Here is a 72,089-nt window from a genome sequence, read left to right as displayed (position 1 = left end):
TCTTATCCCCTGTTCTACTACGCCTCTACCAGGAAGTTGCAGAAACTGGAACTTTCCTTCCCGAATACCTGGAGGCTAGCATTCTGACCATTCCCAAAGAAGGGAAAGATCCCTCGCTTTGCGAGAGCTACAGGCCAATTTCGCTAATTAACGTGGACGTCAAGGTCTATGCCAAAGTCTTGGCAACTAGACTCGGAAAACATCTACCCTCACTTATCCATTTGGACCAAGTGGGATTTATCCAGGGCAGGCAAGGTAATGATAACACCCGTAGACTCCTAAATATATTTATGTAAGCGGCTGATATGGAATTGCCCCTCCTCACCCTGTCCATGGACGCAGAAAAAGCGTTTGACAGGGTGAGGTGGGAATACATGTTCTGCACTATGGAGCGTTTTGGGCTCCCCAGAGTGTTCCAGACTGCTGTCGCAGCCCTCTACGCCTGCCCGACGGCGGTGGTTAAGGGATTGGGTTTTTGTTCGCCTAAATTTCCCATCAGCAACGGGACCAGGCAGGGGTGCCCCCTGTCCCCGCTTCTTTTCGCCCTAGTTATGGAGTCGCTAGCAGAGGCAATTAGGGAAAATATAGGAGTCCAAGGCCTTCAGATACATGATACCCTACAGAAGGTAGCGCTTTTCGCCGATTATCTCACCCTCTTCTTAACAAACCCGCTAGATTCTTTGCCCCCTCTCCTTGAAATTATTGATGCCTTTGGCAAAATATCAAACTACAAAATTAATGTCGCTAAAACAGAGGCCTACACGATATTTGTTGGGGAGAAGGAACAGAGACATCTCAGAAGGTCTTATTCATTTAAGTGGTCTACGATCGGTATCAGACACCTAGGGATATTTCTGTCCCATGTAAAGGACACAGTGATACAGGAGAATTATGCGACTCTACTAAAGAGGTTAGACCCTAAGCTGAAGTCTAAGAAATACGAGGAAATCTCATGGATGGGCAGAATAGCTGCCCTTAAAATGATGATCCTCCCCAAATTAACCTACATTATGAGGTGCATCCCCATCCCAGTCCCAGAACGGATCTTACGCGGTTTCCAAACCTTATTCAACTCATATGTTTGGGAAGGCAAGAGACCGAGAGTAGCGTCAGCCACGTTGCAGGCCCCAGTAACCAGAGGTGGACTGGGCCTACCTAACGTTCAGCTTTATCACCAGGCGGCCATGCTTACGCATGTCTCAGCGTGGGGGCCTACCTTACCTCCTACTAGGTGGAGGGAACTAGAACAAGCTTCCCTCCCAGCATACATAGATCTTTCAGACCTACTATGGGTCCCCCAACATTTAGCTGCTCGAATACCAGTCTCAAACCAGCTTATCAAAGGTTGCCAAACAACTTGGTTCCAATTGAGACACAACCAGTTGATAGCCCCGCATCCGTCCCCCATTCATCCTGTCTTGTCACTCCTACGGGAACTACCTAATGTCAAGCTAGCTCTCTGGAGGACCCATGAGATTGCCTCCCTGGGTGACTTTTACCAGAATGAAAACCTCCTCACAAACCAAGATATGATAGCCAGATTTGGCATCCCTCGTCAGCTAGACTTTGACCTCACGAGACTCAGATCCCTTATGAAGGCTTGGGGATTCCTGACTGACAAGATCAGGGCCCCCACCATCTGGGAGATAAGATGGAAAACTAACCAACAACTGTACAAACCCCTGACTGCTCACTACCAATCTCTTCTAGGGCTCCCTACCCTTGTAAAGACAAGGCATATGATCTCCTGGGAAACTGAATTGGGTTTGACCTTCACTCCGTTGGACTGGTCTAGGGCTATACAACTAACCAAAGCTGCTCTCCATTGTGTCACTCTATACGAACTTTACTTCAAGATCATTACAAGATGGCACCTGGTGCCGACCAAGCTTCGCACTATATACCCTAGCCACTCTCCCCTGTGTTGGAGAGAATGTGGCGAGATCGGCACACCACTACATGTGTGGTGGTCGTGCGATCGACTGAGACCGCTCTGGTCTAAGACCTCTGCGATTTGCGCAGCGCTGGAGCTCCCGACACCTGATGCCCCGAGCCTAGCCCTTCTGCATATAGGGATAAAAAAGATTCCGAAGTATAAGAGATATCTGTTGGTCTACCTGCTGACATCTGTAAAGATGCTGATAGCCAGAAACTGGAAGAAACAACAGCCCCCACGATGGCAAGCAGTGGTTGACCATTTGCACTACATCAAATCAATGGAAGACTATGTCTTCCGCATACACAACCAATCTGCTATCTTTAGTCAGATATGGGAACCTTGGGAAACACTCCTTAAATTGGCTACGTAACTCCCCCTTCCCTTGGCCATTGTTGGCCTGCTCTGGCTGGGTCCCTGGTCGCCCTGTTGTTGAGATGTGCCCCGCTGTTACTGAGCTGAGATACCGAGACATAAATTCTCCCCCCCCCCCCCACCTCTGATTCCTTCCCTTTCCTCTCCCCCCCCCCACCCCCCTTTCATGTGAGGATATACAGAGTAGAACCTCGCACTCCACCTATCATACATGTTTATTATGAACACCTATTAGTTTCCGCACATGACTGTCAGACATCTTAAGTATGGCATACACTGCGATACTTTAATTAAAATATAAAACTTTAATGGTTCCTTAGAATGACCAAAACATCACAACAGATATGTTCGGCACGCATTGGGCAATATCTTTATTGTGTTTATGAGTTTTATCCTAGATGCACTGTTCCTGAATGTAACTCATTCCTCCTTTACTTGACTGCGTGTAACCTCATTTCGATTTATGTCAAATGCTATTTGTGTTGTTTTTTGGTTTATGTACCCTATTTATTAATAAAAACTTATTATGAAAAAAAAAAATTGCATGCTCTATCTGAATCACAAAAAGAAAAAATTGTGTTCAGTTTCCCTTTAAGGCTCTGGTAGTTAAATTAATTATCTTTAGTTCTTTTATTTCTTGTTGCAATGTCTCCTCGGTTTCTCCCTGCTTGGATAACGGGGTATCTGTATATCTGTCCCTTCTGACTCCCCCAACTGTTCCCTGTTTTTTGACCTAGCTCCCATCTGTTCTATGGATATTTCCGGAAATCTTTTAGGAGTAGATGTAGATACTGGGGTATTGGGGGTCGCCGATTTAGAATCATTCCTTGATGTTGAATTTTCAAAGTTGGAAAATGTAGCTTTCTTTGAGCTCATACTTTTATTTTCCTCATTTCTTGAATCACCTCTGTTTTTCCCCATTTTTATTTTTCCCATTTTTCTTGTTTATATTTTTACCAGTCCCAGGTTTATTTACTGTGTTCCAATTATAAATTACATTAAGTTCATAATCTTTATTATCTCTCTCATATTTCTTATTTATTGCGTGATAAATCATTATTCAATTGTATCAAAGTGTCATTTAGTTGTTTCACATATGCATCATAACTCATGTCATCCTTATACTCATCTATATCTGTATTTATTCGTTCAATTTCATTAAGGATTTCATCCCTCTGTTCTTGTTTAAATTTGATCAACTGTTCCATCAAAATCATTGAGCAGTCACTTAATGCATCATTCCACTCTACCATAAATTTGGGAAAATCCCTATGGAATGCAGGGTATTTTTTTATTCATAAACCCCTAGGGATTTTTTTCTCCTTCACATATAAATCCAAAAATTGTCCCACCAAAGTTGCAATTCCTTTATACATAATTTCTCTTTACTTGAAAAAAGAGTCTTTAAATCCACAGTACAGTATTATCACCTCTGGCTGTGCCTTTTAATAATTGTGTCAATCTCTCCTTTCTAGTGTCATCATTGCACCCAGCCATATTAATAATCCGTATTTGTAAAAAAAAAACACTTTAGACTTATTTAGACTGTTGTATACTATTTTTAACTGTGTGGTTACCTTGCTTCTAAGTATCTTCAGACTGCCCCCTTATTTCAGTTCTTTGGATGGACTTTTATTTTAGCCAATCAGTGCTGACTCCTAGGTAACTCCATAGGCGTAAGCACAATGTTATATATATATATGGCATACATGAACTAATACCCTCTAGCTGTGAAAAACTGTCAAATGTATTCAGATAAGGGCAGCCTCCAAGGGCTTAGAAACTAGCATATGAGCCTACCTAGGTTTAGCTTTAAAGAATACAAAGAGAACAAAGCAAATTGGATTATAAAAGTAAATTGGAAAGTTGTTTAAAATTGCATGCCCTAGCCGAATCATTAAAGTTTAATTTTGACTAGACTGTCCCTTTTAAATAAAGGTCTGGTTACTGACAACTCAAGAAAAATTGGTTAGTATGAACCATGCCTCGATGCCAAAACTTCTACAGGGAGTGCAGAATTATTAGGCAAATTAGTATTTTGACCACATCATCCTCTTTATGCATGTTGTCTTACTCCAAGCTGTATAGGCTCGAAAGCCTACTACCAATTAAGCATATTAGGTGATGTGCATCTCTGTAATGAGAAGGGGTGTGGTCTAATGACATCAACACCCTATATCAGGTGTGCATAATTATTAGGCAACTTCCTTTCCTTTGGCAAAATGGGTCAAAAGAAGGGCTTGACAGGCTCAGAAAAGTCAAAAATAGTGAGATATCTTGCAGAGGGATGCAGCACTCTTAAAATTGCAAAGCTTCTGAAGCGTGATCATCGAACAATCAAGCGTTTCATTCAAAATAGTCAACAGGGTCGCAAGAAGCGTGTGGAAAAACCAAGGCGCAAAATAACTGCCCATGAACTGAGAAAAGTCAAGCATGCAGCTGCCAAGATGCCACTTGCCACCAGTTTGGCCATATTTCAGAGCTGCAACATCACTGGAGTGCCCAAAAGCACAAGGTGTGCAATACTCAGAGACATGGCGAAGGTAAGAAAGGCTGAAAGACGACCACCACTGAACAAGACACACAAGCTGAAACGTCAAGACTGGGCCAAGAAATATCTCAAGACTGATTTTTCTAAGGTTTTATGGACTGATGAAATGAGAGTGAGTCTTGATGGGCCAGATGGATGGGCCCGTGGCTAGATTGGTAAAGGGCAGAGAGCTCCAGTCCGACTCAGACGCCAGCAAGGTGGAGGTGGAGTACTGGTTTGGGCTGGTATCATCAAAGATGAGCTTGTGGGGCCTTTTCAGGTTGAGGATGGAGTCAAGCTCAACTCCCAGTCCTACTGCCAGTTTCTGGAAGACACCTTCTTCAAGCAGTGGTACAGGAAGAAGTCTGCATCCTTCAAGAAAAACATGATTTTCATGCAGGACAATGCTCCATCACACGCGTCCAAGTACTCCACAGCGTGGCTGGCAAGAAAGGGTATAAAAGAAGAAAATCTAATGACATGGCCTCCTTGTTCACCTGATCTGAACCCCATTGAGAGCCTGTGGTCCATCATCAAATGTGAGATTTACAAGGAGGGAAAACAGTACACCTCTCTGAACAGTGTCTGGGAGGCTGTGGTTGCTGCTGCACGCAATGTTGATGGTGAACAGATCAAAACACTGACAGAATCCATGGATGGCAGGCTTTTGAGTGTCCTTGCAAAGAAAGGTGGCTATATTGGTCACTGATTTGTTTTTGTTTTGTTTTTGAATGTCAGAAATGTATATTTGTGAATGTTGAGATGTTATATTGGTTTCAATGGTAAAAATAATTGAAATGGGTATATATTTGTTTTTTGTTAAGTTGCCTAATAATTATGCACAGTAATAGTCACCTGCACACACAGATATCCCCCTAAAATAGCTATAACTAAAAACAAACTAAAAACTACTTCCAAAACTATTCATCTTTAATATTAATGAGTTTTTTGGGTTCATTGAGAACATGGTTGTTGTTTAATAATAAAGTTAATCCTCAAAAATACAACTTGCCTAATAATTCTGCACTCCCTGTATAGGACCTTAGAAAACACATTATAGAGAAGCACAAAGCTAGAAAAGGTTACAAAAGCATTGTGAAAGACCCAGGTGTTCCTCAAACCAAATTGTCTACAAATGGAGACAATTCAGGACTGTTGCTACTCTTGCTACCTTTTCTAGGAATTGCTGTCCTGCAAAGATCACTCCAAGAGCACAACAGGCAATGCTAAAAGAGTTGAGAAAGAACGCAAGGGTAACTGCAATAGACTTCCAGAAAACTCTACAAACTATAAGTCTTTGTGTATGTGTCCAACACCAGAAAAGCTCTAAACAAGAATGGTGTTTATAAAAGGACACCACAAGAAAAACCACTGCTGCCAAAAAAGACATTGCTGCATGTCTCCGTTGCTTAAGATGACCTGGATGTTCCACATTGCTTTTGGGAAAATGTGCTGTGGACAGATGAGATGAAAGCTGACATGCTATTGAAATATCATGCCCATCATATATATGATTATGTATAGGTATAGATATACACTGATATATATATATATATATATATATATATATATATATATATATATATATATATAGAGGATATAAAGCTTTCTGTGATTGTCCTTGCAGACATTTTGTGCTGTTCTTTCTACTTGCAGTTTAAGTTTGTAGCCATTTGAAATCAGATTTGGAGAGGTGACGCACATTTTATTTACTGTTATGCAAGCTGTGGCAATTGCAATTGGCATTAAAAAGTAATATTTGAAGAGGTGACACATATTTTATGCAAGCTGTGGCAATTGCAATTTGCAGTGAAAAGACTAACGGAGGGATTCTTAACAAGCCACTTCTTAACAAGTTACTTCCTGACTCCATACACCATACTCCAAGGGGAGAAGAACGAATACATCTGCTTTGCAGTCAACATCATAAGACATCACCGGAGGTTTTTCACCATTAGATGCGGCAACTTACCTCATAAGATTGAGGTGTTTGCATTTATAATACTGGATTATCATTAATATTGCAAAAAAAACAATAAAGAGAGGAGAGGTTATACCGGTGTAAGGTATAACCAAAAAGACCAGGAGAAAAAGCAATCACCTAAATAACCAACAAACATACCAATATTAAATTTCATATATTTGCAAATTTAATCAAAGTTATAAAGCAGAACAAAAGAAAACCATCATAAATAACACATAACATAAAGACATACATGGAACAGACAGAAAAACACATGGGCCCCTCATTCAGTTCCATATCAAGACCTAAGCCGGCAATAAAGTCCAGGTACAAAGCAGTATTAAGCACAAATATGAAATAACAGCAGTTGTAAATCCACATGTGAAATGAGATGAAATGAAAGATGAAACCATCAATTATGATGAATATGGATGATGATTAGCAGCAATTGTAGGTTAATGAAGTGGCACAATAGTAATGAATGCAAAGCAGTCACCAATCGAGATGAAACATAAATTACTTATGCCAGCCTGGAACACATAAACACATTCAGCAATCCTGCAAACATCCAACTCTTAAATGCCTAGTGTGGGGTATCCACATGAAGGAATGAGAGAGCGGGCCGATATTAAAGGTATTCAGACTAGACTTGTGCGCCACGAAAAAATTTCTGACCATACAGTAGGTCATGTCTTTCTTGATTTAGAGCATGAAATTTAGCTCGCTTAACGGCTCTTTTAGAAGAGCCGTTAAGCGAGCTAAATTCCGTGCTCTAAATCAATAAAGACATGACCTACTGTATGGTCAGAGAGACCGGCCTACTGAAGAAAAACAAAATACGGTTTATAACGAAATACAACTCACATTGGGATAAATTGAGAATGATTCTCAAAAATAACTGGTATTTGTTGTCCCATGATGAAGATCTCTCTGACTGTGTTGGTGAATATTCGGCAATGACAGCACGGAGAGCAAGCAATCTGTTGGTAAAGAGCGAATTTGTAAAAGTGACTCAAAAAGATTGGTTGACTAACCGTGCATTTAATATAGTGGGGTGCTCTCCCTGTGGTCATTGCGTGGCTTGTTCCTATGTCAAGAGAACTAAGACCTTTGAAACTACTACTGGTAAAAGTTATCATATTAAATCTTTTATTAAAGGGCCATAATACCCAAATGTTTAAACACTTGAAAGTGATGCAGCATAGCTGTAAAAAGCTGACTAGAAAATATCTCCTGAACATCTCTATGTAAAAAAGAAAGATATTTTACCTCAAAAGTTCCTCAGTAGCCACCTCCCATTGTAAAGGATTTCTAAGCAGCATTTTAGTGTGTCGTCCTGGGACAGCTGAAAGGATGAGCATCGTGAACTCTCATATTATTTCACCAATCAAGTAAAGGAAGCTTACTATGAAATCTGATGAGAGTTAATTCAAATCTCATGAGATCACAGTAAGAGTTCATGACCTCAGCACTGCTGATGCTGATTGGCTGCTGTTCATTTCTTCATTTTTTTTTAATTTTTACCTGCAGCTGGGAGCAGCTGAGTATAACCTTTTACACAGAACTTACTCTGCTGAGCTGAGGAAATTGTGAGGTAAAATATCTTCCTTTTTTACATAGAGATGCTCAGGTGATATTTTCCTGTCAGCTTTTTACAGTTATACTGCATCAGTTTCAAGTGATTTAGCATATGAGTATTATGTCCCTTTAACTGTTCCAGTACAGGAATTATTTATTTGTTGTCATGTGCGTGTCCTTTTTTCTATATAGGTTAAACCTATAGGGAATTTAGAGCACGCATTTATGAACATCGTGATAACATCAAGTTTTTTAATATGGACAGCCCAATTGCTAGACACTTTGCCCGGCACCATGACTCCAAGCTGGATGGCTTGGAATTCATTGGAATTGAGCAAGTAAAACAGCATAGAAGAGGTGGTAATGTTGATACCATTCTTCTTCAGAAAGAAACAAGGTGGATTTATAATCTCAGAACCTTGTCCCCTATAGGACTGAATGAAAAGTTGGAGTTTGCCTAATTTCTCCCTAAGAAGTAAAGTTTGAGTATATTCGTCTTCCCTGCTCTCAGCTGGCTTTGGCCCTCCTGGGATACCTACGTACCCCTACACATATACTGTGAACATTTAAATTATTAAATAATGTTATAGCAGAAATAAATATTTAACATGTATTCCTTTACATGGACCTACATGGAATTGTTTACACATTGAATATTGATCAAATGTTTCTTTCGCAAACTAAATTTAATGTTTTACTATAAGTCTCTTTGTATATAAGATTAATTAATTAGATAATGTATTTTTTATATGGTGTCCTTGTGTTTTGTTTGTTTTGCTAAGTGGTGTTTGTTTATTAAGGATAGACAGTAGGTTGATAATTGTTTTGGCGCTATAGCTTTCCTTGTGCAGCTCTATGTTGAAACAAATGCTGCTTTAAGGACTGAACTTTGGTTCTATCAGCGCTGCTATAAAGAAAAGGAATTGCCATCTTAAGAATCGATGTAGATCTCTGACGCACTAGTCACATGCTCTTCCTACTTCCAATAAGACACAATCCTCAATGCACCACGTCACTACACGGAAGAAGCTCCGTTGCTGTGAGTAAGGAGTGAAACGCGCAGAAGGATGCGTCGGTGCGCAGCATCTGGTCCGTGGGAACCCCCCACTGGTTTGGTCAGCAGTGCCTGCTTCACGACACGTATCCAATGTACTTATTGCCTAAGTGTGGAGGAGTAGTGAGTAGTATCAAGACTGTTCATCTGTGTGTGTGAATGGGGGCATATTGTGCATGGTATTAACTATTGCTCATTACACTATGGATGTCTGAATACCTTTAATATCGGCCCACTCTCTCATTCCTTCATGTGGATACCCCACACTAGGCATTTAAGAATTGGATGTTTGCAGGATTGCTGAATGTGTTTATGTGCTCCAGGCTGGCCTAAGTAATGTATGTTTCATCTCGATTGGTGACTCCTTTGCATTCAATACTGTTGTGCCACTTCATTAACCCACAATTGCTACTAATCATCATCCATATTCATCATAATTGATGGTTTCATCTTTCATTTCATCTAATTTCACATGTGGATTTACAACTGCTGTTATTCATATTTGTGCTTAATACTGCTTTGTACCTGGACTTTATTGCCGGCTTAGGTCTTGATTTGGAGCTGAATGAGGGGCCCATGTGTTTGTCTGTCTGTTCCATGTATGTCTTTATGTTATGTGTTATTTATGATGGTTTTATTTTGTTCTGCTTTATAACTTTATATATGAAATTTAATATTGCTATGTTTGTTGGTTATTTAGGTGATTGCTTTTTCTCCTAATCTTTTTGGTTATACCTTACACCGGAATAACCTTTCCTCTCTTTATTGTTTTTTTGCAGTACATTTTACCAGGTAGCAAATCACTATATATTGTATTTACATATATTGTGACAGGTTGAGCTTACTAATTTTTTTCTCCTTTTGTGCCTTTTGTATATCATTAACATTACTGCAATTTAACGTATGCTTACAATATTTAAGTAACTGGTATATATTGTATTGTTTTGTTTGTGTGCGCTTTTTATTTTTATTTTATTTTTATCTTGATTTTATTTCATTTTCATTTGCGTGTGTATTTACATCCTGCAGATTCTTTGTATCGAAATAGTTTTAAGTTGAAGAACCACTTTTCAGTTTTTGGGCCCCTCTTGTAGCGCTATCTCAACCTCCACCTCCTCCATACTTTCATTTTGGAGTTTTCTCTCCTCCTAGTAGGGTGAATTGTTTTGAGGGAGAACTCCTACTCTGAGATTTCAGCGGCTGTCTAAGGGGACCATTCAATTGAAATAGGAGTAATCATCACAGCGCAGACTTCTGTGTAGTTTACCCTCCCTCCTTAGGGGTGTGTTTGGTATTCTACCCCCTCCCCCTCCTGATATATATATATATATATATATATATACATACAAGCAGAGTAGAAGACCCCTATGACTAGCAAAGGAGTCAGCTTCTGTATAGGAGGGTGCAAAAAACAGGTATATATATATTTAAATAAAATAATGAATATATAAAAAATCACAGAGATAATATATAAATCTCTATTTGGTCATACTAGAAAAGGTGATAATATTGTTAACTGCATGTGAATCAATGCAATGTGTATACAATATAATATACTAAAGTGACCTAAGTATATAATGACTTAAGTTTAAATTGGCTAGAACCTGAATAACTGGAGTATAAAAACAGTATAAAAGCAGTATAAAAAGTGGGTCACTTCTGAGATCCACACGCTGAGACACAAAAGAAAAAACCCCAAATAATGAAGCTCCTACGAGAGATCCCTGCAGCTGAAAACACAAGCACCCACAGGCAAGAATGACTTTTCAAAACAGTCTCTAACAAAGGAAACTATAAAAACAAAGAAACTAAGGGGTGTGTTAAGCACTGGTAAATGTCATAGGAGCGACAGAATAAAATATTAAATTAATCAAAAGTGTGGCGAAGTAGAGTGAATGGACATAGAACAAACTGATAGAGAACTGATAAAAAACACTGAAAGCAACCCAAAAGTTGATATAATTGATTAAGAGGGTAAGTAACCAAAATGTCAATTCAATAAACTCCTAATAAAACAAAATGGAGATTGATGGGTGATTGGTAGGTACTATTAGTATCACACGACTAGAGTCTTTATAATAGTGTCAGTTCAATAAGCTATAAGTGAGTTGGAATATACATCCAAATACTGCTAGTCAATCAGACGATCCCTTCTGTTGATGCTACTTACAAGCTGTACCCCCAATCATATGAGGGAATGAGACGCTGTTTGTATTTAGTCTGTATTTAGTCTTAGGTTGAGTGTGCTGATGGGCGGGTGAACGAACACACCTCCTCTTGATTGATCCTCCTGCTCTCCAATCACGCTACTTTGTTGACATTCACTTTCACCGAAAACGAATCACAGGCAAGCTCACCTCCCTCGGACTCCAGATTGTACTCCAGGTTACATAAAGAGTAAAGGGAGAAGCGTAGAGATAGTGTAATACAGTTTTTATTAGAACATATACACAGTGTACGGTTAGAAACACTTACAATATTGGACCTCAATGATATGAGGTAATGTAACAGCATATAAATGATCGATGTGGGATATCAATTCCAGACAGTATACTAAGTATACACCAGCCAAATCAGAAACAGCTGAAGATTTAAAATTTGTCAAAGATTTAAAAATCGCTCAATGTCTTTGGAATTCACCATGAAGAGTCTATTTTCAATATAACCTAATGATGTACTACTTGTACATGCAAACACCTGGTGTAAGTTTCTGATTTGGCTGGTGTATACTTAGTATACCGTCTGGAATTGATATCCCACATCGATCATTTACATGCTGTTACGTTACCTCATATTATTGAGGTCCAATATTGTAAGTGTTTCTAACCGTACACTGTGTATATGTTCAAATAAAAACTGTATTACACTATCTCTACGCTTCTCTCTTTACTCTTTATGTAACCTGGAGAACAATCTGGAGTCCGAGGGAGGTGAGCTTGCCTGTGATTCGTTTATGGAGAAAGTGAATGTCAACAAAGTAGCGTGATTGGAGAGCAGGAGGATCAATCAAGAGGAGGTGTGTTCGTTCACCCACCCGTCAGCACACTCAACCTAAGACTAAATACAAACAGCGTCTCATTACCTCATATGATTGGGGGTACAGCTTGTAAATAGCATCAACAGAAGGGAACATCTGAATGACTAGCTGTATTTGGATGTATATTCCAACTCACTTATAGCTTATTGAACTGACACTATTATAGAGACTCTAGTCATGTGATACTAAATAGTACCTACCAATCACCCATCAATCTCCATTTTGTATTATTAGGAGTTTATTGAATTGACATTTTGGTTACTTACGCTCTTATTCAATTATATCAACTTTTGGGTTTGTTTCTGTGTTTTTTATCAGTTCTCTATCAGTTTGTTCTATGTCCATTCACTCTACTTCGCCACACTTTTGATTAATTTAATATTTTATTGTGTCGCTCCTATGACATTTACCAGTGCTTAACATACCCCTTAGTTTCTTTTTTATATATATATATATATATATATATATATATATATATATATATTTAAACATACTTAAATATACAAATAGAAATACATATATATATATATATATATATATATATATATATATATATATACATATACACACATACACATTTTTAGATAGTGTTATTATGAGTATAACTGTACTTTTTAATTTATTTTAAAAAAAAATTTTTATGACACTTTTTTGTTGAGCGTAACACTTAACCAGTGCTCTGAAGTCGCGCTATCCATATGCGTTAAATTCAATTGCGCTTGAATGAACACGTTTACTTTCAACCTGTAATACATGCGCCACTTACCATGCATGCAAAAAAAAAAACACGATAAACCCCTTTTCACTTACACACATCTGTTAGTGTGCCACTTCTAATCTAAACCTTACTATTTAACAGTTACTGTCAGAAAGGAGTAATTCAAAATGTATAATCTAAAATGCTTCTGGATAAATAAAGTCTGTCTTGTTTAAGTGACATGGAAATTGCTGCACATACCATGACTATAGCCTTCATATAATGCAAAATGTATCGTAATCCAAACTCACAACATTTGAAATGGTAAGTTAAAAAGGAAATGTTCTAAATATTGTGGCATTTTAACTAGGGAATTTTGAATGCTGCTCTGAGATTTCAGTAGGTTACCTCTCTTTTTCTCATGTTATGATTTCCTTTCTGCATGGTTTCTCCGATCTCTTATGATCTTTCAACATTTTCCTTTATATTATCTAATGATTCATCTTTTCCTTACCCATCTGCCTTACCTCCTACACATTTTCTTTTGTCTCCCTCTCATTTCTTATTTTTTTTTATCCAAGCATTTATTAAATTTTCTCTTCCATCAAATAATACCTACTAAATTCACTTCTTTACATACGTTTGGCAAAATGATCGAAGGTTATTATCAAGACTGTGTTATTGAAATAGAAACAGGGCTCAACAAATACCGGGCACCAGGCTGCCATGTCAGTTTGTCCTGTGATGTTACTAACCAAGTTCCAATATCTTACTAGACCTGTATTTTGTCTCAGCTGCAGATAGATGCTCATACTCAAGGGGGCATTAGGTTTCGGTCTTCATATTTTCCAGGGCTGCTTTTTATTCACAGTCCGGCCCTGGCCAGAGTGTGTTATGCGTGGTGGGAAATGGAGTCAGTATTTACATATTACACATCATCAGAAGCAATAGGCCCTTACACACTTTTTCTAAGGCCCATTTTCTAACCCATGTACTGTTAATGATTTGAACACTTAGATGTTTGCTTTAATTGTCATTTTGGGAGTATCCCTGCTTCCTTGCCTTCCACCAATAGCATTAGGAATTTAGTATTATTCTAAATTTACTATATGTGCTGCCAAATCTAGCAATGATTGAAAGCATAAAGTATTCTAAAGTGACAATTGTTAGTTGTGTGATTGCATGCAGTTAGCGTTATATACAGTATCCCACAAAAGTGAGTACATCCCTCACATTTTTGTAAATATTTTATTATATCTTTTCATGTGACAACACTGAAGAAATTACACTTTGGTAAAATGCAAAGTAGTGAGTGTACAGCCTGTATAACAATGTAAATTTACTGTCCCCTCAAAATAAGTCAACACACAGTCATTAATGTCTAAACTGTTGGCAACAAAAGTGAGTACACCCTTAAGTGGAAATGTCCAAATTGGTCCCAAAGTGTCAATATTTTGTGTGGCCACCATTATTTTTCAGCACTGCCTTAACCCTCTTGGGCTAGAGTTTACCAGAGCTTCACAGGGGGCCACTGGAGCACTCTTCCACTCCTCCATGACAACATCACAGAGCTGGTGGATGTTAGAGACCTTGCGCTCCCCCCCTTCCATTTGAGGAAGCTCAATAGGGTTTAGGTCTGGAGACATACTTGGCCAGTCCATCACCTTTACCCTCAGCTTCTTTAGCAAGGCAGTGGTCATCTTGGAGGTGTTTTTGGGGTCATTATCATGTTGGAATACTGCCCTGGGCCCAGTCTCCGAAGGGAGGGGATCATGCTATGCTTAATTATGTCACAGTACATGTTGACATTCATGGTTCCCTCAATGAACTGTAGCTCCCCAGTGCTGGCAGCACTCATGCAGTCCCAGACCATGACACTCTCACCACCATGCTTGACTGTAGGCAAGACACACTTGTCTTTGTACTCTTCATCTGGTTGCCGCCACACACGCTTGACACCATCTGAACCAAATAAGTTTATCTTGGTCTCATCGGACCACAGGACATGATTCCAGTAATCCATGTCCTTAGTCTGCTTGTCTTCAGCAAACTGTTTGCGGACTTTCTTGTGCATCATCTTTAGAAGAGGCTTCCTTCTGGGACAACAGCCATGCAAACCAATTTGATGCTGTGTGCGGCATATGGTCTAAACACTGACAGGCTGACCCCCCACTCCTTCAACCTCTACAGCAATGCTGGCAGCACTCATACATCTATTTCCCAAAGACAACCTCTGGATATGACGCTGAGCATGTGCACTCAACTTCTTTGGTCGACCATGGCGAGGCCTGTTCTAAATGGAACCTGTCCTGTGAAACCGCTGTATGGTCTTGCCCACCATGCTGCAGCTCAGTTTCAGGGTCTTGGCAATCTTCTTATAGCCTAGGCTATCTTTATGTAGAGCAACAATTCTTTTTTTCACATCTTTAGAGAGTTCTGCCATGTTGAACTTCCAGTGACCAGTATGAGAGCGATAACACAAAATTTAACACATCTGCTCCTCATTTACTCCTGAAACCTTGTGAAACTAATGAGTCACATGTCACCGGGGAGGGAAAATGGCTAATTGGGCCCAATTTGGACATTTCCACTTAGGGGTGTACTCACTTTTGTTGCCAACGAATTAGACATTAGTGGCTGTGTGATGAGTTATTTTGAGGGGACAGCAAATGTACACTGTTATACAGGCTGTATACTCACTACTTTACATTGTAGCAAAGTGTAATTTCTTCAGTGTTGTCACATGAAAAGATATAATAAAATATTTACAAAAATGTGAGGGGTGTACTCACTTTTGTGGAATACTGCAAAATACTTGCCAAGTGAGACTGTAACCTAAGCAGTAAAAAAATGAAAAATAAGAAGAAATGGAGGGTTTAGTGTGCACACTGTTACATAAAACTTAACTTTTACTTTTTAGATTAAAATCTGTATTGAAACAGTAATAGGGTCTTTACTAAGGGTATGTGAAAATAAGACTCCAAAGGATCTATAATCACTTAAATGAAAGGTGGGGAACTTTTGGGGAAAAAAAAAAAAAAAGGAAAAACTTTAAAACCAAAACAGGTAGCTCCTAATGAGCTATCCACCTCTTTCCTGGCAGATAGTTGGAGTCATCGTTATCAGGTGGGGATACCCTTTTAGTGCTTCCAAAAAAGTCCAAAACGGAGAGAGAAAAATTGAAAAAAAAAAAAATACAGGATAATGCATTTTGGCCTTTAAACAGGCCTTTTTACAATCCATAAAATTGTTTAAAATTACTTCAGGCTGGCAAACATTTCAAGGCTACCCACAGAGGAGAATGCTTTAAACTGAAAGATTGCCTGTCAAGGATATGAGTTTGCAGTTGCACTCTTTATTTACCCCCACCACAACATCTTCCATCATAAACCAACAATCTACATTAAAGGGACATGACACCCTACATTTATATTTCATGATTTAGAGTATTCAATTTAAACAACTTTCCAATTAAATTTTTTGAATTGTAAAGACATTTATATCACAGATTCTTTGGTAACTCTTTGCAGGCCATAGCTCTCCCAGTGTGGTGCAATGTTGAATATGGAGAGCGTATTTCTCTCCGCATTCAGCAAGGTCTTGCGAACCTGATTCACACTGTCAGATCAGGTCCACAAGACCTTTGATAAATAGACCTCATATTGTGGTGTACTCGAGTTTACTTTCACTTTAAACATATCTCTATGCAAAATCAATGTTTCTCAATGTATGTGTAAGTATGTCAATGTAAAATCCCTGCGTCTACATTTTTTTTCTTACACCCAAGATCTCCCATCTTTGAGCCCTTATAACTTTTTTGTGCAATATTTTTGTGAATAATATTAATTAGACAGTGTTAATATGAGTGTAACTGTATTTTGTAATGTATTTTTGAAGTATTATGTGAAACTTTTATGTTGAGCAAAACTGTTAACTACAGCTCTTTGAGCGCGGAAAGGATTGTTGTGTAAAAGGCGAATGTGCGTGCAATCCCGATTTTTCGACTTGTAATAGCTGTGCAAAGGAAATTGATTGAGAAAAGACCATATCGCGGGCAGAAAACTCATAAGCCATGACTTCTAATCTTGCCCAATATTATCCAATGTAATAAAGCCCCAATTGAAGAAACTATTTGAAAAAAAGTTCTTGGCAGTTGAAACGCGTTGTTCAAGTTTTCAGCTGTTTGGTGCTTAAAGGGATGGTAAACTCTTCCCTTTTTAAAATCAGATCCGGAATGTTAGTGGTATTTTAGACGCAGTTTTTTTTTTATCAATTGTAAGGAAGATGCAGTATAACTTACTTTTTAACATAGATATAAAATTAAAATTCCCCAATCAACACTCTAGCTACAATAAAAGTGCCATATGGGGAAAGGGCTGATTGGACATCAATTCAAACCGTAAGCTCACAGAAAAATTGACTTTAAAGTGGGTGGTGGAGCATGGGGCATTTGAATTTCAAATTTATATTAAAAAAGAAGCTATAGCTCATCTTCATTTTAACTAATAAATTAAACTCCATCTAAAATATGACTAATATTTCAAATCTGATTTTAAAAAGGGGAGAGTTTACCATCACTTTAACGGCCTCCATACCTTGGCGTGCCACGTGACCACTGGATTGTGTCTCAATCCTGATACAACAACAGGCTGGTAGCAGTTTTAGCGGCTGAAAGTTTGGACACCGAAATAAGTGATCACTCATACACCTGGACCAAAGGGGGAGATATACGATAAGGAATGGAGTAAAAAGATTTTTCGATGTATGTAATCTTAAGCACCTTAAATTTGAAATACTGTCATACATCTAAGAGAGTGCTGTCTCTCTTTTGTTTCAGCGCAACCACACCTCTGAAAAAACTCTTTAATATTAGAAAGTCTTTATTAAACAAATATCTTTATTCAATTGAGACTTTTAATATGTTGGATAATATTGTGTTTTATATGTGACCTTTTTATTTAATATATTTTACGTAACAATTTGTGTGTTTTTAGCAATATACATTTCATATATTAAATACTTATAAATATCAGTCTATAAATAGAGCAAATTTAGAATTTGTACAATGCACAAAACATTCTTATGCACTTTTACAGTTGTTGGGAGGGGTAGAGGACTTTGCTACACTATTTTTGGCTTTTTTTGTACTTAAAGGGAGCATCTGACGAAGTGCATGTGCGCATGCGCAAAACACGTCATGCGTTACTGTCTGTGACTTTTGGCATTGTCCAATAACCCCCAGTTATAAAAGACTTTGTGATCTAGCGTGACTCCTTTCTTTACTTGCTTAAAGGGATGGTAAGGTCAGAAATGTTCTGTTTGTTATTATACAGTTTTAAACTATTGATACATGTTTCCATATACCTTGCACTGCGCTTTCTGTAGCTTCAGCAGCTATTGCAGTCCAAAAATATGTACATTTCTAAACCCACTGAGAGGTTAATTTGCATTAGCCAATAACGGTGGGCAAGCTGAGTTCTCGCTTCCCTGCAGTTCCAGGTACAGGGATGAAGCCTAACACACGCGCTCTGATGTGCCCAAAGTTAACACATGAGCATTGTTTCTTTAATTCTATCTCCAATGTCAGTGGCCTAGCGGTCATGTGACCGCAGTCATTTACAATTACGATTTTGCCCATGCGTGTGAAACTGCTTTCAAATGTGCACGCATTGTAATATGTTAATTCTGGAAGATAATTTATGCACAGAGAGAGTATTCAAGACAACCCTTTGTAGGGGGCTGGAAAATGTGACATCATAATTACAAATTGAATAAAGTTTTAAAACATGATCGGAGCTTCATTTTGAAAAAAATTGTAAGTACAATCACATTAACATACAATATTTCATTGTTTGCTTTTAAGAAAAAAATCTTTACTGATCCTTTGATCCAGCCCAAGACACAGACAGGTATTTTTTTAAAGACTATTACCAAGTACAAACCTGTGCAATGCTACCATTTCACAGTAGCAAAAAAGCAGACTAAAGCCAGTGGATGTGGCCTTCCAGTGCGCTTCCGTTTGAACCGTAGAGTTCTGCTTTATATATTTATTTACAGCCAGCATGGAAGAGTTAGCGACCAAAGACCTGGAGGGCCCTTGAGCTAGGCACTTGGGTTTATCATCTCTTGGTCAATAGCTGCGACTGATCAGTCATTTAAGGTTTTAGAATTAGCAATTTATTGTATTTGTGTGTGTGTGTATATTTATGTGTATATATATATATATATATATATATATATATATATATATATATATATATATATTTATATATATATATATATTTATATATATATATAATACCGTTCAATGTACAGTGTTACCCTCCTTAGGACATCTGCCTGGGTGCAAACATGCAATGAATACTCCTGAAAAAACGAATGCACTCTCAGGTCTTTTTAGGTGAAGAAAAAACAATCTCTTTAATGGAACGTTTTCAGGGAAATTCAGGGTGCTGATGAAGGGGAAGAATTCCCTGAAAACGTTCCATTAAAGAGATTGTTTTTTCTTCCTCTCTAAAAAGACCTGAGAGTGCATTCATTTTTCCAGGAGTATATATATATATATTTTTTTTTTTTATAAATTTGTGGAAAAACTCCAGTGGGGTTTGTACTGTTTACTCTAGTTTACTCTGTTTACTCTAGTTTACGCCAAAGTTTCCAGTGTCATTGTATGTGTACCCAGTTTAACCTGCAGCTGCCTGTATCACCATATATGCCTTCCATTATCTGGTTAATGCACACAGTCCACTCTGCAGCCCTTGTTTTGTGTGTGTATGTCTGTATATATGGATATTTCTGGCTCCTAATTTTTTTGGCTTTCTTGCTAGATTGTCAACAAAAAAGTGAGGGGGCGCCCTATTTACATAAACTAAAACAATGTGATAAATATAGACCAATAATGGCTAAGAATAATTTTTCTTGATGTGTCAAGAGTTATAGATAAAAATATAATAGTATAATAAATAAGTGAATATATAAATGATATTAATTAATGGTAATATCAAATGTGGATAAACAATCACAAACTAGTCACAATGGTGAGATCAATACTCAGCGTCTGTATGCATATACATATATATATACACACATACATACACCCATGCAATTAACCACAATAGTAAACAATATGTATCTTAATAGCAAATGTGTAATGAAAATAATAACAATAGATAATTGAAATAAATAACAATGGTTAAATAAATATTATGGTGTATCAAAAAGCCTTAGGTAAAGAGGCAATATAGTTGCATTAAAGTCTCTGGAGAGGAATATAGGCAGCTATCTGTGAAGATCCAGGCCAGGATCCAGGAAACAGCAATCTAAAAAAAGAAAAAACAGAAGCGCCACATGGCCCAATATTGTTTGGTGTATCAAGCACCTCTTTTGATGCTAAGGGAGCATGGAGGGATCAATATGGTCACCCAACAGACTTATGGCAGGGTATCCAGGAGAGAGATGATGGTTCCCAGGATGGTCAAAGTAATAAATGTCCTATAGCATGCAGGAGAGCCTCACTAATCCTAGCCTTCTTCACAGAGACCAGGGCGACGCTAATGGGACAGATTTCGAGTGTTGTGCTAACAGCGAAGGATATTGGATTTATTGCACTTGTTGTAGCTGGGAGAGAGAGAGCACTGCAGATTATCATCCAAGCACACATGCAGCTGTGGCAGGTTAGAGACTGCTTGCAAGATATAGGTGTAACTTCAGAAGGAGAAGGCTGCTGCAAATAAACTGCTTATTTGTTATAATCTTGCACACTGAAAGTGAAACACAAAAGCTTCCCCACTATAGGGAAAGAATGAAAGAACAAAGTCCTTATTGTAGCTTAATGATATATTAATTAATCACAAAGGTAAAACAGCAATCCTGAATGAAATGACAGCACAATAGAAATGAGCTGTAGCTTGCACAATATCCAAACTGGCTTTATTTACTTGCACCGACAATACTAGGCCATATAGGCACTTGTGTCTCTTCTCTGTCCATATAGAGTTCAGTTCCTGTGCTGGAAGTTGGTCTTCTGGGTGACCGAATAGATCCCAGACTGCCCCTATTAGCACTAACTGAGGTGCTCTCCTAAATGTGAGTCTGTTTGTCTATCTTAAGATCTACAATTTTGGACCAAACAATATTGGGCCATGTGGCGCTTCTGTTTTTTCTTTTTTTAGATTGCTTTTTTTTTTTCTTTTTTTTAGCTTGCTAGATTGTATTCATGTTTCTAGGTGTAGAAGAGTTGTAGAAATAAAGGGTTGAAATAACGAATGTGTTTTGAGTAAATAGAAGTACAGTTATTAAAATGGTAGGGGAAATACCTTTGTTTGTATAAAGTGGCTAGGTATTGTTAATTGCTTTTGGATACTATTAATTATATTTGTTTAAATTCAGTATAACAATTATGTTATTATAGTATAATCTGCTACACAGGTTCCCCATTGCAAGTAAGTTGAGGTCCCGCATGAAAAGTGTCTACATACTGCTGTCTGTTACACCCACCTCTTTAATATGTCTGATCTGACATTTGAATTGTTTAAATAAAGTATATTTTTTATGAGCGACTTGTCTTTAAAATTTCCTGGATCTTTGGACCATCAGAATCGTAGAGGAACATTTTTCAGTTGTGGAGGATTTGTAGTTGAGAATAATTACATTTCTTACTGTGGAAAGGTGAACTTCTAAGTAAACTGGATTATAGAGAGAAGCATAAGGGAAAGCTGGGAGACAGATTCAGTTTTAAATGAACACCTGAGTCTTGAGAATGTTCATATCCCTAAGCTACAAAAAAGATCCAGCTTACAAAACAAAAACATCAAAGCTACACAACATTATGTTTTGCTTTTGTATAATGGCATATACCAGACAACAAAGTGAAAGATTGAATTAAAAATAGTAATTTTTTATTTAAAAATAGTAATTTATTATTTAATCTTATTATTTAAATCTTCTGAAATGTCAAAATGAATGTTTTCTTATTATGTAAAAGCCATTCAATATATGTTACTGCATTGATCATTTTAACACCATTGTAGCACCAATGCAAACTAGTCTTAATATTAAACCACATTAAATAGAATGGAAGTATACATTATTACTCTAAGCTAGTGTTAATTAAAGAGACATAAAATGCATTCATCAAGCAATACGAATTACATTGTTCATTACCTTGCACAATTCCTATTGTTTAATTTGATCGAAGACATGTAAAAAAAATAACACATCCCATACTTAAAATATCAAGTGCTAATTAGCCTGCTAATCATATTTACCTTAAAGGGACATTCAAGCCAAAATTGGACTCCACATGGCTGCATTACAGTTTTGAATAGAAGCATTTTTGTAATATACATGTTTTCGCAAAAATGCTTCTAATAAAAGCTATAGCTGTTTAAAAAGTGTATTTAAGTATGCACTGTGCACCAGCATTTTAAACACAGCACTTGCTCAGAGAGCCTAAGGTGCTTGTACCATCTGGTAATGACTGGTGCTCTGAGCAGCTGCAATATTTAAAATGCTATTGCACTGAGAATATTGAGCTATGCTTCACATGCACATGCAGAGAAAAATGTTAACAGTAAAGCAGTGATAACTTTTACAAGATGTATATTTTGCGAATATGTTTCTATTCCAAGATGTAATTCATCTATGTGCATTTACATTTTGACCGGAATGTCCCTTTAATATAACAAGTTGAGTGTTGTGTGATAACAGTCTTAATCAGCACTAAAGCATAACTAACTCCTAGTAATAACTACAAAAACATGTCCCCCCACCATGCATTAAATAATCACAACCTCCATGGCAACCACCTCGGCAGCTTAAACTTCAACAGTAAAATCCCCTCTGATATTACCCTTAAACCATCAATGCCCTCAATGGTAAAAAAGAAAAAGAAAATTGCTATTACCCCCCTAACCGCTAAGCACACCACCACTGTGGACCATCCCAACCTAAAGACAATCACACCCCATTGATGTTTTTTGTTTGATTTGAAAAATAGGGTAAAAGCTCATTTGATTAACTGATTTGAATGTGAACATCAGCCAATAGAATCAATGGTCAATTTTTTACAATTGTACAATAGGAGAAAAGCTAAAATTAAAATAAAGACAAAGTTCTTCATGGCATAGTACGACAAAACACTATAGGTAACGTCAGACTTAATACTCACTAATTGAAAGCACCTATCTGGTGCTGTAGGAGCAGGCTGGTCCTCTCTGTTGCCCAAAAAAATTACCACTGGCTCTCTCAAATCCTCGATACTCTTTTAAAAATGGAACATGCAGAAAGCTAAAAGACTGAACATGGTTTTTAAAACAAGTTAAAAAACTAATGAATCAGGCTTATGTGTATATACAATTGCATTATTAATATTTAAACAATCTTAAATCCAATCAAAAAACAATAAAAACATAATGTAATGTCTGACTATGCCCATATATGCTAAGGTATTAGTAGCAGCCAAAAGAAAACAATCAGGTGAAAAGAACCTGCAATGTAATTAAATATGCAACAATGACCAATAAAAAGAGGGCTAATTTCACAACCAAAATGGTGATTCACTTACCAACCATCCTCTCATTTGTTCCCATTATGGCTGGATGTAATGATAAAATTATGAAAAATGATAATATAAGCCAGTAATATTGTAGACAATTTCTAACCAAATGATGTGTCACTTTCCAAACAATCTTTAAAACTAAAGAACAATTTGCTAACATCCTTTAAAATGGTGATTCCTTTGCCCACTAAATGGCTATAGAACAACATATTAGCCAAGTAACAATGTTTTTAAAACAAATTAACATATTTTTACTGCAATAATTTTCAATAACCAAACTCCACCCACCGTTTGTCTTATTTGGAATTTACTTTTATCATCAAATTTGCTTTGTTCTCTTGGTGATATTTTTGAAAAGCTAAACCTAGGCAGCCTCAAACTGATTTCTAAACCATTGAAAACCGCCTCCTAGCTCAGAGCATTTTGTAAGTTTTTCACAGTTAGACAGTACTAGTTTATGTGTGTCATATAGATAGCATTGTGATCACTCCCGTGGAGTGATTTAGGAGTCTGTACTGGGTGGCTAAACTGCATGTCTGTCAAAAGCACTGAGATAAGGGGGCAGTCTGCAGAGGCTTAGATACAAGTTAATCACAGAGGTAAAAAGTATATTAATATAAATGTGTTGGTTATGCAAAACTGGGGAATGGTAATAAAGAGATTATATATATTTTTAAACAATAACAATTCTGGTGTAGACTGTCCCTTTAACCTTGAGAAGTCAGCAGGTGCTTTTCATGTTCTGAGAAGTAAAAATTGCTCTATTTTCAGAGCTATATTACATGAAAAGGGGGTAAAATAAATAATAAAAATATTAGACTTGTTTAACGCCCAAAATCGGACAAATCTTTCTAAACAAATAGTCTGAAAAATTAATTTTTCAGAATATTCGTTTGCTGAAGTATTCAGTATTAATTTTGTTTTGCTTTTTGTTAAACAAATTTAAATATTCCTTTGTTACAGGTGAAAAAGTTTGCCTGTAGCCTTAAACTTACTTCTAGCGCGCTGGAGAGCTGAGCTAATCCTGACCCTGCTTCACAAGGCTGTGCTTATAGGAGGCTTAGTGGGGTTGATCCCAGGGCCTACGCAAAAGGACCTTCTGCTTTAGCACAGGTCTGGGATCTGCCATGCTAAGCTTCCTATTAGTATGGCCCAGGGCTCTGTGACAAAGTGTCAAAAATGATGAAATTAAAGGGACAGTCTAGTCAAAAATAAACTTTCATGATTTAGATAGAGCATGTAATTTTAAACAACTTTCCAATTTACTTTTATCATCAAATTTGCTTTGTTCTGTTGGTATTCTTAGTTGAAAGCTAAAACCTAGGTAGGTTGTATGCTAATTTCTTAGCCCTTGATGGCTGCCTCTAATCTAAATGCATTTTGACAGTTTTTCACAACTAGAGGGTGTTAGTTCATGTGTGCCATATAGATAACATTGTGCTCACACACATGGATTTACCTAGGAGTCAGCACTGATTGGCTAAAATGTAAGTCTGTCAAAAGAAATGAAATAAGGGGGCAGTCTGCAGAGGCTTAGATAAAAGGTAATCACAGAGGTAAAAAGTATATCAATATAACTGTGTTAGTTATGCCAAACTGGGGAATGGGTAATAGATGGATTATCTATGTCCCTTTGATCAGTATTTGTTTTCTTTTAATTAACTAGGGAATTCATTTGTAGTCTATAGTTGTTTTATTATTAAATATCAAGGTGTTTACTGTCCCTTTACGGCACACATTTAATCTGATCTAGATTGTAAATTCCCACGGGAATAGGGCCCTCAATTCCCCCTGTTTTTGTCTGTAAATAATAATAATAAAATCCCATATACAGCATTTCTTTTTGATGGCAGCAAAACATATAATAGCATTGTTTTATTAAACGGACAGTCAACACCAGAATTTTTGTTGTTTTAAAAGATAGATAATCCCTTAATTACCAATTCTCCAGTATTGCATAACCAACACAGTTATAATTATACATGTTTTAACTCTGTAATTACCTTGTATCTAAGCCTCAGCAGACTGCCCCCTTATTTCAGTTCTTTTGACAGACTTGCATTTTAGCCAATCAGAGCTGTCTCCATGGTAAATTCACGTGCATGAGCTCAATGTTATCTATATGAAACACGTGAAAAACTATCAAAATGAATTTACATTACAGGCGGCCTTCAAGGTATAAGAAATTAGCATATAAACCTTTAGCTTTCAACTAAGAATACCAAGAGAACAAAGCAAAATTGGTGATAAAAGTAAATTGGAAAGTTGTTTAAAATTGCATGCCCTATTTGAAACATGAAAGTTATTTTTGGACTTGACTGTCCCTTTAACAATAAAGAATACATATGGAGTTTTAAGTGAAAGTTAAATATCAGGCCTCACCTCAAGTGTTTACTTGCTAATTTAGTGTACAGACCCAGCCCATAATCTGAAGATAAAATGTAGAACTATTGAACTATGATTAAGAACATATGGGTCAGACATTCACTTTCAGAAACTCCAGTGTAGCTGTTTGCAGATTATTTAGTGTTGTAACCAGAGTATGGTTTTGGACGCTGTTATTCATTGTGTATATAAACCGATTGCAGCAGCATCTCAGAATGTCTGACAGTTTGCCCTTCTGACAAGGCTTGTGTCTGAGAAAGACAGCTTAAATGATTTAGCGTCAAATAAAAGCTACGTTTTATAGCAAGCTTGAGTATGTGGGTTTTTCACTAGAATGTTTAACAAAATGTCATAAGTAAACAAAGGAAAAACTGTAAAAGCTATGATACATTATTGTATAGACATATCCCATAATGTTTTAGTATAAGCATAACATTATAAACGAGTAGAGATGTGCATTTGGTTTCAGATGAAGGCACATTTGTTACAACAATCTGATTTTTGTTTAGTTTTAACAAAACAAATATATGAATGAATGCACCAATGAAAATAAAGAAAAATGAAAAAAATAGTGACAAATATAAAAAATATTCATTAACCTCTTAAGGACATATGACAGAATTTTTCCATCATAAAACAATTGAGCAAACTGAAATCTGTGTCCTTAAAGGGTTAATTAACTTTTTTAAGCAGTTAATACTTACATTAGCATGCTCTGTATGCTCTCCAGAGCACATTAAGGTAAGTACTGTAGACACAGATGAATTGTAACGAAACCTAATGTAAATGTTTAAGGAAAATTCAGTATTCGAATACGGAATAGTGCAGCCACCAAATATTCGAGGAAACTAAATTCCCTGAATATTTCTGGGCTGCACAAAAAATATTGATTTTTTTTAATAAACATTACAAATACTAATTTGTAATAAAATATTGATAATTCAGGCTATGCATTTTTAATATTCAGAAAATCTACTAATTGCCGTGTAAATCAATCCCCTGTTGCCTGATAATATGCCTCAATGTCTTGGCATGATCAGAGATAACTGAAGAGGAAGCATTGCTTTCCTTTAGACTTGAAATGTGCACAAGCACAGCTATATGACACTCTCCCCTAGCTTTTGCAGGTTTAAATGGCAGTTTGGATTAAAGTGAATGACCTAAACAGAAAACTGCAAAAGATATAGAGGAATCGAGGGGTTACATCATTGGTGCAGTGTGTTTCAAAGCAGTGATATAATCCCTTTGTTTTCATGTTTGTATGCTGTGAAACAAAATCACAGCTGTGTTTCTGCTTATTAAGGGTTACATAACTGATGTCCGGAGGTTATTATACTTGCCCTCTTTATGCACCAGGCAAGTTGATATAGACAAGAGTCATTACAACTGTGAGTATGTTTAGGTAAAAAGAAAAAAATATATAATCCAACATAAGAATCGTAGATTCAAAAACCAAAAGGCTTATACGTGAAAACAGTACATGCTCAGGACAAAACAAACCACATATCACACAATGACCAATCCAAAGGGTTTCCTGCCTCTAAACGTGCTTCATCAAGGAGAATCTTTGTTTCACTCTTAAAGGGACAGTCTACACCAGAATTGTTATTGTTTAAAAAGATAAATAATCCCTTTATTTCCCATTCCCCAGTTTTGTATAACCAACACAGTTATATTAATATATATTTTACCTCTGTCATAACCTTGTATCTAAGCCTCTGCAGACTGCCCCCTTATCTCAGTGCTTTTGACAGACATGCAGTTTAGCCAACCAGTACAGACTCCTAAATCAATCCACGGGAGTGATCACAATGCTATCTATATGACACACATAAACTAGTACTGTCTAACTATGAAAAACTTTCAAAATGCGCTGAGCTAAGAGGCGGTTTTCAAGGGTTTAGAAATCAGTTTGAGCCTAGCTAGGTTTAGCTTTTCAAAAATATCACCAAGGGAACAAAACAAATTTGATGATAAAAGTAAATTGGAAAGTTGTTTACAATTGCTTGTCCTATCTGAATCATGAAAGTTTAATATTGACTAGACTGTCCTTTTAAACCCTACTACATATCTTTTACTCACTGGTTTTAACTGATTAGAACTGCAAAACAGAGTAAATTAGATTTGAACGAACGTATCAATTTAAGAAAAAAAAAAAAATCGAATTTTTAGTAACATTTCCCCATCCCTAGTCACCACCTACATATACAGTACTGAGATATTAACTCCTTTCAATGCAGACTGTGCTACAATACTTTAATACTTTTCTGAAGATATATTTCTTTTTCATACATTGCCCATCCAGAATTTGTTGTTGTTTGCCAGGGCCCCAAGTAAGAGGAAAACCTGGTTAACGAATGTGTAATGTAGATGGCTCATGTGCAAAATACTTGGGAGCTTTTTAACATTATATTTCAGTGCATATGTCTGCCCCCCACATTCGGAATCCTACATTGCAAGAAAAACATTTTAAAATCTGCCTTTCTATAATTATTTTATGGACACTAAAAAAAGTTACCATTGCACATTGTAATATTTACATTATATATATATATATATATATATATATATATATATATATATATATATATATATATATATATATATATATACCTAACAATTTCTTATTACAATATCAAAGAGAAATAATTGTTTTTTTAAAGGGATGAATAATTTCAGATTAAATGAAAATTCCCATTAACTTGGAGTTAGATACACATAACAGGGACTAATTCCTAAATCTGACAAATGACAAAAGTTAATGTAAAATATTTAAATTGTTAAAATCCATCACATTTTAATTGGTATAAAAAAGTTGCTTCACTGAAGACTGATATTCTACCTAGCATATTTTATTTGTTCAGGGAATTACTGCTTAATTTTTAATACACTTCTATTTAATACGTTTTGAACTATTATTTTTATACAGTTTCTAAATCTTGCTTTCAAATGTATGATAATGTACAAAATAACATAATTTAATCTTACCTAATAAATTAATTTCTTTCTTGGTGGTGAGAGTCCACAAAATACTTACTCTTGGGAAGTATAAGACATGACCACCAGGAGGAGGCAAAGACACTCTATTCCAAAGTCTTCAAATATTCCTCCCATTTCCCTTTCCTTCTTAGTGGGACATATAGCCAAGGAAAGGAGGGAAATAAAGTGAGACAATAGGTTAAAAAGGTGCAAACTAGAACTGCTGCACCCAGAGAAAATTTGGGCTGGTTTGTGGACTCTCACCCCAAAGAAAGAAATTTAATTTATCAGGAAAGAATACATTATATTTTAATTCTATGGTGATGAGAGTCCACAAAATCCTTACTCTTGGAAACTAGTACCCAAGATGTGGATTCTACTAAAAGGAGAGTGGAACAAAAAGGTAAAGGCAGGCACTTATTTACCAGGAACCACCACCTGAAAAAACTTTCTGCCAAAAACTTCCTTCTACAAGCCAAAAACATCCAAATGATAAATCTTCAACAGAGTGCAATAAAGACCATGATACAGCCTTACAAAACAAATCTACAAAAGCCTCATTTCTGAAGGCCCAGGAATTGGAACAGAATGAGTAGAATTAAATATAATTAATACAAGAGGAATGACCCACCTCCAAATAAATGAAGAAGATTAAACTCTTCAGCCAAAAAAACAAAAACAGACATAGACATCAGGGGTGCGATCCAATAAAGATAGTAGTTTGCGGCGCAAGCGAGGGAACCCCCGCCGCCCGTAGTTTCAGCTCGCAACTCGAGCTATCCAATATACGGTACCGTCAGATGCTAAAGTGCCGTAAGTCGGATAAACCAGCGATGTCCAGAAATCTGCGTAGGTACAAATTTCTGGAGTCGCCAGTGACTTACGGCACTTTAGAAATTGCCGGGCGCCTACAAAACCTGACTAAATTATTAAATATCCGTACTGTCTAACACGCCTCCCAAACATAGCCCGACACGTCTAACCCTCTATCCGCTATTCCCCCTCACTATCCTAACAATAAAAAATGTTTTAACCCCTAAACCGCCACCCCCGGACCTCGCCGCCACCTAATAAAGTTATTAACCCCTAAACCGCCGCTCCCGGACCCGCCGCCACCTACACTATCTATATTACCCCCTAATGTGAGCTCCTACCCCGCCGCCACCTACATTAACTACCCCCTAATGTGAGCCCCTTACACCGCCGCCAGCTATATTAAAATTATTAACCCCTAATCTAATCCCCCTACCCCGCCGCAAGCTATATTAAAATTATTAACCCCTAATTTAATCCCCCTACTCCGCCGCCAGCTATATTAAATTAATTAACCCCTAATCTAATCCCCCTACACTGCCGCCAGCTATATTAATTACATTAACCCCTAATTTAATCCCCCTACACCGCCGCTAGCTATATTAATTACATTAACCCTAATTTAATCCCCCTACACCGCCGCCAGCTATATTAAATGTATTAACACCTAATTTAATCCCCCTACACTGCCGCCAGCTATATTAAATTAATTAACCCCTAATCTAATCCCCCTATACCGCCACCAGCTATATTAAATACATTAACCCCTAATCTAATCCCCCTATACCGCCGCCAGCTATATTAACTATATTAACCCTAATTATATTAGGGGGGTTAATATAGTTAATATAGTTATTATATTATATATATTAACTATATTAACCCTAATTATATTAGGGTTAATATAGTTAATATCGTTATTATATTATATATATATTAAGTATAATAACCCTATCTAACTCTAACATCCCTAACTAAATTCTTATTAAAATAAATCTAATTAATATTAATATTATTAATTAAAATATTCCTATTTACATCTAAATACTTACCTATAAAATAAACCCTAAGATAGCTACAATGTAATTAATAATTACATTGTAGCTATTTTAGGGTTTATATTTATTTTATAGGTAACTTGGTATTTATTTTAACTAGGTACAATAGCTATTAAATAGTTAATAACTATTTAATAGCTACCTAGTTAAAATAATTACCAATTTACCTGTAAAATAAATCCTAACCTAAGTTCCAAATACACCTACACTATCAATAAATTAAATAAACTACAAATATCTAAACTAAAATACAATTAAAGATTCAAGATATACACATATCCTTATTATATTATATTTTTTATTTATCTACAGTATACATCAGCATACAATAAGTCTGATAAACTAAGCTGTTCACCACACACGGGGATTGCTTACTATACAACACTATACAATAAATCTGACATGCTTAGCTGTGCACCACACACAGTGCTTAATATAAAACACTATTCAATAAGTCTGACAAGCTGACCTGTGCACCACACACAGTCATTCATTACTATACAACACTATACAATAAGTCTGACATGATGAGATGTCCACCACACAGACATTCATTACTATACAACACTTTACAATAAGCCTGACTCAACGAGCTGTGCACCACACACAGTTATTGATTACTATACAACACTATACAATAAGTCAGAAACGCTAAGCTGTCCACCACACACAGTGATTGATTACTATACAACCTTATACAATAAGTTTGACACGCTGAGCTGTGCACATATGCCCACAGTATTGGATTACTACTCAACACTATACAATGTCTGACACACTGAGCTGTGCACCACACACAGTGATTGATTACTATACAACAAGTCTGACATGCTAAGCTGTGCACATACACACACACAAACAGTCATTGATTACAATACAATACTATACAATAAGTCTGACATGCTCAGCTGTGCACAAGTGGGGGGGGGGGGTAAGGGTGGATCGGCAAGCATGGCTATGAAAATTCTTTTAAAATACTTGACAGCTATTATTAAAAACAAAAATATTAATGCTAACTACTTTTTCTTAATTAGCACTTTGAGTTTATACTGACTGAGATCTTAACATGTTTCACGTCACTTTAAGTCTTTGGAATTTTAACTCTTAACCCTTTTTTTTTCAATCTCAAATATCTCAAAAACTACTTAACCAAATCACTTTAAATGTTCCAGTTGTGCAGTGATTCCCGGCCGAATCTATATGTCATTTCACTCCAAAGATATGAACAGATTAAGTGTTCACAAAACAAACAACATGCACAAGCAAAAATATGACATCTTGGATTTTAGTTTAAAACAAACTCAAAATATCTAAAAAAAATACTTAATCAGACAAATGTTCACTCATTGTAATGGCAGATCCTCACAATACAATCTTTTCAAATACCAACTTTCAGACAAATCCATGCAGTCGATTCTTAGATAAATATGTCTGAATCTCCAATTTTAAGTCTAGGCATTTTAAACTCATGTTTTTTTTTTTTTTCAAATATCTCAAAAACTACTAAACCTAATCACTTCAAATTTCAGTTTTGTAGTGATCTCAGTCCAGATCTATCTGTCATTCGACTCCAAAGATATGAGCATTTAAAAAAAAAAAAAACTATGTAAATTATGCATAACTACCTTTGGGTTTAGTGCTGTAGGTCTAACGCGTTGTCGGGTTAGCGCACAAGATTTTTTTGTTCTGTGTGCTCCATTGAAGTCTATGGGGAGAAGTTAACACAGTCATGATATCCGAAGTCCTTAAGTTAGCGCGCATCGGGTTTCGCTCAAATGTAAGCAATTTACTTACTTACTGTAAACTTGTAATATGCACGCTAACCCACCCACGTTTAAAGTTTATTTTGAGCTGGGGTTTTCGCGTAAGCAGAAAGAAATAACAAAGCACACTACTTGTAAGCTAATCCTTGTTCTTTTATGGATTTTTTCATAGTATGCTTAGATTCTTATTTTTATTCCCTTAAATTTTTTTTTTATATGTTTTAATTTATTTATTTAATATTTATTTTTCGTGCAGAAAACAAATGACTGAATAGTTTGCAAGAAATTTGATTTAGGGTTAAAATTCAATCTAATTACTGAGCTATTTACTTTCAAATCACCATTTGTTTTTATCAGTTTCTCATATGATGTTTTGGTGTTGATGTCATGCAGTGTGTGATGTGATTGATTTAATTAATGATGTATGTATATATGTTTTATAATGTTAGAATTTATACATGTAGAATGATGTTAGAATATAGAAATCTCTGGGTGGTGGAGGCTTAAAAGAGCATGAAACCCAAAATATTTTCTTTCATGATTCAAATTAAGCAAACAATTTTAAACAACTTTCCAGTTCACTTATATTATCTAACTTGCTTTGTTCTTTAGGTATTATTTGTAGAAAAACTTATATAGGTAGACTCAGGAACAGCAAAGCACTACTTTGAGCCAGCTGCTGAATGGTGGCTGCATATATATGTCTTGTCATTAGGTCAGCAGATGTGTTTAACTAGTAGTGCATTAAACAGAAAAGTGGACATTCTCAGCGTCTCAAGGATGACAGTCCTCCTCAACGGAAGTACATCCAAATGAAAGTAACCCAGGAACAACTGCTCAGGCTCTGAGTACCGTATCTGCGGTTGAATCAAGCCATAAATATGATGCAAAAGGAGAAGTAGCAGGTACTCAAATGTAGCTAAAAAATTCCAAGCTTTATGCTAAACTTATTTGGTAGATTAAAAAGGCTCAAGTCCACAAAAAAAGGCACATGACATGACACAGGCAGACATACAGGTAACGTCTAACATGTTTCGCACCCCCTACAGACGTTTACTCATAGACAGGTTCTATGTCTAACCCTTATCCTATAAATACCCCCACAAATGACATATTAACCAATTAGTGCCCATAAAAAACAACCTTAATGTGTCTCAAAGGGAATACAGATACAGGACACAAGTTATTAAGAACCGCAGAACCTCTAACATAATAAAAATATAATGTTAATACATGATTGGACTTGAATGTTAGCTAAAAATCATAAGCTATATTATATCCAGAGTATCCAAAACACATAAAAAACATATAGAAAATATTTCCAAAAAAATAAATAACAAAAAATATATGTATATCAAAAATAATAATGACAATAAAAATGTGAGAAGAAGAATAAATGAATTGATACAAAAATTCTAACTGCATGATGACATAATGAGACAAACATGAATAATATAATAATAACATTCATGTCAGAAAATAAATACTATTCTGTACCAACTCAATTGATCCCCAAAATGTATAAGATAATATCATGAGTACATAAAGTGGACAGTTTTTGGGCAAGGGTTCATTTTTTAGGGACAAATGTACATTTAGCAATGTATGGTTTTAAGATGTCATCACCTCTAAAAAGATGGAGATGTTTTTTTAGAATTTTGACAATTTCAGGAAATTGACAAGAATATTCAGTAGTAAATACTATTGAGTTTTTAAAATCTTTATCTGGCAATGCTAGTATTATTTTGATGAAAATTTGACATTTTGACTTCATTTCAGCATTTTTCTAGTTTGGCTGCACCCCTGCATATGAGTCTATTTTTTAGTTCAATAGATTGTTGGTCATAGATAACATCTGATTTGTATTTCTTTTTAAGCAAATAAATTGACTCTTGGGTATAGATTGTATAAGATCACCTGGATGTTGTGAGGTGGCGTGTAAGATTGTGTTGCCAGCAGTAGGTTTTCTATATATCTTCAAGACTATGGTGTTATCAATAATTTGTAAGGAAAGATCCAGCTAGTTTACCTCATATTGGCTAAATGTTCATGTGAATTTTAAATTCATGCAGTTATTATTAAGATACTGAAGGAATGAGTCAAATAGTGCATCGTTTACAGTTTTATTTTACAATTAGTAAGAGATCATCTATATATCTTACAAACAAATAGATGTCTTCTAACCACAGATTAAGTATTCTGTATACATAATTAAGCTCCCACCATGAGACAAATAAGTTAGCAAACGTAGGGGCAAATTTTGCCCCCATCGCCATACCACATATTTGATCGTAGAAAACGTTGTTTTTTACCTGTAAACATAAAAAAATGATGAGATAACGAAAACCTTAGAACATCTCCAGTATAGTATTTAACTATGGTATCAAGACCCAGTTCTCTTTCAATAAAAAAATCAATGGCCATTATGCCAAGGTGTTGAAGTATGCACGTGTAAAGGGAGGTGATATCAATAACCACCCATGAATATGTGGGACTCCAAGTGACTCCCTCAAGGGACTGCAGTAAATGAGAGCTATCCCTGAGGTAAGATAGTTGTCTTGTTGCCAGAGGTTGGAGTATGCCATCTAGCCATGCTCTCAAAGGTTCAAACAAGGACCCCACCCCTGACACAATCAGTCTGCCAGGGGGACAGAGGGGGTCCTTGTGGACCTTGGGACATGGTAGAAAATGGGAACAAGGGGATTGTCTGGGACAAGAGTATTTACATCAGATTCTTTGAAAACACCTAAGTTGACCCCTTCGAGAATTAGTTCTTTCAATTCTTGTCTATATTTTGATGTGGGATTAGAATTTAATTTTTGATACACTGTGATGTCAGATAATTGTCTCTCAGCCTCACTAAAGTATTGTTCCTTATTCATAACAACCACACTGCCCCTCTTATCAGAATTTGTAATCACAATATTGCTATTATCTTGTAACCATTTAATAGCTAAATGTTCTCTGTGATTAAGATTAGGGGGGCAATGTGGATGCCAGGATTCTATTCCAGTTTCAAAATATCCTCCTGAACAATTTTTTGGTATGCATTGATGAAGGGACCCCTAAAATTAATTGGATAAAAGTCAGATTTAGTACTTTTAGGTTTTTGAAATTGCTGGCGAGAATATTCTTTTGTTTCACCTGTAAACATTTCAGCAAGATTTGCCACAGTATAGGCCTCATGGAAATTAAGATGAACTGTGTCATACATAAAAGTGTCAGGTGACTCAGTCTGTTCAATTTCTTCAGTTTCTGCTGATATTTGTTTATTGGTAAGAGAACAGAAACGTTTGAGAGACAATTTATGTATAAACTTATTAACATCTAGGATAGTGTTAAAGCTGTAAAAATTACTGGTAGGGGCAAATCCCAAACCCATAGATAACACCTTATTTTCCTCAGGTGAAAGTATGTGATTAGATAAGTTAATGATGGAAAAGGTATCAATATCAGTCCAATTTGTATACACCAGACTAAGAGTATCTTTCTCATTAGTGTCCCTTCTTTTTTTGTTTTCCTTTTTCTCTTATTTAACCATATTATTCTTTTCCTTTTGCTTGTTGTTTGGCCTTGCGCATCTTGGGTATCTACTTCTGAATCCTCCCCTAAGGTTTCCTGTAAAAAAACAAGAGAAGAAGAAGGTGAGGAGGGGGGGGGGAAGAGAGAGAGAGAGGTGGAGGAACAGGTGGAGACAGTGGCCTTTAGTTATCAAGCCGTCGACTTTCTTGCATTCGACGGTACCAATACGCTCACATAAGATCACCTAACATCGCCGCCACGGACCTGAATACGTTTGCCAAATTTATCAAGAAAGCTGTCAAAAAGCTGCGCACCAAGGGGGGTAGTTATTAAGCCGTCTACTTTTCTGCCTTTGCCGGCCCAATACGCCCGCCTAAGCTCGCCTACCTTCGCCGCTGCGGACCTTGAATACGTTCGCCTAAGTTATAAAAAAAAGCTGTCAAAAAGCCGCGGGGCGATGAGCAGCGGACTGTGAGAGTTATCACTCATCCGATCTCGCTGCCCTTCGGCTATTTCCCAGCTTTATTGCTAGCCTGTCACTAAGCACCCACACTAAACTACACTGTTCTATCCCTATACCGGCGCCCCCGGAGCCCCCCGCAACTCAATAAAGTTACTAACCCCTAAACCGCTGCTCCTAGACCCTGCCGCAACTCTTATAAATGTATTAACCCCTAAACCACCGCTCCTAGACCCTGCCGCAACTTCTGCAGAGTTTAACATCTTGGGACACCAACAAGAAATTCGAAGAAGCAGCCTGCCATCCGTTCCAGATTTCAGGATTTGGATTAGAGACTAGATGAACTGTCCAATACAACTTTCCCATCATCTACAGCATTGGTTTGATTGGGTTATTAACCTCACTGTTTTTATTTCGCAGTTGTCAATCTTGTATTTATTTGCATAGGTGTTTTTAATTTTGATGCACCTTATGTTGTTTTCAATTTATACACAGGTATTTGGCGCACTGATTTTTTATATATAGTTAACTCTTATAAATGTATTAACCCCTAAACCGCCGCTCCTTGACCCTGCCGCAACTCTGATAAATGTATTAACCCCTAAACCGCCGCTCCCGGACACCGCTGCCACCTACAGTATACCTAGTAACCCCTATCCTGCCCCCCCCCTACACCGTCGCCCTCTATAATAAAGATATTAACCCCTATCCTGCTGATCCCGCACCTCGCCGCAACTAAATAAATAGTTTAACCCCTAAACCTCCGCTCCCTGAACCCGCCGCAACCTATATTAAACCTATTAACCCCTATCCTGCCCCCCCTACACCGTCGTCACCTATAATAAATTTATTAACCCCTATCCTGCCCCCCACTACACCGCCGCTACTGTAATAAAATTATTAACCCCTAAACCTAAGTCTAACCCTAACCCTAACGCCCCCCTAACTTAAATATTAATTAAATAAATCTAAATAATATTTCTATTATTAACTAAATTAATCCTATTTAAAACTAAATACTTACCTTTAAAATAAACCCTAATATAGCTACAATATAAATAATAATTATATTCTAGCTATCTTAGGATTTATTTTTATTTTACAGGCAACTTTCAATTTATTTTAACTAGGTACAATAGCTATTAAATAGTTATTAACTATTTAATAGCTTACCTAGCTAAAATAAACTGAAATTTACCTGTAAAATAAATCCTAACCAAAGTTATAATTACACCTAACACTACACTATACTTTAATAAATTATTTCTATTTAAAACTAAATACTTACCTGTAAAATAAACCCTAATATAGCTACAATATAAATAATAATTATTGTTACGGTTACCCTTAGTCTCGCTGAGAGATGGACCGCTTAGTAGCCTGGATCCCTATTGCTGAAGAGGGGGGAAGCTGCTTTCCATAGTATTCTATATGAATCTCGCAAATGTAGAATAATCCCCCTTAGCTGTAGTACAGCTAGGATACCCTTCTGCCCACAAAAACGAGTCAATGCTGCGATTGAGGGTCAACCAAGAACTCAGGACTGGGATGCCCAGCCTGCTTTTTATTGAGGTTGCATGCACACAGGGCACTCCCAGGGGGGGAGCATAAAATCCCCCATCACACATTTAGATAGAGAGACAATGTCCTTTGACAGGCCACAATAGGATTACAGTACTTCAGATAACAAGTTACACATAAAAAAACAATGCAGTCCATCTTATCAATTAGCAGTCTGACTCCGGAGGTGATTAGACAATGGGAATGTTTTATCACTAAACTTAATTAGAGCTGAGGCCAGCAAACTTGTATTTAGAAAATAGTTTCTAAAAGCTGAAAACAAGTTAACTCTTTATGAAATGATACTTGTTACGGTTTTCTTGGAGCCCTTCTTAGGCACTGGCTTGGCTGGTTCAGGCATTGCTGCTGGGAAATAAGCTCTTAACAACAAAATAACTAATTCTTCTGTAACAGTGCTCCCTTTCTGTGGAACACTCTGGCAGACACGGTCTGACCCCTTTTCGGGGCAGACTAAGGCTGTCCAGACCGCTGGTTATGCGGGGCTGAGGTCGGTTTGTCTGGACAACCCGTCGGCGTTGCCATTCTGTTTCCCAGGTCTGTAAGTAATGGTGAAATTGAAGGGTTGCAACGATAAACTCCAACGTAATAGCCTGCCGTTATCTCCAGAGACCCGGTTCGGCCACACCAACGGGTTATGGTCGGTGACCAGAGTGAACTCCTGCCCATATAAATAGGGAGTCAATTTCTTTAATGCCCACACCAAAGCCAAACACTCCTTTTCGACCGCTGCATAGCTGACTTCGCGGGGCAGGAGCTTCCGGCTGATGTAGGCAACTGGACACTCCCCTCCATCTTCGCCTACTTGGCTGAGGACGGCTCCCAGCCCGAACATGGAAGCATCTGTATGGACGATAAAACGTTTGTTAAGGGCTGGGGCCGCCAAGACAGGAGCGTTAATTAGAGCATTTTTGAGAGCCTGGAAAGCCGTTTCACAGTGGGGAGACCACAGGACCTGTCGAGGTAAGTTCTTCTTGGTCAAGTCAGTCAGGGGTTTGGCAAGTGTGCTGTAGTCTGGTACGAACCGTGCCCAGGAAGGCTAGGACCTGAGTCTTAGTGATGGGGGTGGGCCAATTGGCGACAGCTTCTATCTTGGCCGGCTCTGGTCGCTGCTTTCCACACCCCACCCGGTGACCCAGGTACTGTACCTCGACCATCCCAAAGTGGCATTTTTCTGGCTTCAGAGTCAGGCCAGCAGCCCGGATCTGATCCAGAACCATTCCTATGTGAGCTAAGTGGTCCTCCCAGTACTCACTGTGGATCGCTATGTCATCCAGGTAGGCGCAAGCAAAACTCTGGAAGCCATCCAGGAGCCTATCCACCAAGCGCTGGAATGTAGCTGGGGCATTCTTCATCCCAAATGGCATTACCCTAAACTGATATAAGCTGAATGGGGTGACGAATGCTGACTTGGGGATAGCCTCCGGGGCCAGGGGAATCTGCCAGTAACCTTTGCAGAGGTCAATAGTGGTCAGGTAATTTCCCCTGGCTATACGATCGAGTAGCTCGTCTACCCTGGGCATAGGGTAAGCGTCCGTCACGGTTTTTTCATTGAGCCTCCGATAGTCTACGCAGAACCGGGTGGTTCCATCTTTCTTGGGCACCAAGACAACTGGGGAGGCCCAGGGACTATCGGAGGGCTCAATTACCCTGAGTTGGAGCATCTCATCGATCTCCTTCTTCATTCCTGTCCTAACTGCTTCGGGGATTCGGTACGGAGCCTGGCGCAAGGGAGCTTGTCTCGGAGTATCTACCTGGTGGGTGGTTAAAGTAGTGTACCCTGGCTTCGGGGAGAAGGTGAGGTGCTTGGACTGTAGAAGTTGGTTGAGCTGCTCCCTTTCAGTGGGGCTAAGTCGGTCTCCTATCTGAACCTGAGCCACTATACCTGTGGGGAGACTCTTTTCTAATAGGTCTGGAATGGGTAGACTGTCGGGGTCTTCCTGAGGGGAACAAAATATGGCCGTCACGTTCTCTGGTCGCTCAAAATATTCCTTGAGCATGTTTACATGGAATGTCTTTCTAAGATTGTTGTCGTGGCAGCTAGCTATCGCATAAGTGGTGTCTCCCCTTTTCTCTACGATCTGGTAGGGACCCTGCCAGGACGCCTGCAATTTGTCTGTCTTCACCGGCTTAAGTACTAATACCTTTTGTCCTATGGTGAAGATTCTCTTTTGGGCCCCCCGATCGTACCATACTTTCTGTCTTCTCTGGGCCGACTGGAGATTGGCCCGTAGGGATTTGGCTAATTGCTCCATTCGATCCCTGAGTTCCAGCACGTATGGCACAATGGGGACACCGTCAGTGTCCATCTCTCCCTCCCAGTGCTCCCGGATCAGGTTTAGGGTTCCCCGTACCTTTTTTCCGTAGAGCAACTCGAAGGGAGAGAACCCTGTCGTTTCCTGGGGCACCTCCCGATAAGCAAATAGGAGATGCGGCAGGAAGCGTTCCCAGTCTCGGTAACATCTTGAGCATTTGCTTGAGGGTCCCATTGAACCTCTCACACAGCCCGTTCATCTGGGGGTGGTATGGGGAGCTCAAGAGGCACTTAATTTTGCAAACCTGCCAGAGTTGTTGGGTCAATTCAGCCGTAAATTGGGTGCCTCGGTCGGATAGGATTTCTTTTGGAAATCCTACCCGGGAGAACACCTGTACTAGTGCATTCGCTACCGTATCCGCTTGTATGTTGGATAGGGCGACAGCCTCTGGGTACCTGGTAGTGTAGTCCACTATGGTAAGAATGTAGCGCTTACCGGAGGGACTAGGGGTAGCCAGTGGTCCCACTAGGTCAATAGCAACCCGGCTGAAGGGTTCCTCTACAATGGGCATATTTACTAGATGGGCTTTAGGGTGATCACCTCGCCTTCCTACTCGTTGACACACATTGCAGGTGTTACAGTAAGTTCTAACATCAGCGTGTACCCCTGGCCAAAAGAACGTGTGAGTAATGCGGTGTAGGGTACGGGGTACGGCTAGGTGGCCTGCTAAGGGGATGTCGTGGCCTATCTTGAGGATTTCTTGACGGTATTTGGGGGGCACTACCAGCTGTCGCCTACGCTGTCCCCTTTTCTCTGTCCAGCGGTATAGTTTCCCTTTTTCCCATAAGAATGTTTCGTTATCTGCCCCGCCCCCCTGGTCTCTGCTCGTTCCCGGTACTTTTGTACGGTCGGGTCAGTCTTAGACTCTGTCTCGAAAGCATCTGGGGTGTCCCAGGGTATGGGGCCTAACATGTCAGGTAAGGTCGGAGTAGGTCTTACCTGTGTCTCCCGCACTGGTGAGAGCTCTCGCTCCGTCCGGGCTTGGGTCTGTGTAGTCACTGGGTCCGCCTCGTTGTTGCATACTGGAGCATAGGCAGAAGTCATGGGGCCCAAATCGTTGCCCAGTAGTACTTCGGCAGGTAAATTATCCATTATGCCCACGTTGACAGCCCCCTTTCCCGCTCCCCAATCAAGATGCACTTTAGCTGTTGGAATTTTGTACACATCCCCCCCGCCACTCTAACGGCCACAGTCTGTCCGGATCGCTTGTGCTCCGGCACCAAATGACTCTGTACCAGCGTGATAGTAGCCCCTGTGTCTCTCAATCCCTCGGTAGATCTCCCCTCGAGCCATACCTTCTGCCGATGGTGCTGGCGGTTATCTGAGGCAGCATATACAGGGTCCGCCTCGTGAAGCGGCCCCAAATATTCCTCCATAGGGGCCTCTTGGTTAACACAGAGGGCCCGGGCCGGACGATATGACCCAGAGGGGTAATTGTAATTCTTAGGTGTCTGGTGCGTATTAAGGGGGAAGCTAGCCATGAAATGCCCTGGTTGCTTGCATCGGTGGCAAGTCAGTCTGGGACGCTCAGAGCTGTTATTGGGTGGTCCTGAGTGTCGGGCGGGCCCTGCAGGCACCGGGGCTCGGAATTCAGCACGAGGGGGTGCACGGTAAACCTCTCTGGGTTCGACCCGTGCTGGAGCTCGGTAGTTCGTGGGTTCGTGAAGACGGGAGTCATAATGTTCATCGGCCAATTTGGCTGCTTCTTCTAAGGTAGAAGGCCACCTGTCTCGCAGCCATTCCTTCCCTTGCTGTTCCATGCCATTATAAAAATGTTCTAAGAGAAACAATTGTAAAATTTCCTCACCAGTCACAGCTTTACTTCCGCTCATCCAGTGATTTGCCGCTCTCCGCATTCGGTGCGCCCATTCCATATGGGTATCGTTAGGCTTCTTTTTCATGCCCCGAAACTGTCGGCGATACGTGTCTGGAGTTACCGCGTACCGTCGCAACAGTGTCTCCTTAACTAGCTCATACTGTGTCACTTCCTCAACACCCAGAGTACGAAAGGCTTCCAGGGCTCGCCCGGATAGTTTCCCAGACAATATCGTGGGCCACTCTCTGTTGGGAATCTGGTGCAGGGCACATTGCCTTTCGAAGTCCGCCAAATATTCATCAATCCCTGTCTCGCTCTCTAGGAAGAGTCGAAATGCCGCATAGGGTATCTTGGGCCTCCCAGCATTTTCGACAGGGATGATTACCTGAGGGGTTTCAGCATTGCGGTGTGCGTTCGCTAGGTTGAGTTCGTGGGCTCGAGTCTCTTGTATATACTCGTCCGCTTCCGCCATCAACTGCTGTACCAATTCCATGGAGGGGTTCGGACCGTACAGTGAGAGCCTCTCCCGAACAATCCTGTTTTTTTCGTCACTAATCGTGGTCGGTGTTTCCGCCATTGTGAAGCTCTGATCCAGTTCGGTCAATTCTGCGATCAGCTCTCTCCTCGGCCGGTTGCTGGCGTACCCCCCTCTGCTTTCAAGTAAATCCTTTAGGGTTGTACGCTTCAATTTTTCGTAAGCGCTCTCCATCCGGTCTGTACCTCTCCTAGGAAATCCAGGAAAATCCCACCGCTGCCGCCAAATGTTACGGTTACCCTTAGTCTCGCTGAGAGATGGACCGCTTAGTAGCCTGGATCCCTATTGCTGAAGTGGGGAGAAGCTGCTTTGCATAGTATTCTGTATGAGTCTCGCAAATGTAGAATAATCCCCCTTAGCTGTAGTACAGCTAGGATACCCTTCTACCCACAAAAACGAGTCAACGCTGCGATTGAGGGTCAACCAAGAACTCAGGACTGGGATGCCCAGCCTGCTTTTTATTGAGGTTACATGCACACAGGGCACTCCCAGGGGGGGAAGCATAAAATCCCCCATCACACATTTAGATAGAGAGACAATGTCCTTTGACAGGCCACAATAGGATTACAGTACTTCAGATAACAAGTTACACATAAAAAAACAATGCAGTCCATCTTATCAATTAGCAGTCTGACTCCGGAGGTGATTAGACAATGGGAATGTTTTATCACTAAACTTAATTAGAGCTGAGGCCAGCAAACTTGTATTTAGAAAATAGTTTCTAAAAGCTGAAAACAAGTTAACTCTTTATGAAATGATACTTGCTACGGTTTTCTTGGAGCCCTTCTTAGGCACTGGCTTGGCTGGTTCAGGCATTGCTGCTGGGAAATAAGCTCTTCACAACAAAATAACTAATGCTTCTGTAACAATTATATTGTAGCTATCTTAGGATTTATATTTATTTTACAGGTAACTTTGTATTTATTTTAGCTAGTTAGAATAGTTATTAAATAGTTATTAACTATTTAATAACTACCTAGCTAAAAGAAATACAAAATTACCTGTAAAATAAATCCTAACCTAAGTTACAATTAAACCTAATACTACACTATCATTAAATTAATTAAATAAACTACCTACAAATAACTACAATTAAATACAATTACATAAACTAACTAAAGTACAAAAAATAAAAAAAGCTGTTACAAAAAATAAAAAAATAAGTTAAAAAACATTTTAAAAATATTACAACAATTTTAAGCTACTTACACCTAATCTAAGCCCCCTAATAAAATAACAAACCCCCCCCAAAATAAAAAAATGCCCTACCCTATTCTAACTTAAATAAAGTTCAAAGCTCTTTTACCTTACCAGCCCTTAAAAGGGCCATTTGTGGGGGCATGCCCCAAAAAGTTCAGCTCTTTTGCCTGTAAAAGAAAAATACACCCCCCCAACATTAAAACCCACCACCCACATACCCCTAATCTAACCCAAACCCCCCTTACAAAAACACTAATCCCCTGAAGATCATCCTACCTTGAGTCGTCTTAACTCAGCCGAGCAGCGATGGAACCGAAGTGGACATCCGGAGGGGAAGAAGTTAATCCTCCAAGCGGCGCTGAAGAAATCTTCCATCCGATGAAGTCATCATCCAGGCGGCGCTGAAGAAGTCTTCGATCCGGGCGATGTCATCTTCCAAGAGGCGCTGAAGAGGTCTTCTATCCGGGCGATGTCATCTTCCAAGCCGGGTCTTGAATCTTCCTCCCGCCGACGCAGAACCTCCTTCTTCACCGACGGACTACGACGAATGAAGGCCCCTTTAAGGGACGTTATCCAAGATGGCGTCCCCTCAATTCCGATTGGCTGATAGGATTCTATCAGCCAATCGGAATTAAGGTAGGAAAAATATGATTGGCTGATGGAATCAGCCAATCAGATTGAGCTCGCATTCTATTGGCTGTTCCGATCAGCCAATAGAAAGCAAGCTCAATCTGATTGATTGTAACTTATTGATTCCTATGGGATCCGCCGCCTCCAGGGGTGGCGGTTTGAAAACCAGGTACGCTGGGCCGTAAAAGTGCCGAGCGTACCTGCTAGTTATTTGATAACTAGCAAAAGTAGTGAGATTGTGCCGCACTTGTGGAGTGACGTAAGAATCGATCTGTGTCGGACTGAGTCCGGCGGATCGAAGCTTACGTCACAAAATTCTACTTTTGCCGGTCTCGAGCCTTTGATAACTAAGGCAAATCAGCCTCGCCACAAATACGCTGCGGAATTCCAGCGTATTTGAGGTTGACGGCTTGATAACTACCCCCCCAAGTATGGGGCGGTGAGCAGCGGACTGCTGTTAACTAACAGTCATCGATCTCGCTGCGCTTCTGCTTTTTCACAGCTTTCTTGCTATACTGTCACTAAGCACCCACACTATACTATACTGTTTTACCCCCTAAACCACCGCTCCTGAAGCCCCCCGCAACTAAATAAAGTTATTAACCCCTAAACCGCTGCTCCCAGACCCTGCCGCAACTCTAATAAATGTATTAACCCCTAAACCGCCGTTCACGGACCGCGCCGCCACCTACATTATACCTATTAACCCCTAATCTGCCACACCCTATACTGCCGCCACCTACATAAAGTTATTAACCCCTATCCTGCTGATCCCGGACCCCACCGCAACTAAATAAATTGTTTAACCCCTAAACTGCTGCTCCCGGATCCCACCGCCACCTACATTATATTTCTTAACACTTAATCTGCCCCCCCTACACCGCCGCCACTATAATAAACATATTAACCCCTAAACCTAAATCTAACCCTAACCCTAACACCCACTAACTTAAATATAATTAAAATAATCTAAATAAATATTACTATAATTAACTAAATTATTCCTATTTAAAACTAAATACTTACCTATAAAATAAACCCTAAACTAGCTACAATATAACTAATAGTTACATTGTAGCTAGCTTAGGATTTATTTTTATTTCAAAGGCAAGTTTGTATTTATTTTAACTAGGTAGAATAGTTACTAAATAGTTATTAACTATTTAATAACTACCTAGCTAAAATAAATACAAATTTACCTGTAAAATAAAACCTAACTTGAGTTACAATTACACCTAACACTACACTATCATTAAAATAATTAAATAAATTAACTACAATTAAATAAAATTAAATACAATTAAATAAAATAAACTAAAGTACAAAAAAAAACCCCCACTAAATTACAGAAAATAAAAAAATAATTACAAGAATTTTAAACTAATTACACATAATCTAATCCCGCTAATAAAATAAAAAAGCCCCCCAAAATAATAAAAATCCCTACCCTATACTAAATTACAAATAGCCCTTAAAAGGGCTTTTTGCAGGGCATTGCCCCAAAGTAATCAGCTCTTTTACCTGTAAAAAAAAAATACAATACCCCCCCAACATTAAAACCCACCACCCACACACCCAACCCTACTCTAAAAGCCACCCAATCCCCCCTTAAAAAAACCTAACACACCCCTTGAAGATCACCCTACCTTGAGCCATCTTCACCCAGCCAGGCACAAGTGGTCCTCAAGAGGGGCAGAAGTCTTAATCTGATGTGGGCAGAAGAGGACCTCCAGATGGGCAGAAGACTTCATCCAGGCGGCATCTTCTATCTTCATCCACCCGGAGCGGAGTGGGTCCATCTTCAAGCCAGCCGACGCGGAGCACCTTCTTCTTCCGACAACTCCCGACAAATGAAGGTTCCTTTAAATGACGTCATCCAAGATGGTGTACCTTGAATTCCGATTGGCTGATAGGATTCTATCAGCCAATCGGAATTAAGGTAGGAAAAATCCTATTGGCTGATGCAATCAGCCAATAGGATTGAAGTTCAATCCTATTGGCTTATCCAATCAGCCAATAGGTTTGAGCTTGCATTCTATTGGCTGTTCCTATCAGCCAATAGAATGCAAGCTCAATCCTATTGGCTGATTGGATCAGCCAATGGGATTTTTCCTACCTTAATTCCGATTGGCTGATAGAATCCTATCAGCCAATCGGAATTCAAGGAACCCCATCTTGGATGACGTCATTTAAAGGAACCTTCATTCGTCGGGAGTCATCAGAAGAAGAGGATGCTCCGCGTCAGCTGGCTTGAAGATGGACCCGCTCTGCTCCGGATGGATGAAGATAGAAGATGCTGCCTGGGGATTGGGTGGGTTTTGGGGCAATGCCCCGCAAAAGGCCCTTTTAAGGGCTATTTGTAATTTAGTATAGGGTAGGGATTTTTTATTATTTTGGGGGGCTTTTTTATTTTATTAGGGGGATTAGATTAGGTGTAATTAGTTTAAAATTCTTGTAAATATTTTTTTATTTTCTGTAATTTAGTGGGGGGGGGGGGTTGTACTTTAGTTTATTTTATTTAATTGTGATTAGTTTTATTTAATTGTAGTTAATTTATTTAATTATTTTAATTATAGTGTAGTGTTAGGTGTAATTGTAACTTAGGTTAGGATTTATTTTACAGGTATATTTGTATTTATTTTATCTAGAAAGTTATTAAATAGTTAATAACTATTTAATAACTATTGTACCTAGTTAAAATAAATACAAAGTTGCCTGTAAAATAAAATTAAACCCTGAGATAGCTACAATGTAATTATTAGTTATATTGTAGCTATCTTAGGGTTTATTTTATAGGTAAGTATTTATTTTTAAATAGGAATAATTTATTTAATTGTAGTAATATTTATTTAGAGTTATTTAAATTATATTTGTTAGTAGGTGTTAGGTTTAGGGTTAGACTTAGGTTTAAGGGTTAATATGTTTATTATAGTGGCGGCGGTATGGGGGGGCAGATTAGGGGTTAATAAATATAATGTAGGTGGGGCTTTGGGAGCGGAAGTTTAGGGGTTAATCAATTTATTTAGTTGCGGCGGGGTCCAGGATCGGCAGGATAGGGGTAAATAACTTTATGTAGGTGGCGGCGGTATAGGGGGTGGCAGATTAGGGGTTAATAGGTATAATTTAGGTGGCGGCGGGTCCGGGAGCGGCGGTTTAGGGGTTAATAGGTTTATTAGAGTTGCGGCGGGGTCCAGGGACGGTGGTTTAGGGTTTATTAGGTTTATTAGAGTTGCGGTGGGGTCCGGGAGCAGCGGTTTAGGGGTTAATAATTATAATGTAGGTGGCAGCGGTGTAGGGGGGGCAGATTAGGGGTGTTTAGACTCGGGGTACATGTTAGGGTGTTAGGTGTAGACTTTCACCATAGGAATCAATGGGATATCGGGCAGCAGCGAACATAAGCTTTCGCTGCTGTCAGATTCCCATTGATTCCTATGACATCCGCCACCTCTAGGATGGCAGATTGTAAACCAGGTACTCTGGGCCAGAATAGTGGCAAGAGTACCTGGTAGTTCTTTGATAACTTCCAAAAGTAGGCAGATTGTGCCGAACTTGTGTTCAGAACATCTGGAGTGATGTAACCATCGATCTGTGTCGGACTGAGTCTGGCGGATCGTATTTAACGTCACTATATTCTACTTTTGCCGGTCTGTAGGGTTTGATAACTACAGCGAATCAGGCTCGCCACAAATACGCTGCGGAATTGCAGCATATTTGCAGTTGACAGCTTGATAAATAGGATGTTCCAGAGAAAGAAGCCTCTGTATCGATTGAGTCTCCTTCAGAGCCACTAAAATCCACTTTTCTTTTATCTTTATTTTTAAGGATGGATTTAGGTGTTTTCTGAGGAAGTTCTTCCTTAGACTGTAATTGCTTATCCTTTCCTTTGTGTGTTTTATGTTAGTGGCAATGTAAAGCAGCCCAATTGTAAACTCTTTGCTGATCATAATTTTCTTTATCACGACTGAATTTCTCTCCTTTCCTAGCCGCTTGTTCTTTATCTTGTTTGGTTATGGTTGCCACCATTTTTTTGTTATGCATGGCTACTGAGGAGTATCTTCAAGTGGTTTTAATTCTTCTTTTAATGTCGAGATAGAGGTATTTAATTTGACTCTTTTCTTGTCTTTAACTCTAAACAGAATGTTGATCAAATGATCAGCTTAACTGAACACTCCGATAAGGCAGTATTCCAGTCCTCCTGATCCTCTATAGCAGTGCTTTCCAAACTGTGTGTCGTGACACATTAGTGTGTCGGCGACAGTGTGTAGGTGTGTCCCTGCTTTAGCACTAATTTTTTTTAAATTAAAATTTTTTTTGGTTTCCGACTTTCCGCCTGCTTGCTACGCATATCACGTGGTTGGCAGCTAGTGGGGCACAGATCATCTTAACCTATTAGCGCAGCTCAGCGGGAACTGAAACTATTCCCATTTGCGGCTTTGGTCGCACATTGGCTCCTGACTGCACGTGTAGTCTCCACAATCGGCTCGTGACTGCATGTGTAGTCAGTGAGTGGGACAGCAGTGTGTTTGCAGCATGGGCAGTAGTCAGTCGGACTCACAGAGCTCTGAGGGCGGCTGAGTTGAAGTCAGAAGTCAAAGTGTTTTTCTTTTTTGCAGCTAGCTCCCAGTAGTGCATTGCTGCTCCTGATATATGGATAGGAAGTGGAAGCTTAAAAATGCTTGATGATGAAATGCGAGTGTCTTTATCTAATATTTCACCCAATATTTTTTGAAACTTTGTAAATCCCATCAACCTCATACATCACATTAATATAGTAAGTAGCTATTGGTGTTATTACATTTTTTTTTAATTCTTGCACATACATACTGTTACTTGTAAATACATTTCGTTATTATATCATTTATGTATGTGTCTGTATCTCTTAAAACAAGTTCGCTTAATCTCCTGTTTGCTAGTACAACTTGAATTACTGTGTCACGAAATGATGGAGGTCTAAAAAGTGTGTCACCAACATGAAAAGTTTGGAAAGCTCTGCTCTATAGCCTCAAATTGAAAAGAAGGATATTTTTTGAAAATATCCCACATCTATCTTAGATCAGTTATTAGTGACTGCTATGATATTTTGAATTGTGATTTAATTTCAGGGTTAACATTAGTACTTTCTTCCTTGGAAAAAACATGATCAAAAAATTGCTGTCTTGTGTTAAGATAAAGAAATCCATCATAATTAGGGGCAGTAATGAGTCCATCTCTCATCAGAATTGTCATCATTGTGTGTTAGAGGTTCTGACAAACCTGTGTCCAAACCTGCCATGTTAGTGCCAATAGGAATAAACCAAAGTGATCTTAAAAAATGCAGAAATCAGTGAGGTATATACAAACCATAAATTATATATAAGCCAGAGCAGTGGGGGTTTATGATGAGGAACAATTAAAGTGTGGTAAGCTAAATACAGTCCGTAGTTAACATATATAGACCATACTCAATGTTAGCCGTTTACATGCATGAATTGTGTCAGACTTTAAATTCAATGTAAATGAGCAGTATACAAAATGAACAACTGTACTCACATCTCTTGGCGTCCACATCTATGCAAAGCAGCTGAAAATAGAGGAAAGCTCACTAAACGTCAGGCGAGGTGAGGGATTCAGAAGCGTGTAAGAAGCAGGAAGCAGACGTTCTCTGCGTCTCAAGGATGACCGTACTCCACAACGGAAGTACATCCAAATGAAAGTAACCCAGAAACAACTGCTCAGGCTCTGAGTACCGTAGCTGCGGTTGAATCCAGCTGTAAATATGATGCAAAAGAAGAAGTAGCAGGTACTCAATTGTAGGTAAAACATTCCAAACTTTATTCCAAACTTCTTTGGCAGATGAAAAAGGCTCAAAGTCCAAAAAAAAGGCACAAGACATGACACAGGCAGACACACAGGTAACGTCTATCATGTTTTGTGCTCCCTACAGGCGCTTACTTATAGACATGTTCTATGTCTAACCCTTATGCTATAAATACCCCACCAATTACATATTAACCAATTAGTGCACATAAAAAAACAACCTTAATGTGTCTCAAAGTAGTGCATTGCTGCTCCAACAAAGGATACTAAGAGAATAAAGAAATTTGATAATATAAGTGTAACCCCTTCCTTATCTATCTTTGGTGAGAATGATACAGGTTGGACGGTCACCTTTGATGCTGTGGTTTCACAGGAATGACCTAAGTCTCCGCTGGAGTAGAGAGTCTTGGACATCTTGATTAATGTAACGTACAGTGCCTCCACTCAGTGATAACAATTCTCAGGAAACCCACAACACTGAGACAATGAGTTCCCCACAACATGCAATAATAAAAACAAGCATATAATAAAGTAACACAGAATATATTTAAATGTAAATAGAACAACATATAAATAACATTACAGTCCCATACTTTGCAGGGTACCCTTTTTCCCAAAATACACTGCTAAATAAAGTCCCTTGTGGTGGTGCACATTGGGGCCCTTAGCAAGTTCCAGATATTTGTTTAGTGTAAGGTATATTGGTAACTGTTCCACTACCTGAATCCTCCTGTAGAATGTTCTATAAAAGGCCTGGTCCTCTGGCTGCTTTCTCTGCTGCTTGCTTTTCCACTTAAGTGCTGACAGTCTGAAATGACAGCTCACTCTAGTCCCAATGTAGTTGCTTCTTACTGTGACATCAGGCTGAGTGTTCACAGCATGCAGGGTCCTGGATGCAGCCTTTGTCATCCCAGGCAGAATCACACACACACACACCTTTCAGCAGCCCTGAACAGCTCTGACTAAAACTCTCCTTACAGGAAGTCTCTGAAACTGTCAGCATCTGATTGGTTCTCACTATCATGTGATGCAGGGTTGAGCAAAGGGCAAAGTGCAGTTAATCCCTGCAGCAAAATGACAAAGGGCTACATTCTCCCCCCTCTAAAATTCCTGCCTTCCACTGGCAGGGCAGATACATTAAAGAATTAAACATCACTCCGGCACAAGTAACTAACTAATCTAATACAGTTGTGTTCCTGTACCTAACAATGTATTTAAGGTGTTAAGGGCATGTAATACTGGTATGACCTTTGAGTTGGACTCTTGCCAGTATGTGGGTTCCCCTACTCAGTCATAAGTGAATAATCTTGGTGGAGGCCTATGTCTTTGACTTCCTCTTGAGTCTAAATTTGTGGCAACTGTTGAATTCCTCCAGAAGTAAATCTTCTCCCTGTTTTGTTTGGAAATGGTGCTATAGCTTGAGGCCTAGGTCTCCCCATAGCATATGTATCTGTGTCAGTAGATCTAGGGATGAAGCTGGGGCTTTCAGGATTAAGATTTGACTGAGGAGAAGCAACAGGAGGGCTAGAAGCTTCTGGCTGAAAATCAGGAGGTGTCCACCACTCTTGACCTAAACCTGAATTGTCATGGTTTCCTTCACTAGAATTATCTGCTTCCTTCACTTCTGGTTTACGAACAGGTAACAAATGATTCTGATGCCATGCCTTAATTCGGCCTTCAGGCCCTTTTATTTTGTATACAGGAAGTCCTGGAAGCTTGGAAACCACTTCAAAAAGGGTGCCTTTTCACCGGTTAGCGAGTTTGTGCTTTCCGATAATACCTAGGCTTCTAAGGAGAACCTCATCTCCTGGCTGAATTTCACTATGCCTGACTTTAGCGTCATAACGTCTTTTGTTATTTTTGTTAATCCGGGAACTAGCCTTCTCTGCCAAGTCATAAGTTCTTTGTAGACTCTGTTTCAAGTTGCGAACATACTGGTAATGTGGGACATGGGCCATTCCATCAGAGGAGACATCAAACTGAAGATCTAATGGGAGCCTTGCTTCTCAACCAAAAAGCAAGTAATAAGGAGAATAACCTGTAGATTCATGTCTTGTACAATTGTATGCGTGAACCAAGGCTTCAACATGCCTACTCCAGGTTCTTTTATCTGTATCGTTAAGGGTCCCTAACATGTCCAACAGGGTACGGTTGAACCTTTCATGAAGAGCATCCCCTTCAGGATGGTATGGAGTAGTTCTGGACTTATCAATGTTTAGAAGTTTCAAGTTCTTTCATGAGTCGGCTTTCAAAGTCACAACCCTGATCAGAATGAATTAGGCTAGGTAACCCATAGTGAGTGAAAAAACTCTGCCATAGCACTTTGGCAACTGTAGTGGCTTTCTGGTCTTTAGTAGGGTAAGCTTGAGCATACCTGGGGAAATGATCAGTCACTAACAGTACATTTCCTACTCCTGCTAAATCAGTCTCAATACACAGACAATCCATACAGACTAGATCCATGGGGCCAGAGCTCTTTAGGTGGCCCATTGGTGCAGCTTGGGTCGGTAGAGTTTTCCTCTGAATACAACTTTGGCAATTATGACAATGCCTCTCCACAGACTCTCTCATTTTTGGCCAGAAGAAACGATCTTGCACCAATCCAAAAGTTTTGTCCACCCCCAGGCGTCCATGTTGGTCATGCAAGGATCTTAGTACCATTCCTCTATACTTTTCTGGTAATAGAAACTGTCTTCATCCTGGGTGATCATGATATTGAATGAGCCTATAGAGAAGTCCCTTCTCAATATGGAAACGGCTCCATTCTCTCTTGAATAGTTATTGCAACTCAGCAGTTAAACAGTTCATGTATTTTTGGCATCCATTCTTAACAGCTTTTAATAATAGAAACAATATAAACATAGATATTGATGGCAGATAAGAGCCATAGGCCCAGCAAGTCTGCCCGATATTACCTAACAGTATAAACTTATCTAGTTTGTAGGATAGCCTTTTGCTTGTCCCATGCATTTTTAAAGTCCCCCACAGTGTTTGTCGCTACTACCTCTAAAGGAAGAATAAGGGGCCCACTGTTGGGTCTTGAGCTTGAGTTTGTTGTTTATCCTCATTACTGATGCTTGTCCACTGGGGCAGGTTAACTGGGTAACACATAGCCGCTGAAACAGCCTCAGCACTACAACTGAGTTAGTCGATGCATCTCAATTCAGAAAAGTTAACCCACCCATCTTCAGTGATAGAGGTCTGACACAATGCCCTTATTCCAGGGCCAGGAATTTCAATCCAATCTTCTTTATCTGTCTCTGGAGGAATACTAGGTCTCCGAGATAAAGCATCAGCTCCCACATTAGTATATCCAGGCTAGTATTTCAATGATAAGCTATAGTTGGACAAAGCTGCAAGCCAGTGATGTCCAGTGGCATCTAGTTTAGCTCTAGTCAAGATATAAGTGAGGAGATTGTTGTTGGTCCTCACCTCAAACTCTGAACCATACAGGTAATCATGTAGTTTATCTACGATAGCCTACTTCAATGCCAGAAATTCTAGTTTATGCACTGGGTAATTATTTTCAGCTTTAGATAAGCTCTGACTAATGTAGGCAACAGGCCTCAGCTTGCAATCGATCTAACACCCTCAACAACCAATTTTCATGTTCTTCAGGGGTTCTTCCAAAAATTATTATATCATCCAGATAAACAAGGCACTCTCTTGGACTAAGGTCCCCAAGGGTCTTTTCCATTAATCTCTGGAAGGTTGCTGGGGCCCCGGTAACCCCTTGTGGCATAAGGGTAAACTGGTAGAAACCCAAAGGGCAGATGAATTCTGTTTTCTCTTGGTCTTCTTTTTTCATGGGAACTTGATAATATCCAGAGCGGAGATCCAATACACTAAACCATTTGCTACCAGATAGAGAATTCAGTAGATCTTCTATTCGGGATATTGTATACTGGTCAGGAATTGTTTGTTTATTTAAAGTTCGATAGTCTATACACAATCACACAGAGCCATTCTTTTTTCTCACCACTATAATGGGAGAAGCATAGGGACTTCTAGATTCTTTGATAATGCCAGTGTCTTCCATTTCGTGCAAGATGTTTCACACATCCTCCACATCTCATGGTGCTATACGTTGAGACCTCTCATGAAATGGAGACCATCAATCTTTTGGTGTGTTGTACACTCTTGCAACACCCTACATCCATGTCTTTAGTTGAGAAGACTCCCCTTCTGGTTTTTAGAGCTTTAAGCAATCTCTCTTTCTATTCAAATGGTAAGCTTGAGTCTTCAAAATCAAACTCCAATTCTCCAGAGGAGTTGACTGCTGGTTCTATAGGAAGGGCAGAAATAGGGTTTATTTCCTCTAAGAGGTTAAGGATTCCCAATTCTTGACTATGATCTATATGGACATCTCTTGCGGACAGATTACAGACAGTTACTGCAAAAATGCCTGTTATGCCTTTCTGCCAATTCTTGACTTCAGGCATAATCATCCAGCCCTTTCGAATGTCCTCTTCAGGAATAGATTCAACACAGTAGATCTGTGCACAATTAATCATACCCTCCTGTAAGGTGGGTACAGCTTTAACAGATTTCATTTCTCCAGGTCGTAAAGTCAAAGGCTGGTGGGCCCAGTAATGGAACTGCCCAGTCAGTGATTCTTGAGCTAATTTGTGACATTCGTGTCTTCGGGCAGGATCCAATTCAGCCATCTGATTAATGGATACATCTCCTACCTCTTGCAAGTAGGACCTAAACAAGTGTTGGTTCCCAGGAGAATGGAAAAACTTGATTGTTTAGTAGTAGGGCACAACAGAGCCTCCACATCCATGGAGAAAGTCTTTCCAGTGTTCAGTTGTGGGATGACAATCTGCACTCTGACTACTCCTTCTACTGTACAGGCTTGTGAACCTAGCCCCCATAAACTGACATCTATAGTTGGTCAAAAGGTAAGTGACATAGGTGAGCATCATAAAATGATCTGAAGATAATGGTCACCTGGGATCCAGTGTCTAGCAATGCAGAAGCTGGGATGCCCTCAACCATAAGTGATACCAGTGGCTTGGGTCCAACTCTGATACTTGCAGCTGTTTCCAGGCTCTTAATGTGACACTTCTTCCAATGAGTCCACATTTTTTTTCTAGAAACTTTTCTTGTGGGTAAGGGATCTGTGACAAAGGTTTCAACCTGAAGAACATCTTCTTTATGTGTACAATGGGATGCTATATGCCCAAGCCCATTACAGCTAACACATCTGAGAGGTTTGTCATGTTTATTATCCTGGGTAGTTGAATTGATTGATTCACAATTTCTGGGTTGAGGTTCTTTTTTCTCTTTTGTACCTTTGATTTTCTGGGAGCTGTCTCGAGCAGAGGATTTCTCAGGAGCTCTTATCCATGAACGAGTAAGATGAGTCTTATCTATAGTTCTTACTTCCTTCATTACTTTAGCAAAATATAGAACCTTTTTAATACATAAAAGATTCTCCAAGGTGGCTGCACAGGAGTCTCCAGGTAGTGTTCCTCTAAGGAGCTGTTTGCACCGATATTTGTCAATTTCAGATGCGGGAATGATCCCTTTCTCCACTAATGTTCCTACTATGAGTTCTACTCTCACAAAATAGGCTGACAAATTTTCACCTTTTACTTGAATTGTATTTGCATATCGTTCTCTCAACTCAAACTCATCTTCTTTCTCTGCATATGCAGTCATTATAATTTGAAGGAACTCTGATGCAGAAGCTTGAGGATGGATAATTTGATGGTGCCTTACCAGGTCTAAGGCTAGACCTTTTAAACCTTCTATGAGCCTTTGTCGTTTCACATCCTCAGAGCAAGCCCATTCTCTAAGAAGCTGCAAAGTAGTGTCTCTCCAGGGTTTGAAGCACTCTTTTCCAACAGGAGTAGGGTCAATCCCAGAGAAAATCTTCAATCTCTTGTAATTGTGAATGTGTTGAGCTTGGGTCAGTTCCACCGGTAATTGTTTAAGTACATTTGTAATAGGAGAATAAATCTCTTGCTTAGGAGAATCATTCTTTAGTCTCCTTCTTTCACTTACTATAGAACTGCCTTCAGACTCATTTACATTTAAGTCATCTTCAGACTAACTGTCACTATTTTGAAATATCAGGTCAGAATCATTGCTCTCCTCGTGGTGAGAAACTCCTTCTGGGTATACTATCAGGCACCCTTTAGGGTCTGCTCCAGGTATAGGGATTCTAGTTGTTCTTTTTTCTGAATTTATATCCTGGTCCCCCTGAACAAGGGTCAAACAATGAGTTCCTGTTTTCTTAGCCTGCACTATGGCAAAGTTTTCCAACCCAGGGATCAGTTAGGGCATCTATAAACTTCCTCTGGATGAGTCCAATAGGAGTTTGCACAGCCACAACCTTCTGGGGAGGAACCCTCATTATTCTAGCCCACTCTATAACATCTCTGGGTGATGGAACAGGGGTCTTGCTTAAACACTTCTTACTGTCCCAGTTCATCTCAGCGTTGCCTCCATCTGTAACCCCTTCCTTATCTATCTTTGGTGAGAATGATACAGGTTGGACGGTCACCTTTAACGCTGTGGCTTCACAGGAATGACCTAAGTCTCTGCTGGAGTAGGGAGTCTGGGACATCTTGATTAATGTAACGTACAGTGCCTACACACAGTGATAACAATTCTCAGGGAACCCACAACACTGAGATAATGAGTTCCCCACAACATGCAATAATAAAAACAAGCAGATAATAAAGTAACACAGAATATATTTAAATGTAAATAGAACAACATATAAATAACATAACAGTCCCACACTTTGCAGGGTACCCTTTTTCCCAAAATACACTGCTAAATAAAGTCCCTTGTGGTGGTGCACGTTGGGGCCCTTAGTACGTTTCAGATATCTGTTTAGTGTGAGAGATAACTGTAACTGTTCCACAACCTGAATCCTCCTGTTGAATGTTCTAGAAAAGGCCTGGTCATCTGGCTGCTTTCTCTGCTGCTTGCTTTTCCACTTAAGTGCTGACAGTCTGAAATGACAGCTCACTCTAGTCCCAATGTAGCTGCTTCTTACTGTGACATCAGGCTGAGTGTTCACAGCATGCAGGGTCCTGTATGCTTAATTTCCAATTAAGTGCTGACAGTCTGAAGTGACAGCTCACTCTAGTCCCAATGTAGCTGCTTCTTACTGTGACATCCGGCTGAGTGTTCACAGCATGCAGGGTCCTGTATGCTTTATTTCCAATTAAGTGCTGACAGTCTGAAGTGACAGCCTACTCTAGTCCAAATGTAGCTGCTTCTTACTGGGACATCAGTCTGAGTGTTAACAGCATGCAGGGTCCTGGATGCAGCCTTTATCATCCCAGGCAGAATCACACACACACCTTTCAGCAGTCCTGAACAGCTCTGACTAAAACTCTCCTCACAGGAAGTCTCTGAAACTGTCAGCATCTGATTGGATCTCACTACCATGTGATGCAGGGTTGAGCAAAGGGCAAAGTGCAAAGTGCAGTTAATCCCTGCAGCAAAATGATAAAGGGCTACATAAGTATCAAAGTAAATTTAAAAAAGTTCTTTAAAATTGTATGTTATGTCTGAATGTTGGGTTTCATGTCCCTCCCTTGGAAATTGCCTATTTTTTAAACATTCAGATGATAATTTAATTGATGGCCTAGATTACAAGTGGAGGGAAAAAATATTAGCGTTCAAAGAAAATCAGTAGCTCTTGAATGTTTGTGCTGGTATAACAATTTAAAAGTAAAAATTTATCACACAAGCAAAAGACTCAAGCGTGCTAACATCTGGAGGTTGAATAACGCAACCTTGCTAACTCCCTATCCCCATAGACTTCTATGGGGTGCACTAAAAAAAACCTTCTCTTTTTTTCCGTTTGTGCTCTAACCTGGAAATGAGATCAGCCAACTGCACTTAAGTTAGGAATACTTCAAATACCTATGTCCTTTGCTTAGAAGAAGATGTTCTTTTTATTTTTAATAGCTATATATCTACAGTATATATGTGGTCCAGCAATATTGATCTTGCATCCCACACTATCATTAGTACTCGACTTGTAATCTGAGCCTGTGCGTGTGTACGCGTGTGTGTAGATGTATAACAAGCACTAAAAGAAAGAATCTTCTAGATTTAGCTTTTCTTCCTGTTTAGTTATTTAGTAATCTTTCCTCTTCCTGGCTGTATTTTCCTTTTAGTAAAAAATTACAAGAGGAACGAAAAAAAGGCTTATGAACATGATTTGTTTTTGTTTTTTTTTGCAAATATGTATTAAAATATTAAAATAAATGTTGGTTTTCTGACCCGTAAATTTAATTTAATTTGTAAACATTTACAATATTTATTAAAAAAAGCAAATTAGAATTACAAGTAATCATTATTAAAGGGATATGAAACCCAAAATATTTATTGCATGACTCAGAAAGAGAATTTGATTTTAAACAACTTTCTAATTTACTTCTGTTATCATGTTTTCATTCTATTGGTATTGTTTCTTGAAAAACACTGCATGGCAGCAGTTTTTCAAGAATGTTATCCATTTGCAAGAGCACTAAATGGCAGCACTATTTCCTGCCACGTAGTGCTCTGGGTGCCTACCTAGGTATCTCTTCAAGACAGAAAATCATGGGAACTAAGCAAATTCGATAAAAAGAAGTAAATTATAAACTTTTTTTTAAAAAAATGGTATGCTCTGTCTAAATCACAAAAGAACATTTTTAGGTTTCATATCCCTTTAAATGAACATTTTATTTATCTAAGTGCATATGCTCCTTCTAATGTGCATTGGCAAATTGTAAATACAGCAAGTATAATTGTGATGTGTTTCAACCAATTCTTTTTGCATTGTTATACAGGTGTCGAATATAGGATTCAGAGGCTCTTCAAATATATTGTGTATAGGCTATTTATAGAATACTTTGAGTGAATGTTAAATATCTACTATTTCCCAGCATAGAAGTTTAGTTCTGATTTTTGTTAGTTAAAATGTAATTTGCATCCTGCAATTATATACATTCATAGCAATTGTAGACTGCTTATCTCTTCCTCTCATTTATGTTTTCCATTTGAGTTTTCTTTTACTTTTGAGTAGTTAGATGTGTTAGACAGGGAGGGTGTAACAATGTAAGATACTGTAAAGTAACTTTCTGATTATTTTTTATCATGAAATTTTTTTTTTTCTTTTCTGAACATTTACAGTGTGCAGTGTTAGTCCACTTTACGTAATTTTTTAAAAATAAATCAATTGTAGTATTATCACTCACCTTAAAATTTGTGCTACTATATTTTATTTCTCTGAAATCTTTGGTTTGTGTATATTTTTTCCTAAAGAATATTCTTCATTATAAGAATTGTAACCTTGTTTTTTTTTTTCTTTTTAAAAGCTTTCTTATAAAGCATGAATTAATGCAACAGAATTTTTATTTTGTAGCTTTTGCTTGACCTCAAAGAATATCTTCAGTATGTAAATTCCAGTAATATATTGTGATGTTTTTATAGTGAAATCAGCCCTGATCGTCTAATCATGAAAAGGGAAACCATTTGCATTTTTTAAGTTTGATTAAATTGTTTTTTTGCAAACTTAATGGAGCCATATATAATAAATTAAGTAAAGAAGGCAGAAGTGTTTATAAAAATAGTGATCATTAATATGGAGCAATGTAACATATCTGCGATATTGTCCAAAGGTTGGCAGTTTTACTACATATGACAAACATTATTCTTCATTATAATTTTAAAAAAAGAGAACTCATTATTACATTGTTTAAAGGGACAGTAAAGTCAAAATGAAACTTCAATGATTGAGATAGAGCATGCATTTTATTTACAACTTTCTAATTTACTTCTATTATGTGATGCGCTTTGTTCTCTTGGTATTATTTGTTGAAAAGCATACCTAGGTAGGTTTAGGAGCAGTAATGCATTACTGGGAGCTAGCTGAACACATCAGGTGAACTAATGACAAGGAGGTATAAATGAGCAACCACCAATCATCAGAAAGTTCCCAGTAAAGAACTGGTTCTCCTTCAACAAAATATGCCAAAAGAATGAAGCAATTTTGCTAATACTAGAGAACTGGAATGTTTTAAAAAATGTATGCTCTGTCTGAATCATGAATTAAAAGTTTGTGGTTTCTTGTCCTTTTATCTTATCACCTAGACTATGGTCAGGGCCGCCACTAAAAATGTTGGGGCCCCTGACTTAACCATTGGTCAGGGCCCCCTTTGACATGTGCAATTTTTGACCAAGTGACTAAAACGTATATGCACTTTGGGCGCGATCCGATATCGATCGCAGTTTGCGGCGCAAGCGAGGGAACCGGCGTCGCCCGCAGTTTCAGCTCGCAACTCGAGCCATCCCATATAGGTCGCCGTCAGATCCTAACGTGCCGTAAGTCTCACAAACCAGCGATGTCCAGAAATCTGCGTAAGTACAAATTTCTGGCGTCGCCAGTGACTTGCGCCACGTTAGAATCTGCCGGCGCCTATAAAACCTGACTAAAGTCTAAAACACCCGCACTGTCTAACACGCCTCCCTAACATAGCCCGCACTGTCTAACACGCCTCCCTAACATAGCCCGCACTGTCTAACACGCCTCCCTAACATAGCCCGCACTGTCTAACACGCCTCCCTAACATAGCCCGCACTGTCTAACCCTCTATCCGCTATCCCCCCTCACTAGCCTAACAATAAAAAAGCTATTAACCCCTAAACCGCCGCTCCTTTACCCCGCCGCAACCTAATAAAATTATTAACCCCTAAACCGCCGCTCCCGTACCCCGCCGCCAGCTATATTATATCTATAACCCCCTAAAGTGAGCCCCTAACACCGCCGCCATCTATATTAAAATTATTAACCCCTAATGTAAGCCCCTTACACCGCCGCCATCTCTATTAAAATGATTAACCCCTAATTTAATCTACCTACCCCGCCGCCAGCTATATTATCTATATTAACCCTAAGTATATTATAGTTAATATAGGTATTACATTATATATATTAACTATATTAACCCTAATTATATTAGGGTTAATACAGTTAATATAGTTACTATAGTATTTATATTAACTATATTAACTCTATCTAACCCTAACTAAATTTATATTAAATTAATCTAATTCATTTATAAACTAAAATATTCCTATTTAAATCTAAATACTTACCTATAAAATAAACCCTAAGATAGCTACAATATAATTAATAATTACATTGTAGCTATGTTAGGGTTAATATTTATTTTACAGGTAAATTGTTAATTATTTTAACTAGGTATAATAGATATTAAATAGTTATTAACTATTTAATATCTACCTAGTTAAAATAATTACCCAATTACCTGTAAAATAAATCCTAACCTAAGTTACAAATACACCTACACTATCAATAAATTTAATAAACTACAAACATCTATCTAAAAATACAATTAAATTAACTAAACTAAATTACAAAAAAAAACAAACACTAAATTACAAAAAATAAAAAAAAGATTACAAGATATTTAAGCTAATTACACCTATTCTAAGCCCCCTAATAAAATAATAAACCCCCAAAATAAAAAAAATTCCCTGCCCTATTCTAAATTCAACAAATTTCAAAGCTCTTTACCTTACCAGCCCTTAAAAGGGCCTTTTGTGGGGCATGCCCCAAAGAATTCAGCTCTTTTGCATACAACAAATACAATACCCCCCCCCCCATTACAACCCACCACCCACATACCCCTATTCTAAACCCACCCAAACCCCCCTTAAAAAAGCCTAACACTACCCCCCTGAAGATCTCCCTACCTTGTCTTCACCACACCGGGCCGAACTCCTGATCCGATCCGGGCGATGTCATCCTCCAAGCGGCAAAGAAGAATTCTTCCTCCGGCGACGTCTTCCTCCAAGCGGCAGCAAAGTCTTCATTCTTCCGGCGGCATCTTCAATCTTCTTTCTTCGCTCCGCCGCCGCGGAGCATCCATCCCGGCCGACTGCTGAACTTGGAATGAGGTACCTTTAAATGACGTCATCCAAGATGGCGTCCGCCGAATTCCGATTGGCTGATAGGATTCTATCAGCCAATCGGAATTAAGTTAAAAAAATCTGATTGGCTGATTGAATCAGCCAATCAGATTCAAGTTCAATCCGATTGGCTGATCCAATCAGCCAATCAGATTGAGCTCGCATTCTATTGGCTGTTCCGATCAGCCAATAGAATGCGAGCTCAATCTGATTGGCTGATTGGATCAGCCAATCGGATTGAACTTGAATCTGATTGGCTGATTCAATCAGCCAATCAGATTTTTTTAACTTAATTCCGATTGGCTGATAGAATCCTATCAGCCAATCGGAATTCGGCGGACGCCATCTTGGATGACGTCATTTAAAGGTACCTCATTCCAAGTTCAGCAGTCGGCCGGGATGGATGCTCCGCGGCGGCGGAGCGAAGAAAGAAGATTGAAGATGCCGCCGGAAGAATGAAGACTTTGCTGCCGCTTGGAGGAAGACGTCGCCGGAGGAAGAATTCTTCTTTGCCGCTTGGAGGATGACATCGCCCGGATCGGATCAGGAGTTCGGCCCGGTGTGGTGAAGACAAGGTAGGGAGATCTTCAGGGGGTAGTGTTAGGCTTTTTTAAGGGGGGTTTGGGTGGGTTTAGAATAGGGGTATGTGGGTGGTGGGTTGTAATGGGGGGGGGGTATTGTATTTGTTGTATGCAAAAGAGCTGAATTCTTTGGGGCATGCCCCACAAAAGGCCCTTTTAAGGGCTGGTAAGGTAAAGAGCTTTGAAATTTGTTGAATTTAGAATAGGGCAGGGAATTTTTTTTATTTTGGGGGTTTATTATTTTATTAGGGGGCTTAGAATAGGTATAATTAGCTTAAATATCTTGTAATCTTTTTTTATTTTTTGTAATTTAGTGTTTGTTTTTTTTTGTAATTTAGTTTAGTTAATTTAATTGTATTTTTAGATAGATGTTTGTAGTTTATTAAATTTATTGATAGTGTAGGTGTATTTGTAACTTAGGTTAGGATTTATTTTACAGGTAATTGGGTAATTATTTTAACTAGGTAGATATTAAATAGTTAATAACTATTTAATATCTATTATACCTAGTTAAAATAATTAACAATTTACCTGTAAAATAAATATTAACCCTAACATAGCTACAATGTAATTATTAATTATATTGTAGCTATCTTAGGGTTTATTTTATAGGTAAGTATTTAGATTTAAATAGGAATATTTTAGTTTATAAATGAATTAGATTAATTTAATATAAATTTAGTTAGGGTTAGATAGAGTTAATATAGTTAATATAAATACTAATGTAACTATATTAACTATATTAACCCTAATATAATTAGGGTTAATATAGTTAATATATATAATGTAATACCTATATTAACTATAATATACTTAGGGTTAATATAGATAATATAGCTGGCGGCGGGGTAGGTAGATTAAATTAGGGGTTAATCATTTTAATAGAGATGGCGGCGGTGTAAGGGGCTTACATTAGGGGTTAATAATTTTTATATAGGTGGCGGCGGTGTAAGGGGTCAGATTAGGGGATAGATAAGGTAGATAGCGGCGGTTTTAGAGGCTCACAGTAGGGGGTTAGTTTATGTAGATGGCGGCGGGGTCCGGGAGCGGCGGTTTAGGGGGTAATAACTTTATTAGGGATTTCGGGGGGGGGGGGGATCGCGGTTGACAGGGAGATAGACATTGCGCATGCGTTAGGTGTTAGGTTTATTTTAGCAGATCGCGGTTGACAGGGAGATAGACATTGCGCATGCGTTAGGTGTTAGGTTTATTTTCTAGTTAGTTTAGGGAGTTACGGGGCTCCAATAGTCAGCGTAAGGCTTCTTACGGCTGCTTTTTGTGGCGAGGTGAAAATGGAGTAAGTTTTCTCCATTTTCGCCACGTAAGTCCTTACGCTGCATATTGGATACCAAACTGCGCGGGTTTGGTATACCTGCCTATGGCCCAAAAAACTGCGGGCGACGGCAGAAATATACGGGCGTAACTTCTAGGTTACGCCGTATATGTGATACCAAATCCGTGCAAATATTGGTGTCGCCGGCTTTTGCGGGCGACGATTTATATCGGATTGACCCCTTTATTCTTAAGTGTAGTCAAACTTGGAAATGTTGTAAAGGTAGTAACACACAAACACAGAAACAAACACACACTCATACACTGAAACTCACGCATAAGGATTCACATATAGACACTCTAGCAGACACGCAAAGAAACACACAAACACACTCAGACACAGACACCCAAACAGACACTCAGCAATTGTTTACATTGATCTGACAAGTAATTAGGTAGAATACAGAGTTTTGTCAAAAAAGGAGATTTACAAGACAAAATAAGGAGTTCTGATTATCTTTTTTTTATCATGGAAGATGCCAACTAAATGATGACAAAAAAAAAAAAAACTTATATCTGCCAAAAGGGCACTTACCATTTGTGTATTAAGGAGGAAACATTTCTGCATGGTTTTAAATATAGAATATCTACAGCATTGTGAAATAATCATAAATACACTGCTGCATATTGCTAAAAAAAAAAGTGTTTTTATGGACCCCTGGCCCCACCATACAACTACTACCACACTGAAGTTACAATCCGAAATTGCACAAAGAAATAAAAAAACATTTACTAAGTAAGTCCTACCTCCTCTGCAAATGAAAGTGATCTGCAGTCTGACTCAGGCACACACTGTACAAACTTAAGTACCAAGTCTGTCTCACACTGTGCATAGTGGTTTAGTGCACACTCAGAAATCCTCTCAAATGCTAATGCTTTACTCCTTGTAATGACATTTCCCACGCTCAATAGCACTCTGCTGTAGCAACTTCTGGTGGCTGCCAGAATAAAAAAAAATATATAGTTGTGCTTGGCTCATGGGGCCCAGTGGGCCCCTGACAGGAGTCACCCCTGTCACCCCCTGATGGTGGCCCTGACTATGGTAGCTATTTATCATTCTGTGTACAGACAATGTTTTCAGAAAGAAATCCTGTCTGCACACCTTTGGACCTCTAAAGCAGCATAGGCTGCCTAAATCTAAGACTGCATGAGTAATTGTGCATGTAACCCTGTCCCTGCTCTTTCACAGCCAATTATGTGATAGCAGGGCTTCTCAGTCATCCAGAAAAGAATGAGTATAGATTATCTAAGATGGCAAACTCTGAGGTTAATGGTTATGTTAAGAAGCAGTGGTCATGCTTACAGAGCTTCATAAATGGGGACCATAGAGTAGCTGAGATAAAAAAAAATTCTCATTTAATAATTAGTTTCATGTTTCTAAATTGTTCCTCAATCTTTGTGTATGCTATAGAACTATACAAGATAGCTCTGATTGGCTGGACAAATGTAGCAGCATATAGGATTGTTTATTGGCTTATAGAAAAAAAAATTCTTATAGTACAGGTAAGCCACTTGTAGAAAGAAGAAAATGTAAACAACGTTTTGCCCCAGTAGCCCTTCTTTAACCAGTCCAGTTCTTGCTTCTGAATATTCTTATTAGCCAGACCTTTTTTTAGTAGCTATTACATTACAGTGACACATCTCTTAACTTGTCACCTTGTCCTGCAATTATCCATGTTGTATTTGCTCAAGACAGGGTTGCATTACAAATAGTTTCTGAGTTTCTTTTAAAGGTTGTATCACCTGCATGAAATCAGTGGTCCTTTTCCTCTCATTTTGGTTGAACCAAAAAATGACCACAATGCTCTGTTGGATGTGGTGCAAGGCCCCAAATAAAACATGTAAGTTCCCTTATGACCTTTTTTTTATATAGATTGAGGATCCTGTGTGGTTCTCTATGCTTCCAATGCCTATTTTTCCTAATTGATTCCACAAACACTTAAAGGGACATACTACTAATATGATAAATCACTTGAAAGTGATGCAGCATAACTGTAAAAAGCTGTCAAGAAAATACCACCAAGCATCTCTATGTAAAAAAGGAAGATATTTTACCTCAAAAATGTCCGCTGCTGTCCAGCTGCAAAAACCAACAACCAATCAGCATCAGCAGTGCTGACGTAAGGCTTTGACTTTGCTGTGATATAATGAGATTTCACTGAAATCTCATGAGATTTCATAGAACTTACTTAAACTGAATAAGAAATTAACATGGCTGTGTCTGCATATGCCAGATGCACACTCCCTTGCAAATCCTGCGACAGGCATCCTGACTGGCTGCTTAACATGTATTTACAGTGGGGTATGGATACTTAGCAAATTTGATGTAAAATATCTTCCTTTTTTACATAGAGATGTTTAGGTGATATTTTCTAGTCAGCTTTTTGTAGCTATGCTGCTTCACTTTAATGTGCTTCAACATTTGGGTATCATGTCCCTTTAAGACTATCAATTTGTTTGGTAAAAGAATACAGAATAGCACTCACAGCCAAAAGTCCTCTGTCTAGGTTGCATCTGGCAATCCTCCCGTTTCCCAGCCACTGCCCACTGTGTAGGTAAGGCTCTTGCTACATATCTTTATTCTTATTCTTTGCTTTTCTGCATTCTCCTTTAATATAACTATGCACTAAAACTGGAGGGAGAGAGATCTAGGATAAGAGAGCAAGGGTTTCTGGTTCAACACCTTGATTAAAAATTCTGCTCTTCTCGCTCTTCTCCAAGTGATGGCATGATATCAAACCAATAATATTGAATCATCTGCTACCACTCAAAATGAATAGAAAAACATAATGGTAAATTGAAAAATTCTATTTTAAATATTATGTCTAACACAGTTTAAAATGTGCTATTTTTTAAGTTTTGTATTTCTCTTGGGGAAGTTTCATGTTCCTTTGAGCTATCTTTTAATGAGTATAGCATAAATAAAATTTAAATTGAGCAGTTTGTATCAATATATAACCACAAGAGAAATGGCAAATTAGTGGCTAGATTTAGAGTTTTGTCGGTAACGACCCGCGAATCTAACGCTGGCTTTTTTCTGGCCGCACCTTTAAAATAACTCTGGTATTGAGAGTCCACAGAATGGCTGCGTTAGGCTCCAAAAAAGGAGCGTAGAGCATATTTAACGCAACTTCAACTCTCGATACCAGAGTTGCTTACGGACGCGGCCAGCCTCAAAAACGTGCTCGTGCACGATTCCCCCATAGGAAACAATGGGGCTGTTTGAGCTGGAAAAAAAACCTAACACCTGCAAAAAAGCCGCGTTCAGCTCCTAACGCAGCCCCATTGTTTGCTATGGGGAAACACTTCCTACGTCTGCACCTAACACCCTAACATGTACCCCGAGTCTAAACACCCCTAACCTTACACTTATTAACCCCTAATCTGCCGCCCCCGCTATCGCTGACCCCTGTATATTATTTTTAACCCCTAATCTGCCGCTCCGTAAACCGCCGCTATTTACATTATCCCTATGTACCCCTAATCTGCTGCCCCTAACACCGCCAACTCCTATATTATATTTATTAACCCTTAATCTGCCCCCCTCAACGTCGCCTCCACCTGCCTACACTTATTAACCCCTAATCTGCCGAGCGGACCGCACCACTACTATAATAAAGTTATTAACCCCTAATCCGCCTCACTAACCCTATAATAAATAGTATTAACCCCTAATCTGCCCTCTCTAACATCGCCGACACCTAACTTCAATTATTAACCCCTAATCTGCCGACTGGAGCTCACCGCTATTCTAATAAATGTATTAACCCCTAAAGCTAAGTCTAACCCTAACACTAACACCCCCCTAAATTAAATATAATTTTAATCTAACAAAATTAATTAACTCTTATTAAATAAATGATTCCTATTTAAAGCTAAATACTTACCTGTAAAATAAATCCTAATATAGCTACAATATAAATTATATTCATATTATACCTATTTTACGATTAATATTTATTTTACAGGTAACTTTGTATTTATTTTAACCAGGTTCAATAGCTATTAAATAGTTAAGAATTATTTAATAGCTAAAATAGTTAAAATAATTACAAATTTACCAGTAAAATAAATCATAACCTAAGTTACAATTAAACCTAACACTACACTATCAATAAATTAATTAAATAAAATACCTATAATTATCTACAATTAAACCTAACACTACACAATCAATAAATAAATTAAATGCAATTCCTACAAATAAATACAATGAAATAAACTAACTAAAGTACAAAAAATAAAAAAGAATTAAGTTACACAAAATAAAAAAATATTTACAAACATTAGAAATATATTACAACAATTTTAAACTAATTACACCTACTCTAAGCCCCCTAATAAAATAACAAAGCCCCCCAAAATAAAAAAATGCCCTACCCTATTCTAAATTACTAAAGTTCAAAGCTCTTTTACCTTACCAGCCCTGAACAGGGCCCTTTGCGGGGCATGCCCCAAGAAGTTCAGCTCTTTTGCCTGTAAAAAAAAACATACAATACCCCCCCAACATTACAACCCACCACCCACATACCCCTAATCTAACCCAAACCCCCCTTAAATAAACCTAACACTAAGCCCCTGAAGATCTCCCTACCTTGAGTCGTCTTCACCCAGCCGAGCCAAATTCTTCATCCAAGCAGAGCAAGAAGAGGTCCTCCATCCGGTAGAAGTCTTCATCCATGCGGGGCAGAAGAGGTCTTCCATCCGATTGAAGTCTTCATCCAAGAGGCATCTTCTATCGTCATCCATCCGGAGCGGAGCGGCAGCATCCTGAAGACCTCCGACGCGGAACATCCATCCTGGCCGACGACTGAACGACGAATGACGGTTCCTTTAAATGACGTCATCCAAGATGGCGTCCCTCGAATTCCGATTTGCTGATAGGATTCTATCAGCCAATCGGAATTAAGGTAGGAATATTCTGATTGGCTGATGGAATCAGCCAATCAGAATCAAGTTCAATCCGATTGGCTGATCCAATCAGCCAATCAGATTGAGCTCACATTCTATTGGCTGATCGGAACAGCCAATAGAATGCAAGCTCAATCTGATTGTTATTTTATTAGGGGGCTTAGAGTAGGTGTAATTAGTTTAAAATTGTTGTAATATATTTCTAATGTTTGTAAATATTTTTTTATTTTTTGTAACTTAGTTCTTTTTTATTTTTTGTACTTTAGTTAGTTTATTTCATTGTATTTATTTGTAGGAATTGTATTTAATTTATTTATTGATTGTGTAGTGTTAGGTTTAATTGTAGATAATTATAGGTATTTTATTTAATTAATTTATTGATAGTGTAGTGTTAGGTTTAATTGTAACGTAGGTTAGGATTTATTTTACAGGTAATTTTGTAATTATTTTAACTATTTTAGCTATTAAATAGTTCTTAACTATTTAATAGCTATTGTACCTGGTTAAAATAAATACAAAGTTACCTGTAAAATAAATATTAATCCTAAAATAGCTATAATATAAATATAATTTATATTGTAGCTATATTAGGATTTATTTTACAGGTAAGTATTTAGCTTTAAATAGGAATCATTTATTTAATAAGAGTTAATTAATTTTGTTAGATTAAAATTATATTTAACTTAGGGGGGTGTTAGTGTTAGGGTTAGACTTAGCTTTAGGGGTTAATACATTTATTAGAATAGCGGTGAGCTCCAGTCAGCAGATTAGGGGTTAATAATTGAAGTTAGGTGTCGGCGATGTTAGAGAGGGCAGATTAGGGGTTAATACTATTTATTATAGGGTTAGTGAGGCGGATTAGGGGTTAGTAACTTTATTATAGTAGTGGTGCGGTCCGCTCGGCAGATTAGGGGTTAATAAGTGTAGGCAGGTGGAGGCGACGTTGAGGGGGGCAGATTAAGGGTTAATAAATATAATATAGGGGTCGGCGGTGTTAGGGGCAGCAGATTAGGGGTACATAGCTATAATGTAGGTGGCGGCTCTTTGCGGTCGGCAGATTAGGGGTTAATTATTGTAGGTAGCTGGCTGCGACATTGTGGGGGGCAGGTTAGGGGTTAATAAATATAATATAGGGGTTGGCGGTGTTAGGGGAAGCAGATCAGGGGTACATAAGTATAACGTAGGTGGCGGGCGGCAGTTTAGGGGTTAAAAAAATGTAATCAAGGGCAATGTGGGGGGGCCTCGGTTTAGGGGTACATAGGTAGTTTATGGGGGTTAGTGTACATTAGAGCACAGTAGTTAAGAGCTTTATGAACCGGCGTTAGCCCAGAAAGCTCTTAACTACTGACTTTTTTTTGCGGCTGGAGTTTTGTCGTTAGATTTCTAACGCTCACTTCAGACACGACTCTAAATACCGGAGTTAGAAAGATCCCATTGAAAAGATAGGATACGCAATTGACGTAAGGGGATCTGCGGTAAGGAAAAGTCGCGGCTGAAAAGTGAGCGTTAGACCCTTTTTTGAATGACTCCAAATACCGGCGGTAGCCTAAAACCAGCGTTAGGAGCCTCTAACGCTGGTTTTCACGGCTACCGCCAAACTCCAAATCTAGGCCTAGGTTATTAAAGAAAATGAGGTAAAGAATTGTGCATAAGCCAATTAAAATATTCCAAAGGTAGAAGAATGAAGATAGTTATCAACAAAACGTCAACATGTTTTTCAATAATGACATAGTGTTCCAGACAAACATGATTAAAAAAGCTCAATCCCAATCGTGTAATGTTTAAAAATCAGCTAATTACAGCTTTTTTTTCCTTTGCATCGTTTTACAATGCAACAGATTCTGTTTAAAAAATTAGTTCTGACTATGAAAATTAAACAGCCAACAGTTCAGTACCAGTACTTTTTGTTAATGACAAATGTTGAAAACAATCAATACATATAAAATTTTGCAAATACACACCTTTCAATAAAGTTTTAACGTAACTAAAATGAGGTAGGAATATGTTTGACAGTTTAATTATACGGGGGCATTCATTTCTGTAGTCTATTTATTTTTTATGTGGTTTTTATGTTAGGGTGTTAGGTTTAAACATAACTTTTTCTTTCCCCATAGACATCAATGGGGCTGTGTAACGGAGCTTTTGTTTCCACGATTGCAGGTGTTAGGCTTTTTTTTTCCGGCTCTCCCCATTGATGTCTATGGGGAAATTGAGCACGAGCATGTCAAAGCAGCGTTTGTTTTCGGTGCGGTATGGAGCTTAACGCAACCATATTGCCCGCACAAGCCTGCTTTTTGTAAACTTGTAATAGCAGCGGTATAGGGAGGTGAAGTAACGCTGCTTTTGTGGCATTCGTTAATTTCCCTATAGCGCTGAAAACTCATAATGTAGCTGTAAATTTGTTAGTATTTTTATTATCATGTTACTTACAATTATTTTGTAAGTGATGTCACCCCCCTTATTCATCAAATCTTAGGTTTTTCATTAAACTGAGCTTTCCCACTAAAACTTTAGGTTTCCTGTAATTATTTATCTACCCTAATGATATGGCAGGTTATATATAGTTTCATTCTTAGCAAAAAAAATTACTTGAAATAGACTATTATCTAAACTCTCATAATTTATTTTCAAAGTTGTGTAATTATAATCTGTCTTTGTTAATTATTATACAGTGTATAATTTATGATAAGGATCATAGTAAATACTGTTAATTATGTCAAATCCTCTTTTTGTGC

Source organism: Bombina bombina, chromosome 6 (assembly GCF_027579735.1).
Source record: "Bombina bombina isolate aBomBom1 chromosome 6, aBomBom1.pri, whole genome shotgun sequence".
NCBI lineage: Eukaryota > Metazoa > Chordata > Amphibia > Anura > Bombinatoridae > Bombina > Bombina bombina.
This window is presented reverse-complemented; position numbering follows the sequence as displayed.